Source organism: Myotis daubentonii, chromosome 10 (assembly GCF_963259705.1).
Source record: "Myotis daubentonii chromosome 10, mMyoDau2.1, whole genome shotgun sequence".
Classification (NCBI taxonomy): domain Eukaryota; kingdom Metazoa; phylum Chordata; class Mammalia; order Chiroptera; family Vespertilionidae; genus Myotis; species Myotis daubentonii.
In genome coordinates, this window is record NC_081849.1 from 12,117,968 (window position 1) to 12,190,056 (window position 72,089).

Sequence of the window (72,089 nt, forward strand, 5' to 3'; positions counted from 1 at the left end):
AACCCAGACAGAAATCACTGAATTTCAACTTCCATCCTTGCCAACGATACACATACAGAGTGATGCTGGAAGATGGCAAGAAGGAGAGGAAGTACAGAATGTAATAGTTAAAATCAGTTTTTAATGGTTACAGATTCCTTAGGGTCATCTCTGAAATCCCACCAACTAAACTAAAAGTTTCTATTACAACATTTGTTTGATGCCTTATTTAAACTGTTTTACTGGATATTTTCCATCTGTTAATCTTCCTGAAAGAAACTGAATTGCCTTGCCATAAACTCATGTCAATGGATTTTACACTGGGTAAACATTGTCGGGGACCAGAGTTTTAGGCTGCTTTGGGAAAACAGGATGGGAAAGATTTACTTCAATTGAGTAATAATCCATTTTGGTCATTCCACTTTTAGTTTATTAATAGGATAAGGAAAACATGCACATTATAAATCAATGTTCTGTTGAATAATGTTAACAAATAGCTAAGTAGGCAAGGGGTTGAAAGTGTAAGCTTAAAATAAATTTTGAATGTTTTCAGTTACCAAATTTTCGGAGGCAAGTGGGAAAGACATCTGGACCCAAACATCTACTTTATCTGGGATTTTTTTTCATTTTATTTATTTATTTATTTATTTATTTATTTATTTATTTATTTATTATTTCTTCACCTGAGGATATTTTCATTGGTTTTAGAGAGAGAGAGGAAGGGATAAAGAGAAAGAAAGAAGCATCAGTTGCCTCCCATATGTGCCCTGACCAGGCATCTAGCTCACAGCTCAGGTATGTGCCTTGATAGGGAATCGAACTGGTAACCTTTTTGGTGCAGGAGGAAGTTCAACCAACTGAGCCACCCAGCTGGGTGAGACTTCTTCATTTTATTTTTTAAACCTTTTTTGTTGAAAATATTACATAGATCCTCCCTTCCCCCAGTAGAGACTTTTTCATTAAAAAAAAAAAAAAATAGGTTCCAGATTAGAAAATCACCTGTTGTTCACCCGTTTTATATATATATATAATTTTGTCATAACATCAAACAAAACCTGGACTTTTCTCTTTTACTTAGTGAAAATGCTGTGTTTACATTCTCAAACATGCTGGATACATTGCTTAATCACTTATGAGCACTAACTCTGCCCCAGGAGACTCAGCAATTGGGCAGGTCTTTGCATCTCTGGTATCCGCAGCTTCCTGTCAAATTAGAAAGCCATACCCAGTAACCTCTAGGATCCCTTCCAGATCCTCCAACCTGCGGGTATTTATTTCAATTGTCCCTGAATGAGGCCATGAAACGGATCCGTGCTGGTGCTCCAGCGGGGCTTGTCAGGGCTGTGAAACTGCTTCCCCAAACAGGGGACACCTGCGCAGCCTCGCACCGCTCCCCACAGCAGGGCCAGGAAGCCTCCACTTCCCGAGGAACCACAGGACCTGCCTCACCATCCTCACACCATCCTCACTTTGGAACAATCAAATGCTCAGAAAACATACATGACGATCTTCATTGGTGCTGAGAATGTGAGATGAGGTTCCCCCCCATTTTTTAAAAATCATGCTCCCAGGGTTTCCACTTAGAACCCTAAGTCTCTCTGACCCCACCCTAGAATCAAATCCCAAGTCCTTATGTTTACTTATTGAATTTATTGGGGTGACATTGGTTAATAAAATTATGTAGGTTTCAGGTGTTCAATTCTACAATAGGTTCTTTGTCGGTGCTTGAGACTGTGGAGAAAACATTTGCGAAAGGGCTACCTTTACCATTCAGTAGTGAAATTGGGGTGCAATGCCCATCCTCTACAATGCCTTTGCTTTCTCCTTGCCCGGAAAATAAACCAAGAAGCTAGTAGGGGGATAAGCACCCCTCAGCATACAGGTGGAAAGCAGACACAGGTACAAGCTGCCAGAATGGAAAGGGCTCTTCCTCGTCTAAGCCTGGAGACACACCGAGCCCCATCCTTCACAAGCGGGTCTGCAGGGGACCGGGATCCGCAGGGGACCGGGGTCTGGTGAGGACCGGGGTCTGCAGGGGACCTGGATCCGCAGGGGACCGGGGTCTGCAGGGGATCGGGGTCTGCAGGGGACCGGGGTCTGCAGGGCACCGGGGTCTGCAGGGGGCCGGGGTCTGCAGAGGACCGGGGTCTGCAGGGGACCGGGGTCCGCACGGGACGGGGGTCTGGTGAGGACCGGGGTCCGCAGGGGACGGGGGTCTGGTGAGGACCGGGGTCTGCAGGGGACCGGGGTCTGCAGGGGACGGGGGTCTGGTGAGGACCGGGGTCTGCAGAGGACCGGGGTCCGCAGGGGACGGGGGTCTGGTGAGGACCGGGGTCTGCAAGGGATCGGGGTCTGGTGAGGACCGGGATCCGCAGGGGATTGGGGTCTGCAGGGGACCGGGGTCTGGTGAGGACCGGGGTCCATAGGGGACCGGGGTCTGGTGAGGACCGGGGTCTGCAGGGGACCCAGGCACCGCGAAGCCACCGGGTCCCAGCGAGGCGAGCGCCTGCCTAGGTCGCCGCTCCGGACGTGGCCCCGCCCCTCACCTTGACGGCGCCGCATTCCGGCCGCTTAAGGTGCCTGCGGCGCTCGCTGATTGGCGGCGGCCGGCGCCGCCCCGCTGCCATTGGCTGCCCGGGCCTCTTTGTTCCCGGTCGGCCGCAGGAGGGCTGCGCCTGGCGGGGCTGCGGAAGTTTGCCGGTGCCGGGCGAGTGGCTGCTGCCGAAGCGCCGGGCTCCCCGCCGTCACCCCCGACCTCCCTCACCCCCGTCGCCGCGGCGTGGCCGGCGGCCAGGCGGACCCGAGCGGGAGAGCCTGGGCGGGAGACTGAAGCTCGCGATTCGCCAGCATGAACCTGGAGGCCAGAGTGAAGAAGGTAGGCGCGGGCGGCCGCTCCACCTGGCCGCGGGCGGTGGGTGGGGCGCGAGGGCCCGCCACCCGAGGCTGCGGCACCGGTACCTGCCCCCGGGGTAGACGGGGTGCCCGACTCCCCCCTGAACCCCTGAAATCCCGGGGCCTCTCTGGACCAACCGCGTCGTGGGTGGAAGTATTTGAAACTTTCTTTAAGACGGTTCAGCTGCGCCTCGCCGCCCCCCAAAGAAACGGGAGGGGAGAGCCGAGGGGCGCGCCGGCGGGGCGGGACCCTGACACCGCTTCTTCCGGCCCCAGGAAGTTCAATTTCGTGTCGCCTCTGTGGCTTAGGTGCTGGGGTGACTTTGGCCGCCCGACCGCCCCTCCCAGCGAGGCGGCTGTGGGCTCTCCGCAGCGAGCGCTGATTGAAGGCACTGGCTTCACCCCCGAGGGCGTGATCCCGTGAAGAGTGATCATTGGGGTGTGTGTGTGTGTGTGTGTGTGTGTGTGTGTGTGTGTGTGTGTGGTCATTCATTTCTTTACTTCCGAAGCACTGCCTCCCTCCCGGGAAGGTCGCTCTGCAATGAAAACGTTCTCCCTCCTGGCAGCGGGCCCCAAAAGCGGTTGTCACCCGGGCTTTCAGCGCCCAGGGATGGTTCCCGCCGAGACCCCGGGCACCACCTGAGCTGCCCGCTCCTGTCCGGCAGCCTCGCGTCTCCGGGGAGGAAGGGATGGGGTCCCGCCGTGACGCATGAGGGATGCTGATGTCACATTCCGGTGTGATGCGCCGGGTGTGAGGTCTGGTTCCACGGAATTGCTCATATTGACTTCGCCCTGAAGTTCAGCCAGCTGCCCCTTATCAAACAGGGAAGGAAGTTCTGCAGAGAGCATAGAACCTAAGTTCTTCTCTTGCCCACGATGGTTGTCCACTGTGGCCATTATCTTGTCTGCTAAAGACAGAGCCCTGACTTGAGCATGAATTCTGCTCATGCCCCAAATTGGATTTTTTTGAACATGTATGAAAATTCAAATATTCAGGTTAGGAAGCTGTTGAAAAAAACTTGCAGTGGGAAAACAGGTCGTCCCTTACTGGAACCGGCATTCAAAGGCAATCTAAGGACAGGAGCAGAAAATGTAAATTTTACCAGTAGTGTGATTGCATTCCAGTCTTTTCCCACTTGGTTCCGTAGTTCTTCTATTTGCTTTTAAGTGACACTAATGTTTTTTGTTAATGTTGCTTGCCGCTAAGGGGGCATTTTGGTTGCTGCCTAGTTAGCCTTCTGTTGAGGAACATTGCTTTTTTAAGTGGGTAACAGTTACTTAATTGAGTAGTTGTCTAAAGTTTGGAGGGGTGTTTAATGCTTATAAATATTGATTCAAAACTACTTTTAAAAGTCAACATTCTTTGGTGAGGGAGGGAATGAGAGGGCTGAATAGGTGAAAGATTTTTTTTTATTAGGTCAGTGAAATTATTTTGTATGATACTGTAATGGTGGATACATGTCATTATATATTTGTCAAAACCCATAGAATAAAAAGCACCAAGAATGAACACTAATAAAAACTATGGATTTTGGGGGATAATGATGTGTCCAACACAGTGGTTGTAACAAATACACCACTGTGGTGTGGGATGTTGATACTGGGAGAGCTGTGTGTGAGACAGATATATGGGGACTCTGTGTTTCCTGCTCAATTTTGCTGTGAACCTAACACTACTCTAAAGAATAAAGTCTACTTAAAAAAAGGAAGTCGACATCTAAAATGATCTTGAAGATATTTGAATATGGTGATGAAAGAAGTTTTGACTTTGAGTGGTGGGCATACAATGCAATATACAGATGATGTAGTATAGAATTATACACTTGAAACCCATATAATCTTATTAACCAATGTCATCCCAATAAAATTAATTTTTTAAAAGAAAAAAAAAGGTACTTGAGACAAAAGAAGAAATATTTCCAAGGGAGAAAGTTCAAAGTTAAGAATTAACTTTGTGCTTGCAAGGGAAAAAGGCAGACATTATTTATAAACCATTTCCTTAGTGTTAAAATGGGGATTATGATGAATAATGCCCTTGATATATGGAGTAATTATTTTCCTTCATCTCCCCTTTACTTTAAAAGGTTATCTTTTCAACCAAGAATCTTACCCTTCTCTCTAATTTTCCTCCTTTCCTTCCCCAAGAAAAGGATACCATAAATGTAAAACTTACAGATAATCGCATGACAATAACAAGTCCTTGTTTCACTACCTCGTCCTCAGTCAGTCAATTGGAAACTATTAAAAGATCTAAAACATGTCCAATTTGACTGCTAACTATACCCTCTCTGTGACTTTGTAGGACTCTTGAAAGAATCAATGTCCTGTGGGTTCCACAAAAAGTTTCCCAGTCCAAAGGTTAGAGATTCCAGGAATACATTTTATAGTCTTAGTCATAATCTAAAAACAAACAAAAGAAGCAAGCAAACAAAAAGCTCTTTTATTCCCTTTAGAAATTGTTTTCTAACACATCAGAAGGACTCATTACAAGATTATCTCTGATCTACTGGCAAAGCCCTCTCACCCTATTTGGGCACCCAGATAGTGTTCAGGTCTCCTTTTTTACTTCGGATACAAGAACAGTAATAGTTTGCATGTAACTTTTAAAAAGCCAGGTCAGAAGTTGGAGCAAAGACACAACCAACTATTTAAATAAAACTAAATTTGATTTCTGTTTTAAGATATGTGGCATTTTCCCCTTCTAAAACCCTTACACTATTGCTTTCATAAGGAATTTCCCCTAGGTAGATGAAAGATGTTATTTTTTTCCATTAATATTTTGTATAAGGATTAAAGAGGGTTGTCTTTATTCCACAACAAATGAAGTGAATGATCCTATTTTAGGATTCTTGGTTTATAAAAGGAGAAGTTGGTTTCCATTTAACATTTGCACACATTTGGATTCATTACCAGGTAAAACCCACCATCACAAAGACAAGGGGTTTTCATAATTAGATTCTTTTTCATAATTAGATTTTACTACGTTTTGTTTTATTTGAAGTAATTGAGTTGTTGCTAGGATGTGGGAGCTAGTTTGGTTATGCAGAGTTTTTGTTTTAATAACATTTTAGAATAGAAGTTGACTTTTACATCTCTGCAGTATCTTCTGAATTATACATTTGTATCTCTTCCTTGTGTCTCAGTCTCTTCATTATAACTGACTTTGTGTAAGTAGAGCCTGTGTCTACTTGGCGAAAAACAATGGCTTTTGGAGAGCAGGAACAGAGTTTCATTTTGGGGTGAATGGTAAAGCATGGCCCACAGCCAGCTGTTTTCCTCTTTCGTTTCTGTGTTACTCTCCCATGAAAATCACTTTTTTTCTTTCCTATAAAAACATACCAGAGAGAAAGAGAACCATGCTAAAAGGAAACAGAACTCCAGTAATTCCCATATGCTGCCTGAAATTGCTGCAAGGATTTTAATTTAGTACTTTATTTATTCTGCCTTCTAACTTCTATCTTTTGATTCTTCCTAACATCTTGCATTTCTTTCTAGTACTCTTCTTTGTTTATTTTATTTTATTTTATTTTATTTTATTTTATTTTATCTTATTATTTTATTTTTAAAAGATTAGATGCACCCTGGCCAGATGGCTCAGTTGGTTGGAATGTCGTTCCGTACACCAAAAGGTTGTGGGTTTGATTCCTGATCAGGGCACATACTGAGGTGGCATGTTCTGTCCTGGTTGGGCATGTCGGGAGGCAACTGATCAATGTTTCTCTCTCACATCAATATTTTGCTCTTGTTCTCTCTCTCTCTCTCCCAAATTAATTTTAAAACGACAACATACTCTTGGGTGAGGATTAAAAAAAAAGATGAGATGCATTTTAAAGATAAGTCACTAAAAATCCCCTTTCTTAGCATCCAAACTTGTTTTAAAAGCTTTTGTCATTAAACAACAAAATCACAGTGAAACCAATTGGAAAGAGTACTGAACCACATATATTATTTCTGTTAGAAATTAGAATGAGCATTTTCTTTTAGGGGCTCCTGATTGAAATGGAAAATCCAAGTATGCAGTGACCGTGATGATCAAATCTGTAGTTGGATTTCTGCTTGAAGCCTGTCTTGCTGCGAGAATCATTGGCAAGGCCATGGAGAATGGAGGGCAGGGCAAGGTACTTCCCGGGCTTTGCCTTGAGGCAGTTACTCTGTCTTTGAGAACAAGTACAGAAGGAAGTAAAGTGGTCCTCAGCTTGGCTTTTCTCTCTTCTAACCAATGATGTGATGCATTACATTAATTGGATATGAAAAGTCACTTTCTCTAACTTGCCCTGAATATTGTTTTTGAATAGAACTATAGTAGGTTTCTGTTCCTCTTGTTTTATTATGCTATACTATGAAGTAGAATTGGGGATTTATATCTCATCTGGCTATTAGCTGTGTACCATCCATCACCTTACTGCTTGGCTTTACTTACCCATCTAAAATATTAAGTCTTACTCATCCTTCAAGACCGCCCCCCCCCCCCCCCCCGGCCATGTACCAACTTCCATGAAATATTTCTTCTTGTTCCAAAGCTAGATGCAAAATCTCTTTCTTCTGTAACTCTTAGGACACGCATCACTTTTTCCCTCTAGATCAGCGATTTTCAATCTTTATCATCTCATGGCACACATAAACTAATTACTAAATTTTTGCAGCACACCCAAAAATATATTTTTTGCCAATCTGACAAAAAACAACAACAACAAACACCCAATCAGAAGAGCAAAAAGAAAAAAAAAATCCAAATATGAAGAAAGTGTAAGGAGCCCCTGGGACAATTCAAGCAAACCAACATTTACATTATGGGGGTGCCAGAAGAAGAAAAGAGAGAGCAAGACATTGAGAGCCTACTTGAGGAAATAACAGAGAACTTGTAAGAAATAGACTTATAAGTCCATGAAGCACAGAGAGTCCCAAACAAGAGGAACCCCAAAAGGCCCACACCAAGACACATTCTATATAAGAAAAGCCTAATATGCTAAGTGTCCGGTCGTCTGGTTGGCCGTTCAACCAATCAAAGCGTAATATGCTAATGATGTGCTAAGGCTGCTCAACCTCTTGATATGACCTGCACTGACCACCAGGGGGCAGACACTCCAACTGGTAGATTAGTTTGCTGCTGGGTTCCAGCCGATCGGGACTGAGTGAGATGGGCTGGACATGCCCTGGAGCCCTCCTGTAGTCCCTCCCTGGCTGGCCAACCTCCTGAGTCCCTCCTCGGTCCCTGTCATGCACTGGTGGGGTCCCTTGGCCTGACCTGTGCCCTCTCACAATCTGGGACCCCTTGGGGGATGTTGGATAGCTGGTTTTGGCCAGGTCGAGGGACCCTACTGGAGCACAAATTCGTGCACCGGGCCTCTTGTCATATAAAAATGCCAAAGGTTAAAGACAAAGAATCTTAAAAGCATCAAGAGAAAAGCAGTTAGTAAGAAGATGAAGGAAAAAAAATATGAACAATAAAATGGCAATAAGTACATATCTATCAATAATTGTATATAAAAATCAAAATAAATAAGGAATCTAATGAACAAAATAAACTGATGAATAAAATGGAACCATAGTCATGGAAACATGGAACAGAGTGATGAATCTTAGAGGGAAGGGGTGGGGGGCTGAGAAGAGATTGACCAAAGAACTTACTAGTATATGCATATATGCATTACCTATGGACACAGACAATAGGGTGTTGAAGGCCTTGAGTGGGGCAGAAACTGATTGGAGGGGGGCAATGCGGGGAGAAATAGGGGGTACCTGTAATACTCTCAACAATAACGATTTAAAAAAAACTGTCTTAAGTGTTGTAAATAGAGAATTACATTTAGATATTTTGCTTTTCAGCCCTACAGGTCCAGTCAGATTTAGAGTAGTTTTACTGGTTTTTTTCAAAGCACTCAATATACCCAACTCGATCTACTATATAATGGGGAATTAAAGAGAGAAGGGTATATATAACTATAATTTTCTAATGCAAGTTCAGGCTGTGACCCTATAATGACTTTTCAATTTGCTTTCCTCTTTCTTAACCAACCTGTTTAATTATTTTATTATACACATTGTCAAAAATGTTAGGAAAGAGCAGAAGGTGGTAGAGGAAAAATCTACAAGAAACTCACTAGCTACCATTGGAAGCAGTGCTGTGGACATATTTTCATGTTTCTGTCACACTCAGTATATACCTATAAAAATTGGTTGAATCCAGGTATTCCTACCTTTATTTTAGATATGTTAAAAAAGAATAAGAGCATAGTTTAAGTTACTAATTTCTATGATCCTTAGGTAGTCTGCAAAGAATTGGGGGCTGCCCTAGCTGGTTTGGCTCAGTGGATAGAGTGGCAGCCTGTGGACTGAAGGGTCCCAGGTTCGATTCCAGTCAAGGGCACATGCCTAGGTTGCAGGCTTGATCCCCAGCAAGGGTTGTGCAGGAGGCAACCGATCAATGATTCGCTCTCATCATTGATGTTTCTATCTCTCTCCCTCCCCTTTCTTCTCTGAAATCGATAAAAATATACCAAAACAACAACAACAAAAAGAATTAGGGGCTGCTCAGGTTTGAGCAAAGCTTAAAGGAAGGAGCTGTATGAGAAGGCAGCAATGAGAATTGCTGGGATCTCATTTGCTGACAGTAAGACTACTATTATGTATATACTAGAGGCCCAGTGCATGAAATTCATGCACAGGTGTGTGTGTGTGTGTGTGTGTGTGTGTGTGTGTGTGTGTGTGTGTGTCCGTCCCTCAGCCCAGCCTGCACCCTCTCCAACCTGGGATCCCTCTCACAATCCTGGACTGCTGGTTCCCAACTGCTCGCCTGCCTGCTTGCCTGATTGCCCCTAACCGCCTCTGCCTGCCAACCTGATCACCCCTTAACCACTCCCCTGCCAGCCTGGTCACCCCCAACTGCCTTCCCCTGCCAGCCCAGTCACCCCTAACTGCCCTCCCTTGCCAGCCTGGTCACCCCCAACTGCCCTTCCCTGCAGGCCTGGTCACCCCCAACTGCCCTCCCCTGCAGGCCTGGTCACCCCTAACGGCCCTCCTCTGCAGGCCTGACTGCCTACAACTGCCCTCCCCTGCTGGCCTGATCGCCCACAGCTGCCCTCCCCTGCTGGACATCTTGTGTGTTGGAGTGATGTTTAATTTGCATATTACCTTTTTATTATATAGGATGATTAATCTCTGAAATGCTGAGTCATCCTCAAAACATGAATGATTCATCTTGTGTTTATTATAATGACATTCTGACCAACACGCAATATTTCAAAAAGGATTCTGTGTGTCCATTGCACAGCTTTTTATCTGACCAGCAAAGAAGATTGAAAGCCTCAGACAAATGCCTTGGTGATGAGTCTACTAATAAGTCTGTAGCCACAGTGAACTTGTCCTTGCTTTCTTTGAAGATAAAGTGATATCATGTTTCACTGAAAAATGATCATGCAGATATTATGTGGATGTTTTGTTTCTCTGAGCAGCACCATGGAAGCCATGATAGAATGAGTCCCAAAGTGAAGGTAAAGAAACTGCCCCCCTTTACTGGTACTGCCTCCAGTAAAAACAGTTGGGGCTAAACAGGAGAAAGTTACCTTTTGTGTTTCATAGAGATTATTAAGAGGGCAGTTTAAATGTAAGACTACAGGAAAATCTCAACTCAGTTTCTATCAATATTACCTTTTGAGCTCGTATCCCCAAAACACTGTGGTGTCAGCTTGGGCAGATTTTAAAAAAACGCAGGCTGGCAAGCTAGCTAGTGGGCAAGGTGGGTGTGTGAATTAACTACGATGCTGGGTAAAATAAAATAAAAGGGAAAAAATGAAATAAATTACTAAAAAACAACAAATGCAAGGCCAATTAAAAAAATTATTAAGTGCATCAAATTGCTTAATATTTGCTATTTGCTTACTCTCAGTTTGCTTATGTGTCTCATGGACTGCCACACTTTTTGTAGTGCTGCAATAATAGGAATATAGACCACTATTATGAAGTCTCAGAAGCAGAAGTAAATAACTGTAGTCATGTGGGTTAGGAGTATTTTATGGCAGAAACAACATTCATAGGAAAAATCCCGTTTCATTGGGCAAAAAAAAAAAAAGGCATTTCAGGAAGAATACATAACATGAACCGAAAGAACATGGCTGTGAAAAGTCGGTAAACTCGTGCTATTCATACTATTACCTTTTTAGTTTTGATTCTTCTACAGTAAAGCCAAGGTACATGGTCAGCAGTAATTACTCATTTTTCCAGGTCATGGGTTTGAATTATGGAAGTCACTGAGCTAGCATAGGAGCCAAACCTACAATTAAGGATCTATCCTACTTTTGATTCTTTTTTAATACATTGTGTCATCGCTTGAGGTAGAGGAGGAAATGTCACACTGAGGTTTAGCTGATGTAGGCTGTGCTTGGCTCCCCTTTTGGGTCCGGACCATGTTGACTCCACAAATCTTTCATCTTCCTTAGATCATTGGATACCTTAAGCAAAAGGTTGGAGCGCAGGAGGGCATTGCAGCAAGACTGATTATCAGCCTTAGAATCCTGTGTTCAGTTCTTAGCCCTGGAACTTACTGTGTGGATTTGGCAAAGTTACTTAACCATCTAAACTTCAGGATCCTTATCTGAAAATGGGTTACAGCCACCTATCTTACCGGGGTGTAAGGATAATGGAGATGAATATTTTAAAGCAGCGGTCGCCAACCGGTGATCCGTGAGGTTCGAAAGGTTGGCGACCGCTGTTTTAAAGCACAAAGTATAGTGTCTGCACATAGACAGTAAACAGATGTATCATAATCATTATTGAGATATCCAATGTACGGGGAGGAAAATCCTTCATAGATCTTCAAACCATTCAATAGGCACCTGAATATATTATCAAACATTTTATGACAACATTAGAAGCCTGGTGCACGAAATTCGTGCATGGGAGAGGTGAGTCCCCTCAGCTCAGCCTGCCTCTCTCCAATCCGGGACCCTCAGGATTGGGCCTAAATCATCAGTCGGACATCCCTCTTACAATCCTGGACCACTGGCTCCTAATCGCTCACCTGCCTGCCTGCCTGGTCATGGCTGCTGGCAGGCACCCGGGACCCGGGCTTCCCTCGCAGCCCCGGTTTCATCCCGAAGGTTGTCCAGAAGGACGCCCAGTCTAATTAGCATATTAAGCTTTTCTTATTACAGACTAGAAGCCCGTTGCATGAAGATACATGCACTAGGCCTTTCTTCCCCTGGCTGCTGGCACCGATTTTCCTCCGGCGTCCGGGACCCAGGCCTTTGGTCCAGCCACAGCGAGACTTGGCTTCTCCACTGCAGTCTTCAGTCTTCAGTCTGGCCGGAGCCTTCAGTCTTCGCTCGGTGCCTATGTATGCAAATTAACCACCATCTTTGTTGGGTTAATTTGCATACTCATCCGATTGTCTGGTGGGTGTAATGGAGTGACACCAATTTGCATGTTTCTCTTTTATTAGTGTAGATTCTGTGTAACCCAACACTTGAATATTGCCACCATTTGTGCCAGCCCTAAGGGCTGTAGTACAGTGGGGCCTTGACTTACGAGTTTAATTCGTTCCGAGACCGAGCTCATTAAGGAGCTTGTTAAGGAGCTCGTTAACTCAAATTACTCTATCAACTCAATGCAAAAAATCGGCCAAGAGACAGCTGGTATCTCAAAACACTTGTTAGTTGGGACACTCGTAAGTCAAGGCTCCACTGTATTATTTTTTAGGAATAACCTGTTGTAATAGATGGGTGAGGGCAAGGGGAGGGTGACTGTACAATCATGTGACTTATTGGCACTAATTCCCTAAATATCTAATCAGAGCACATGCAAGAAAAGAAAATAGTGCAGTAAACCCTCAATTTTGCGGACCTTGGATTAAATTTCCGGTCCATGTGTCATACGTGAAAATTAACACCCTGTTAATTTAAAAATGATTTTAACCAACATTTGTTTATAATGAAATTAACCGGCTATTTTTTGTTATTAATTCAGTTATTTTTAACAAATTTTAGCAAATAGGTCCCATGTTGGAAAAAACACTGTAGTAATTTTGCCAATATAAATATTACATATATACAACTATAGTCTACATATTTAAATTCAAGTGTCACTGCTTGTAAACAATGTTTGACAGAAGATTAGCACGTGATTACATCACATGATTATATCGAATCACCCACAGTAACTGGTTCTGTTGCCACTTGGTGACTTTCTGCAGCAGTTCTAACACCTGCCAGCCCTTGTTCCCATGTGCACTAAGCCACGCCCCAGCCGTGCTCATTTGTTCACTCATGGTGACTGGTGAATGCACGCATTTACTAGACCTATTCAGTATAAACTTAAAATTATAGTAATACATATAGAAACCTTTTCTGTAAAATTAAACTTTTCATACATACTTAACTTTAATTACACAAACATGTCTACATAGAGACAGGTAAACTAACTAATTTGTCAATTTTTTAACATAAGGTATTTGGAACACATACTTTATTATACAATGGACTTTCGACTTCGCTCTGAGATTCCACAGTCTGTTCCAAGTTTTAATTATGCAAACATGTCTACATAAGTAAAAATTGGTAAACTAATTTGTTAACTTTTTAACATATGCATTTGGAAAACCTACTTTATTATATTATGGACTTTTAACTTTAACAGACACACCCCCTCGCCAGAATTAGTCCTTTATATCGAGGTTTTACTGTACAGATGTTTCTCACAGAGCAGGGAATGAAGGGAAAGGCTTGGGGCACTGGCTGAGAGATCCATTCGAGGAGGCTACCCAGGGGAGTCGGAGGATCCAAGGGACCTGGGGAGTGAAACCCAATGAAGAGAAGGCACAGAAAACAAGGGTTGGGGGAGGGGGCATCCAACAAACAATCTCATTACCCACTTTTGCTCAGGAATGGCATCCAGGGGCATTTAGAACAAAAACAAAATTTTTAAGCACAAATAGGGGTCTTGAGTAAATGGAGAAAAGGAGGGGAGAGATGCAGGAACACTCCTGCCAGATGCCTTAAATTATTTACTTACTGCAAGGCCTTTTCACACCATCCCTTACCCTGCAAAAAATGAATTGTGTTTACATGTGGTATGTAAACATAAGACTCTTAACTAATTTTTGACCCATCTTTTGATTTTTCTTCTATTAGAGAAGTGGTTTGATTTCATACGCTTTTTGTCCTATATTCAGACTATATAGCCCAAGGACTTCTCAGCATGAAAGGCACATAGACGTCATTTTAGATTTGTCTAACGATTTAGAGGAAACAGACAACTTTCAAAACATTCCTATACCACTTTTTGACAACTAGGATCAAATTTTAGTTGCAAATTAATTATAATTTCCCTTCATCTTGATGGAATAACTGCAAATCAAAATTAGATTTGACTGTATTAGAGAGAGGGGCTGTTCTGAAATGAACAATGATATCAAGGAAGCTACAGTATCCTGACTCTTTATTCTTTCATATGTACAGAGGGCTATGAGGGTAAACCCTTTCCATAGCTCACTTGCATCCCAGTAGTTAGCAGGAGTGTAAGTTATGATTTGTTGCCTAAGAAAATCACCCTTAAACATAGTGGCTTGTTATAACTGTTTATTTTGTAGTTTCTGATCATGATATTCCACTCATGCTTCTGCATTTTAGCACCCTGTGCTGAGTTCAGCTGGCTCACTGCATCTGCAGGCACCTTGGGACAGACGGTCTAGAGGAGCCTCAGCTGCGATGTTTCATCTGTTCCATGGGGTCTGTCATCCTCCAGCAGGCTGAGCTGGGCTACTTCAAATGTCAGCAGCTGGGTTCCAAGAAAGTAGTTAGAAGCAAAAAGGTCTCCTGAGGTCTAAGCTTAGAGTACACATAACACTACTTCCATCAATCCATTGGCAGCCCAAATTCACAAGGTGGGAAAATAGACTTCATTTCTTAATAGGAAGTACTGTAAAAAAATTGTGGCCATATTTGCAATTTACCACAAAAACTCTGAAGAAGATTCTGCTTAGGAAAATATACCTGTTCCCTATACTAGACCAGAATACCTGGTCATGTTAAATCAAATGCCCCCTCTCTAGAGAACCCAGTTAATATAGCTTTGGTAGGTACTCAAACAAGTATGGGAAATGATTACTTATAAATGGTTACTTTTATAATAAAAATTGAAATCAAAGTAATTTGCAAATTATGAAAAGGAAAACATTAAATCTAATAATATACCTAAAATACTAAACTTTAAATCAACATTTCTTTGTACCCAACAAAGGACCAAGTATCAATAGTTTCCCGAAAAACATCCTATATAATAAAACGGTAATATGCAAATTGACTATCATGCCCTCACAAGATGGCTGCCTATGACCAGACTGGCAGGGGAGTTAGTGAGGAACGACCAAACGACTGAACAAGCAGGCTGCGTGGAGCAACCAGGCTGGCAGGGGGGGGGCAGTTAGGGGTGACCAGGCCAGCAGGGAGGCAGTAAGAGGCAACCAGGCCGATGGGGGCCAGTTAGGGGTGACCAGGCCCGAGGTGGGGGGTGCAGTTGGGGGTGACTAGGCGGTAGGGGAGGCAGTTGAGGGTGATTAGGCTAGCAGGGGGGGCAGTGAGGGGCAACTAGGTTGGCAGGGGGGCAGTTGGGGGTAACCAGGCCAGCAGGGGGGCAGTTAGGGGTGACCAGGCCAGCAGGGGGGGCAGTTGGGGGCGAACTGGCTGGCAGCAGGGGGCAGTTAGGGGCAGCTGGGGGAAGGAAGGCCTACTCTTGCATGAATTTCATGCATTGGGCCTCTAGTATACATATAAGATAGGTAGATAAAGAGACATGTACATATACATACATACAGACAAAGGAAGGGGGATTATATATGTATATTTCATACAATCTACTTTGGTCAGCTTCATTTCAAGATTATTAAAGAAGTCTTAGTAACACTACCCTTTTTTGTAATGACATGTTTCCTTGCTCCAGAAGAAAATTTGGTTATGAAAACAGCATGATCAGATGATCTCACCCTGAATACTGCATAATATCTTCCAGATCCAAATGGTCTTCAAATCACTCAAACTATGTTTGAAACATTATATCTTCCCCACCCTTCTTTTTTTTTTTCTTCCCCTCCATCTGATATGCAATACCTTTTTCTGTGTCAGAAGGGTCGCCTGAAATGTTGCCTGAAATTATGAATATGGAGAAATTTACATTCCCATTTCTTATTCTAAAATAAGCAGGGGATAAGAGGGTATTTGGAGGCACAGATCAGAGGGAAATAAGTTTGGTATCTGGAGCCTATAGTTGAGGCACATAGAAAAAGCACATAGAAAAAACATATTTTTCTATGACTTGTGTTTCAGAATAAATATTGTGGTTGTTTTTATATTTTCAAAGGAACTTGGTAGGTATTCTCAAAGTCTGACTATAGTTTTTTATAAATATAGTCAATCAAAAAGATCTGCTTTCTTTGGAACTGAAGAAGAAGTCTTAATCTGTTATATCCTTGTATTGATGCTGTCCAGAATGTGTTACTAAAATTAAATGAAATAGACAGCTTTGGGACTTGTCACCAAGTGTCGCTTCTGCAGGGAATACCATATCATATTTGCTGTTGAAATAATTACATGCAACAGAACTGAGTCTTATCCCTTGAAACTTAAAGTTTTTTGTTTTCTATGTGTACTTTATGAACTATTCTTCCAAACTAAGTTCAGACAATTCTGATTTATAAGAGCCAATAATATATTCGCTTTCTCAAATAATTATTTTCTATTTAGTGTTTAAAACATTGAGCAGATGACCATATTGAATAACAAACTAAGATAAAGTTAATATAAAACATAATTTGCAGTCATAATTATAGAATTAAGAGGTGTCTTCAAGTTCATCTAGTTGATTAGTCATAGATGAAGCCTGGGGTGGGGTGTTGGGGGTGGAAGGGAAGACACCTAAAATCACTAAAACTTGACATTGACACCTTGTGACCAGATCCACCAAATCCCAGTTTTTCTGACTCTCCTCCAGTGATCCTTCTACATTCCTATAGTTCTTTGTTTCTTTAGTTCTCTAGTATCTATAACCATGTAATTTTTTAAATTGAGACATAATTGATATATTGCCATGTAATTCTTGATCATTTCACTTTCTTAACAGTCAGGGTGCCTTAGCTGAGGAGCTTTCTGGGCTCTCCACCAACCCCTCCCACATACCTTTCCTGTTCTTACCCCTCACCAAAAATTCTCGAACCCAGACACCTGGGCAGGAACTAACCTACATAATCTAGATGTCCAAGAGGAACAGTTATGGCTCTTGAGGAAAGGAGAAGGACCCTGCCCAGAGGGTATGGTGTTTGTTGAGGGTAGAGAGAAGGGAGGAGGTATAGTGAGGGAATCCTGAACACAGCATGAAGGAGAGAGAGAAATTAGCTGAACTCTTGGGGCAGGGGAGGTTTCAGATCTTGAACTGAGACTAGGAAGAGTTAGGGAATCCCAGCTCCTGTGACCCTTGGCCCCGAAAGGTATTGGATTCAGCCTTGAGAAACTGTGCCTGGGGCAGCTGTGGTTCTGAAGCACTTTTTATTATAGAGTTAGTACTAGTACATTCCCTTTATCTGGTATGTGCTTGACTTGTGAAGGGGAGAATACAGATGCCTAAACTGGGGTGAGAAGAGAAGCAGAAGAAATTTGCCTCACTCTAGTAGATACATGTCTTCTCCGGTGCAGTGTTATATATATTGGGTTTAACTGGATTAGAGAACATAATAGCACTCTGGTTATAATTCAGTCTGGAACATGCAGTCTACTAAACAGAGAAAACACTAGCTGGTGAACCACTTATCTTTGTTGTTTGAGTGGTATTGTGGGTTTTTTATCCTCACAGGTTGATAAAGAGGGTAAGCATATGGAAGAAATTCCCACCCAGTAATGTGGCATTAGTTAGAGATCTTCAGTGCTGACTGTCAATTAGGTTTAAGTTTTATAGCTATACTAGAGGCCTGGTGCATGAAATTCATGCACAGTGGGGGGGGGGGGTTCCCCCTCAGCCCAGCCTGCACCCTCTCCAATCTGGGACCCCATGGGGCTAAACTGGCAGTTGGACATCCCTCTCACAATCTGGGACCTCTGGCTCCTAACTGCTCACCTGCCTGCCTGCCTGATTGCCCCTACTGGCCCTCTGCCAGCCTGATCACCCCTAACTGCCTCTGCTTGCCAGCCTGGTTGCCCAAACTGCCCCCCCTGACAACCTGGTCGCCCCCAGCTGCCTCCCCCTGCCAGCCTGGTCACCCCTTACTGCCCCTCTCCGCCAGCCTGGTCGCCCCTAACTGTCCCCCTCTGCCAGTCTGGTCACCCCTCATTGTCCCCCCTGCCAGCCTGGTCGCCCCACACAGCCTGTCGTTCGGTCGTTTGGTCACCCCTCACTGCCCGCCCTGCCACCCTGGTCGCCCCATGCAGCCTGGTGCTCAGTTGTTTGTTCGGCCCTCAATAACCACTGCCGGGCTGGTCGCCCCACGCAGCCTGCTGCTTAGTTGTTTGGCTGTCCCTCTCTAACCCCCCTGCCAGCCTTGTCACCCCTACCAGCCTGTTTGGTTGTCTGTTCAGTCGTCAGTTCAGTTGTGATGTCCCCTGGCTCTTTATATATATATAGATATTTATAGCTATAAAATAATTTCTCTAAATGAAACTCCCCCCAAAAATAAGTGCATTTTCAGTCTGAAACTCTCTAGTTGCTTTAGCTACTAACTGGTTTTGGAAATGAGGTGTCTTTTTTGTTTGGGTGTTTATTTTAAATTAGAACTGTTTCCGTTGGGTTATCGTAGGAGAGAGTGTATCATATTGCCACGACCTCATTCCATCCTCTTTCATGTACTTGTTCTCTCGGATATTTTCAGAGTCCCCTTACTCCTTGTGTTTGAGCATTTGAAAAAAATGAAATGTAGGGAGGTAATACTTGTTTTAGGAGGTCACAACTGTGCTGGAAGGAGCCTAAATGGAGATGAATTTGGCCTTCCAGTCAGGTGAGCAGGGATGGAAGAACACTGGAGCAATGCTTTCTGAGCTTTCCAGGGCAGGCAATAGAGCCATTTCCTCAAGTTACTGCCTTTCTCAGTCAGGTCTCCTACTGTCCCTGAGGGTGGCCCCTCTGAGGTGTGGGGAGCAGAGATGAGAGGGGCTCTTGTCCTCCCACACTCAGCCCAGTTGCCTGGGTTTGGGTAGCACTTCTCCCTTACAGTCTCATCCTGTCTGGGAATATCTTTTTCACTGTTAAACCTGGTAGCCCAAGACTTGGTACCAACTACTTGAGAACATTTATTTCTTCCTTGGGAAAAGGAAAAGGAAAGGGAGGAAACACCCCCTCTGCCTACTCAAGGCGAGCCCTGTCACCTCTCATGGTCGAAGATGTCTTTTGCTTCTACCAGGCCTTCTTCCTTCACAGGCCTTCCCATATGGTGTCCCCTCTGCCTTGAATGGACTTCTTCCTCCTCTTCACTGACTTAGATTCTTCCCATTTTTAAGAAAATCACAATTCAAGCCTCACTTGTTCAAAAGAGCTGTCCCTACTTCCTGACAGATCCAAATCTTCCTTTGAAAGCTCTCTGAAGTCTTCTTCCTTAGAGGCGTCGCAGGAGGCTTTGGAGGCTTGTAGTCCTTTTCCGTGAAACCAAAGTGAGCCAGGACATCTCTTCGGAAGACTGAAGGGCTCCTATTGGGCACTCTATAGAGGCCGCCCCTCAGCTCCGGAGCATGAGCCAGACATCCAGTTTTCGGTTAACCTGCTGTTGGCTAACTGATGACCACGAGCGGGTCACCTCCTCTGGATTTTAGCTTCCTGATCTCCTATATTAGGGAAAGCCTAGGCCTGTTCAGCAATAAAAATGTGTGGGGCACTTTAAAAGAGCAGATATTCATGGAATACTACCAGTTTTAATAATTCTAATAAAACTTTGACAACTATTTTAAGAAGATAAAAAGCAGTTAGGAAAGAAACAACTTGTTCTTTTCCAAGGCTGATTTTGTAGATCAGCAGTGAGTTACTTAGTATAAAATGTCTGCTATTTGAGGTTCTATTAGTGGTATTAGCTGACCTTATAAGTTTCATCCAGAAATAAAAAAATATAATGGTATTTTTCAGTATGTTTGTAGTATTTTATTAAGCCCAGTGTTGCTCAGACCAGGGGATTCAGATTTAAAAACAGGCAAAAATTTGTTTAGTGCCCATTTCACTTAAAGGCAGAAGCACACTTGGTCTCAGTTATTTGTTTCAGGATTTGCACATACTTATACACACATGAGTTTGTATGTGTGTATGTAAGTTCTGTGTCATGAGATAACATATATTTCTTACTGTGAATTATACATCAGAGAGTTTTAAAGTAGTTGATTTAAGCGAGTTATGTGATTAAGCCTTAATAATGTAATCTTAATTTTCATTTAGGATCAGAGTTTAGCAGATGATGCATGGAACACAGTAGGAAGCAATTCCATACACCAGGTGAATTCAGGATTGTTAACTTTCCTTAATGGAAAACTAGGAAGGGCTTAAAAAAGAATACACCTTTGTAGATTAGCTATTCATTTTACTATGAGTATTGTGATGGACAAAGCACTTTAATTATCCTATATAATAAAAGGCTAATATGCGAATCAACTGAACGGTAGAACAACCGGTCGCTATGACGTGCACTGACCACCTGGGAGCAGACGCTCAATGCAGGAGCTGCACCCTGGTGGTCAGTGTGCTCCCACAGGGGTAGCACTGCTTATCCAGAAGCCAGGCTCACTGCTGGCGAGCACAGCAGCGGTGGCGGGAGCCTCTCCTACCTCCTCAGCAGCACTAAGGATGCCCTCAGAGAGCAGGCCTAAGCCATCAATCGGACATCCCCCAAGGGCTCCTGGACTGCAACAGGGTGCAGGCTGGGCTGAGGGAACCCCTCTCCCCCCCCCCCCAGTGCATGAATTTCATGCACCGGGCCTCTAGTGCATTTATAAAAGACCAGAAAACTCGAATTAGTCATCTCTGGCTTTTGCTTAGCCCGTTTTATTTCTGTACTGCAAACAATAATCATCTGTGATAAGGAAACGATTTGATTTCTCAAAAGAAAAAAAAAGTGTATTCTAGTGTTCAAGTTAAATATACAATTTGGAGAATTATTATTCTTTTGAAAATTGATAATGTAGATGTGGCAAAGGTGATGAAGTTTAGTTAATGTTGGACAGCTTTTTTTCACCATTGGAAAGCATGTTTGAGATGGTCTTACTTAAAATAACATGGGTTCTCCCAAGCAGCTGGGTGGACCAGCTGGCTTTGAATATGCCCTTAGTTATGGTAAGAGGATGTGGTATTTTTCTTCAGAAAAAAAGGAAGTGCTCTCTTTATGTGAAAAAAAAATTATTAAACTTCAGGACATGGCTAGCCTGATCTTTCAAGGAACAAGTTATAATGTGATTTTGAATGCTTAGTGACAAACACAATTTGGTAACATTACAAAACGGTGCCATTGAAAAAAATCTGTTGCATGTCTGTCTTGAAATATTTCTCCAGGCACTAGCAGATAATGATTTTTTTCAGTAGTCACTAATGTGGTATTTAAAACACAAAATAAGCTATTTTTTTGGCCAATGTGCTGATACAAAGCTGGTTGATCTTTTGTACTATTCTATCAATAGTTGGGTAAAAGAGCTTCCATTGCCTTCTTGTGTCCTTCCCTCATCTCCTCCTCCCCCATTCAGCACTCAGGTCATGTGTCAAGAAGTTCCTGAGAATTATTGTTTAATATGGTAAAGAAAAATATTCTTTTGATATAATAAGGGCAATCGTAATTCCCCTACTCCCACCCTGGCATAAAAGCACATGCCTCAGAGTTAGCCAGACCTGGACTTATTAACACTTTGATCTTAAGCAAGTTCCATAACATCTCTGAATTTTAGTTGTTCATCTCTAAAATTGAGAATAATGTTGTCTACTTTATAAGCATTTTATGAGGGTATACATACTTATCTCAATTCCATGGCATCCAATATATGTTTGTTGTTGCTATTCTTATATTTATCATAATATAAGTAATATTTGTATTGTACTGCCTAAAATATTTTACACAAAATAGGTCATTTGGGGCCAAGCTTACTTTCTAAGCTCCCTGTACATATTGTATACAGGGCATGTAGTGGCCAAAGATACCAATTCATGACTTTTTGCAAATTGCAATATTCTATATAATTTTATTCTGATGCTTTTCTTTTTTGAAAAAAGCAATAAGAATACAAAGTATGTTATGTATGTACTTGGAGTCCCCATATACATACTTGGGTGTCATCATTGACTAAACAGTGTAATACTCATAAAAGATTTGTTTGAAAGTTTTTTAAACAGGAGCGGTAAGTGGAATTGAAAGTGTAATTTATTGAGTTTTTTAGATTTTTAAAATGTGTAATAATAAATCCACATTGTTTTCTTTTTAACAGATGGGCTTAGGTCATGAGCAAGGATTTGGAGCCCCCTGTTTAAAATGCAAAGAAAAATGTGAAGGATTTGAACTGCATTTCTGGAGGTAATATTTTGAAAACTACAACCACATTAGGAATTTCTACTCTTTGGCAATGCTTTCTCAGACAGTGCAAATCTCTTACAAATTCTGTTGCTTGGTTGCTAAGTTGCAGATCTGTTACATTCTTTTATAAGAAATAAATAAAAAAATAAAGCTAGTCTGTCTTCCTGTAAAATTTGAGCTAATTGGGCCATAATTTAGAATTGTTTAATTTGTTTGCTGTCCTTCAGATTTCTTAGGAATCTAGAATACTGAGTATATCTCTTTGTGTGTGGTTTGTGGTAATCTCCCAGGACTGTGTATTAATTTAATGATTAGTCTCTATATAATTATTGGTAACTTTGCAGATCTTTGTCTGTATATTTGCAATAAACAATAAGTATGGATGATGGATTGGGCATTCTGGTCCAGATTGTCAGGAAACTTGAATCTGGATTTCTTCAAAATTTTCCATTATAAATTTATTGCCAAGAAATTTTGAAGCACTGGAATTTATGAGAATAACAACAAAATGATAATTGATTGCCAGTGTCTTGATTTGAGTCAAGTGCCTATATATGGAGGACAAATATTAGTAGCTAAAAAATGTGAATTTTGTATAGATCTTACCTTCATGTTTTAAAAGTAATAGTGTATATCATATAAAGCTAAAATTGTATTTAAAACCCGTTCTTATGAAGAACATGAATGGGTGTTCATCAATGGTTGTCAAGACCATAATGGTAGTTTCTAAATCTGTTCAAAGCTAGAATCAGCACATGATTGTTAGAAGGAAAAAATTAATCAGAATACATCATTAGGATGTCAGCTGCCTGTTAGAATGAACCTCACTTGAGAACCACTTCTGAACTGCCTATTTCCATAGGAAACTCTCTGTAATAAAAGGCTGTGTACAGTGTAAGTTAAAAAAGAATGTAAAAAAAAAAATACAACAAAAAACGATGGGATATTAGGTTCTTTTAAAGGCCAGCTTATTTAGCCCTGGCCAGTGTGGCTCAGCTGGTTGGTGCATCATCCTGTTCACTGAAAGGTTGCTGGTTCTGTTCCTAGCCAGGACACAAACCTAGGTTGGGTACATACAGGAGGCAACTGATCGATATTTCTCCTCTCTCTGTAAAAGAAAAAGAAAAAAGCTAGCTTTTAAGTTTTAGGAAACAAAAAGGCAGTTGTTTTAAATAGTGAAGACAACACAAACCTCAGCCCTCCCAGAAATGATTATATCATTTTTTATTTGTAGGGAGCTAAATTTTTCCAGGGAGTTTTTTAATTACTACAAGACTTTAGTAGCTCATCTTTGTGCTACCTTTTCAAGGATAACTGTTAGGCAATATGTCTGACATGTTTTAGAAAAGTAAAGTCACTAGACAGACAGAAAATAGTTTTAATGGATTAGAATATTTCAGCCCCTTGTATGCTCACCATTCTCTGTTGTGCTCATAAGGGCTTTGTGGAGAGCTACACTGCCCTCTGCTGGGCATAAAGTTCTTACTCTGCAATCTTAAAATACTCTTTAGTTCTGCTATACGAGTACAGTTGCCAAAAATTGCTATGAGATTTTTAAAGCTCATTCCTAAATGATAACATATTTTCTGTAAACCAGAAGGTTAGTTTATAGTAATTGTTGTTTGCTCTATATTATTTTCCTATTTCAGGTCATAATCTGATATTTTGAGGTAAAAATATATCAGATAAGAGTAGATCCCTGTGGCATAAAAATTACTTTACAATTTTGTTTCCACACAGAATCATTTACTTGTCTAGGTGTAGTCTTAGACTACGTTAAGAGCCATGAAAGACTAGGGCTTTGGCATGACCCCCAATCTAGGTTGGGCCCATTCATATGGTACTAGTTCTGTCTTCTTCCTGGCAGGAGTCCAGATATATTTTTCTGAGAATTCTTGATAATTCTCTGACTTTTTCACCACAATTGGAAGGCTTTGAGGGTAGTGTCCTTGACCTACAGATGACCCACTTTTTCAGTAGTCTTTGAAGTAAAATATTATAGGCTGGTTGTCCTGAGTGTAACAAAGATTCCAGGTTGAGGCTAGGGCCACAGAACTGCTGTGATTAAAGTGGGGATGGGGTCCCAGGAACCTGCCCACTTAGCCTCCTTCTCCATTTTTATGGTGACCCTTGACTCCTAGCACCCATGGGCTTCATGAGGCACAATGTGAACGTCAGAGCTAAATTATTCTCCACTTATATCAGTCTGTCCTCCTACGCAGCCACAAGAGTGGTCCTTTGAAAATGGATACTATTCTATACTTCCCAATACTTAAGAACCTTTGGTACCATCCCACTGAACTTGATCCTTTAGGTTAAGTCTTTGGCCTTTGATGTGAAGCCTCAGTGTCTGGCCTCCGCTTGCTTTTCTAGCCTTCTCTCCCACTCCCCCTCCAAGTACCTTGTGCTCCAGCAGCTTGGATGGATGCTGCTACCTGAAATTTCTGTGCCTTGTTGCGTGTTTCCTTTGCCTGGAAAGACGATGTATCTCACCAGCAGGAAACACAAAATCCTCCCTATTCTTGATGCTTCAGCTCAAGCGCTACCTCTGACAAGTCCTCCTTGCCCCCAGAATCTGTCTGTCAGGCTTCAATAACAAATTACAACAGACTGTATGGCTTAACAGGAATTTACTTCCTTATAATTCTGGAGGGACTACTAGCCTGTGTGCACATGGAAAGAGATCGCCCTCCCTCCCTCCCTCTCCCTCTTGTTATAAGGCCACCAGTCCTTTTAGATTAAAGCCCCCACTCTTATGGCCTCATATAACTTTATCTCCTGAAAGTTTTATCTCCAAATGTAGTCACATCAGGGGTTAGGGCTTCAACATAAGATTTTTTGGTGGGAGGCACAGGAAAACAATACTTATTAATTAACACAACATCCGTTTATGCCTTAGGTCAGAAGTCTGGGCAGGCTTATCTGGATTCTCTGCTTAGGGCCTCAAAAGGGTGAAATCTTGGCTGGCTTGGGCTCTTATTTGGAGACTCTGGGGAAACAGTCTGCTTCCAGACTCATTGCTGATGTTGGTAGAATTCATTTCCTTGAAATCATAGGCCAGGTCCCTGTTTTCTTGCTGGCTGTCAGCCAGAGGCTGCTCTCAGCTTTTAGAAGCTGCTCATATTCACACAGAGCACTTCCATCTTCAAAGCCAACAACAGTGCTTAGAATCCTTTCTGCACCTCATATCTCTCTGCCTTCCTCTTCTGTTCTCAGCCAGAGAAAACTCATCGCTTGTTAAGGGTTCATGTGATTAAATTAGGCAAATTTGGATAATTTCCCTTCTGCCATGTAAAGTTACATAATCATGAAAGTAACACCTGGGAGTAAAGGTGATAGGAACCATCTTAAAATTCTACTTATCACAACATTTTATGTACCTGGTTATACCTTTGAGATAAGTGGTAGTTTTCCCATTTTATACATGAGAAATCAAAGACTTAGGAAAGTCAAATAACCTACCAAAGACATGGTTTAAAGATGGCAGAGCTGGAGTTTGGATCCAAAGCTTGCCAAAACCTTCCTTATCACCACCACCTTTCTACATCGCAGAGCAGAAACTAGAGCCCAGGAGTACACTGTCATGACCAGTGAACCTAAAACAGCACCAGGTGTCTTCTCTAAAGTGTGGTACTTTTGTGATATAGACATCTTAGTGGACAGTGGGGTCCTTTAACTATGAGCGCTCTCCTTCGTCAGTCTTCTTTAGTGCACCAGTGATTACAAGACTAGAGAATAGAAGATTCAGGATGCCTGACACTTACTGAATAAAAAGTACTACCTTCTGGGCACACTTTCAAGGAATATTTAGAGATAACAAATATTTATGAAATGTAAGACATAAACCCAAGATTTTAAGAAGTGTATAGCCAATTATTTTATATTGAAAGTGTAGCAATATTATTGGAGCCATAGATCAGTTGAGAGAATGTCTGATTGGTGTGGAGCTGGCTGAAACTAAAAATTCCCCACCATAAATGGACTCATGCCTGTGTTGAATTCTATAACAGACGCCCACACTTAAGTCCATATATGTGTATCCCTGTTATAAAAGGGCATCTTCCAACCCTTTTAAAATTATGGTTTGTAGCAGTGCCTTGGCCATGCCTCTAAATCACTGTGAATGCTGGCAACTTGTTAGAGCACTCCAGTTGCTACTACTTGCCTTGGGAAAATAATTTTTACAAATGGGGATATAAAAACATTTCTCTTTTCAGAGGATGAGGGATAGTTTGAATGCCTTTGGCTTGAAACTGTAAATCTATGTGTGTGTTTTTGAGGCAGTGTTTTTGGGAAATTTTGGTACTGTCTAGGATTTAATGAAAGAACTCTGAAGTTTTAATATAAAATTGTGAGTATGAAGTTTTGATTTGTCATGCATATTAATCTTTGTATGTGTGTTCATTAATGTACAAATTTTTAGTACAAATAATCCTCCTCTCCCAACACCTTAGAGTTTCCCAGTCTAACAGTCTTCCTTTGCATTTTTTAAAAGTCATAAAAATGGCTGTTTTAAACTAAATTCTGACACTCCTCGCCTCCTTTTCCGTCCTGTATAATTAACATCCAATGGAGAGTTTGGGGAGAATTACTCTACAGAACAGTTTAGAAGATGTAGAGATTTGGCAATTGCGCTTGAGTATGGGAATTGATTTATATGCTCCTGAAATAACTGCTAGCAATTAGTATAACTCAAATGAATATAGTAAGCACAAAGTATTCTAAGTGTACATATATCATCAAAACTTATTTAGGACTCATCTGAGGAAAGATACTATACTAACTTACAAACATAGCCCCTACCACATAGGTACTGTGCTTACCCATGTCCTGTTTTTGTTTTCATTTTTCATAAAACCATTTTTTAAAAGTCCTTCATTTTCTTAAGAAGGATGGAATCTGGGTTACAGACTGAAATTAAATGAGATAAATGCTCCACTTATTCTCATGCCCTTTCTTGGATGCCAAGATAACAGTATCATTTTCTTCCCCAATTCCTCAGTAAGGTTTTCCTTTTAATACTAGAGGCTCGGTGCAGGAAATTCATGCACTGGTGGTGGGGGGGGGCTACCTGCAGGAGAGGCTCCTGCCACTACCGCTGCCCTCGCCAGCCGTGAGCCCAGCTCAGGGTTTCTGGCTGAGCAGCGCTTCCCGTGTGGGAGTGCACTGACCACCAGGGGGCAGCTCCTGCATTGAGTGTCTGCTCCCTGGTGGTCACTGCGCCTCATAGCGACTGGTCATTCTGCTGTTCGGTCGATTTGCATATTAGCCTTTTATTATATAGGAAGTTTTTCAGATATTTTCCAAATGACTTTAAAAGTTCTTAAAACATATTTCTAAAAAATAAAATTTACTAATTTAAATATGGGAGGTTCAAATATAAAGTACTGCTGCAAAGTATTTAAAACTAGTTTAGCAAAGAGCACAGGTTTCCACAATGGATAGCTCTTAGGCCCTGGCCCACATTTTTAAGGTTTCTTTTTGCATAGTGTTTTGTAGCTGTCCCTTTTTATTGCATAATCAGTGTAAGTGATTGGAAGATATGTAGTCATTCCAACTGTTTCAGTGATGACAACTCCAGCTGAAAGAGCCATTCCACCTTCTTAAGTCACATTCCTGCCAAGTGCTCTGTTAGTGCCGGTCACCTCGCAACCGTGGAGCGAGGATGCAGATGAGCTTGTTATATATTTGTGACTTCAAAAACTCTAATTAATCAATTATAGGTTTTTTCCCCACTCAGAAAACTCATAATTGAGCACATTATGACTTTTTTAGCTACTTCTTTTCCCTCATCCCTGTTGCTATTGGTGTACTGTTTTAACCTGATTTTTTACTTGCTTAATAAAGGTATATTGGGTGGGTTAAGGGGTCAGTAGAGAAAACAGATTTCCTCAAAATGTGAATCTTCCAATAATAGCCAAGATAAAAAGTAAGAAAAAGAATACAGGTGGCTCTGATATCATTGGTCAATATGCATATATCACTTTCACAGTAAATATAATCTCTTTATCCATGCTACAGTTCATTACAGTTCATGCTTTAGAAATCAGCAGGCATTATTTCACTTACTCTTTTACTATTTATCTTGCAGTTTCTAAAAACCTAACTTCCCTTGGTTTGTGGTGCACATGTTTTACAGCTATAGAAGCCTAGTATTCACCACATGTCCTTGTGACATTATTACATCTTTAGTCAATCACTTGCTAACTATTAGGATGTATGCCATAATTCACAGCCACATATGGACCTCTTTATCTATATTCAGAACTAAATTCCCACCCCAACTCTTTCCCCTCAGAAAGGTATGATTTTATACTTGATCCAAAAGCAGTGTGACAGTTTTATGCTTAATTATATTGTTTTTGTTAACCAAAGAACAAGAATGAAGACAACATCCTGTAGTAGAATAGTATGCTCCTTCCCACTAGATGGGAGTATGAGATAACCAGATGTAAGAGTCTTTAGTCAGAATATGCAAACTCTTCAGCAGATTCTTGCCAAATAAACATTTCTGACTACTGTGTGTTCAGGGAAAGTAGTTTGCCTCCCCACCCTTTATACTTCTCAATTGCTGTTTCTGTCTTTCTCTGCTTCAGTTTCTCACTTTCTGGAACTGTACAGGTCAGATCTAATATCTTCCATTTGTAAAACTCACCTCAAGAAAACTCAGAATATAAAAATCTGTAATTGTTTAATAATTTATTTGGCAAAGAGATTCCTTTCAGAGTTTTTGTTTGTTTCGTCTAACTATCTCATGTAGAGAAGTCCAATTATCTATATTAACTTTAAATCCAGAAAACTTACTAAGTTCTTATTGATGCTAATGCATTGCATTTTATATGATTAGTCATAGCATCTATGAATAACAGTAGTTTAGTTTCTTTCTGTTTGATGACTCCTTATAACTTCTAGTTCTTCAATTTTTCTTGTTTCCTCTGATTAATACCCACAGGGCAATATGAATGAAGTAGTGATAGCAAGGTTGTTTTCTTGCTTCAGGTCCTAAAATGAATGTACTAAGTATGATGTATGCTGAGTTTTTTTGGGTTGTTGTTTTTCCCAGAAACCCTTTTTAAAATTATTTCAAGTTCTCTACAATAGCTAGAATTAATAAACAAAATGTAATCAGAAAAGATGTTGGAATATGTTATTGAAGGCTTTTTCTGCATTTAGAGAAGGAAACATTTACTTTCTTAGTTTCTGCTATTATCTTTATTTCCCTTCTATTTTAGGCTTACTTTTCATTTTTCTAACTTCTTGAATGGAACACTTAGCTTATTAATCTTTTCTTTTTTCTAATTTGAGCATTTAAGCTATTTATTTCCCTTTAAGTATCCCTTTAGGTATGTTCTACAAGTTTCAAGAAGTAAGTTTTGTTTTCTTTTTTTTTTTGAAAATATTTTTGTTTTAATTTCTATTGTGATTGTTTAACTACTGAGTTTTTTAGTATTTTTTGTTGTTGTTTTTTGTAAGAAGTATTTTCTAGTTGTTTTTTTGTTGATGATTTTTACCATAATTGCATTGTTTGGATACTGTGGTTGATGATCAGTCCTTGGCATTTCTTGAGACTTGCTCTATGTTCAGTTTTTCCCAGTATTTCAAGTGCCTGGAAAAGATTGTGTATTCTCCAGTCACTGTTCTATGGTATTTTTTATGTGTCTTTTAGATAAAGCTTATTAATTGTCTGATTCAAATCTTTATTTCTAATTTTGTTAGTTTCCCTATAATGATGGGTTTGTCCATTTGTTTCTTATAGAGTTCTTTATTTTCACATATATTTTGTAGGTAGGTTATTAGGTTATTATTAAGTTTAGAAGTTTACATCATAGAGGTGTTTTTAAACTTTTGTCACTGTGTAATGACTTAATACTCATTAAAGGAAAAAACAGCCCTGGCTTGTGTCCCTCAGTTGGTTGGGCATCGTCCCATGCACTGAAAGGTTGCCAGTTTGATTCCAGGTCAGGGCAGGTGCTTGGGTTGTGGGCTCCACACGCTCTAGGGGGCTCGCTGCAGGCAACCAATTGATATTTCTCTCTCAACTCTCACATCAATCTCTCTCTCCCTTCCTGTTGCTCTAAAAGTCAATTTTAAAAATCTTTAAAAGGGAAAAGCATTAAAGTCCAATTTGTATGATATTAATAGAGGTATCGAACTTAATTTTGCTGGTATTTGCCGGTACTATCTTTTTGGATCTTTATACTTTCATCCTTTCTCACTTTTTAAGTTTTAACTGTCTTTTACACTAGCATATAGTTGGATTTTGTCGTATTATCCAATGAAAGCCATTGGCTTTTAACTATAGAATTAAGTCCATTTATTGTGACTTTTGATATATTTGGATTATATCAGCCATCTTAATTATTGCTTTCTACAAGTCCTAATCTCCTGTTTCTTTTTTCTTATTGCTTTCTGCTTGACTAATTGCATTTATATTTTCACTAGGGGCCCAGTGCATGAACTCGTGCACCTTGAAAGGAACTGTGGGCCATGGTGGACACAGGGGTGGGTCTTGGCCCATCCTACAAGCCCCCACCCCACCCCTCCCGCCAAGGCCCCCCGGTCTTCTGTCTGCCAGCAGCTCTGCTCCCGCCGATGCTCCCATGCGCTGATGGCGACGGCCCCACTCGCACCCACTGATGGCGCAGAGCTATTGGGGCCAGCAGCAGGTGTGAGTGGTGGCTGCTGCCCCGATAACCCCTCAGGAGTAGGGGGAGGTGCAGAAGCCCTCGGGGTGATCAGGGCGGGCAGAAGCTGCTCACACCCACTGATGGCGCTGAGCGATCAGGACTGGCCCAAGGTGCCAGCAGCGGGTGTGAGCGGGGCTGGCGCCGGCAGCAGGTGCGAGCACTGGGCGGGCCGCAGCATGTGAGAGCAAAGATTTCTCAGTAATCAGCAGAGGCTTGCCCTGATGATAGTGACCGGCGCTCCGCCTTGGTCTGGCGCCCCTGCTCACCTGCTCCACCATCCTGCCTGCCATGTTCCGTGCTCTGCTGCCTACGCCTGCCATGTTGTGCATGCGCCCCCTGGTGGTCAGTGCATGTCATAGTGACTGGTTGTTCGGTTGTTCTGCTGTTTGGTCTATTTGCATATTAGGGTTTTATATAGAGAGATTCATTCCATTTTCTCTGTTAGTTTAGAGACTATATGCAATACTTCTTTCTTTAGTTATCTAGATATTTTAACATGCATACTTAACATCTAATGTTAATTTATATCTTCAATATTTTCCTGACAGTGTAAGGATTTTAGAATGTTTCTTAAAACTCTCAGATGCACCCTGATTAACATGCTATTGTTGTCTTAGATTTTGGTTTGTTTTTAACACCACAGTCTCTATTTCCAGTTTCCTCTGTCACATTTTCTAGATCTGCTCTTCAGCCAGATTCTTTCCTGAGTCCTCACCTTTTTCCTCCACTCCTGCCCCTGGCTCTTGAGTTTACATATTTTACCAGGCCACAGTTTTTAACACTAGATCTATATATCCTATAATGTACTTGAGATCTTTACTCAGCCTCTTTACCCAATATTTGAAATTAACAGTAATTCATTTGTGGAGTCCTTCCATCAACCTTTTCTCCTCTGTTTGTTTGCATTTATTTTCTTTCTTTCTTTTTTTTTTTTAAATATATTTTATTGATTTTTTTACAGAGAGGAAGGGAGAAGGATAGAAAGTTAGAAACATCGATGAGAGAGAAACATCGATCAGCTGCCTTCTGCACATCTCCTACTGGGGATATGCCCGCAACCCAGGTACATGCCCTTGACCGGAATCGAACCTGGGACCTTTCAGTCCGCAGGCCGACGCTCTATCCACTGAGCCAAACCGGTTTCGGCTGCATTTATTTTCTTAATAAATTATATTTGTTTTACAAACTTACTCATTCCAGAAACCTGTATTCATTTTGTGACCTCGTCCTTTTTTGACAAGCCGGGCCTTCCCTTCACCATCACTATATCCAAATCAACCACAATGTGTAGTCAGGTTTACATTCAAGGAGATCTTAAATTTGTCCTTTGATTTGTTCTTTGAAACCATTGACATGTTAATTGGCCTCCCTACTTTCAATTATGTGTATCCCTCATCTTCTCTCCACAGGGCAGATATTACAGTTTTTTAAATGATAGATCCAATCATGTAATTCTGTAACCTAAAAGCCTATAGTGCCTCCTGAATGCTCTTACAATGAAGGCCAGATTCCTAAAGGTGTCCTACAAGTCCCTGCGTAATCCCATGGCCACCTCCCATTCTTGACACTGCGCATTTCTTACTTCACTACCAGCCTTCTCCGGTCATGGAGCCTAAGGGAACAGTCTCTTCCTAATTTAGAACCACCACAAATATACTTTCTACCCAGAATGTTTGAAGGATTTTCTTCTCCTTTCTTTTCCCCTTCCCAAATATGCACACACATACTCAATTCCCACCTATATTTTCCTCATCCTTCAGATCTCAACCTAAATGTCACTTTCTTATTGAGCAGTGTTCTTAAACTTCTTTCTTCATCATTTCCAACTCAAAATTATGTCCTCTCAAGGTGCCCTGTACTTTCTTTCCTATCACAAATGCAATTATAGGTGTGTGTGTGTGTGTGTGTGTGTGTTTATGTCTGTCTCCCCATCAGGTGGGAGATTCTAGAACAGGGGTGGGCAAACTTTTTGACTCGAGGGCCACAATGGGTTCTTAAACTGGACCGGAGGGCCAGAACAAAAGCATGGATGGAGTGTTTGTGTGAACTAATATAAATTCAAAGTAAACATCATTACATAAAAGGGTACGGTCTTTTTTCTTTTTTTAGTTTTATTCATTTGCCCACGGCTGTTCTAGAATGTCAGAGACTGGACCTATTTTTGTCACCATTATGTCCTACTATCAAGAACATTGCTTGGTACATAGACACTCATATATGTTGCATGAATGAATGAGTAATTATGTACTAGACCAGCCGTGGGCAAACTACGGTCCGCGGGCCGGATCCGGCCCGTTTGAAATGAATAAAACAAAAAAACAACAAAAAAAAAACGTGCCCTTTTATGTAATGATGTTTACTTTGAATTTATATTAGTTCACACAAACACTCCATCTATGCTTTGGTTCCGGCCCTCCGGTCCAGTTTAAGAACCCATTGTGGCCCTCGAGTCAAAAAGTTTGCCCACCCCTGTACTAGACCATATTGGGGGAGCTGGCAGTGTAAGAAGAGCAGAAACTTTCATTTATCTCTTTATATACATAATGGAGCACATGGTAGGAGATCACTAAGTGTTTGAAGAAATAAAAGAAGAGGGCAGAGAAAGGAGGAAAGAAATGGAAAATAGGAAAGGAAATTGGTCAGAAAAGATAAACCTAAATCTAGAGTTATAGTCCTTGATGAGAAAAGTTATATCAATCTCTCTATCTCTCATTTTAAAGAAAAACTTGAGTAATGGCTATAAAATGTGATTATTTAAAGAAAGAAAAGAAACTTCTTGCTCTGATACTTTTCTGCTGGATTTATTTATTTATTTATTATTTATTTATGAGAATGAAGAATACCAAGTGATGTTACTCTCAGAATGGCCCCTTGAGCATGTATTTTAAAATAAAAAACTAGCTTTTTAAAAAAATATATTTTATTGATTTTTTTACAGAGAGGAAGGGAGAGAGATAGAGAGCTAGAAACATCGATGAGAGAGAAACATCGACCAGCTGCCTCCTGCATATCCCCCACTGGGGATGTGCTCGCAACCCACGTACATGCCCTTGACCGGAATCGAACCTGGGACCCTTGAGTCCGCAGGCCGACGCTCTATCCACTGAGCCAAACCGGTTTCGGCAAAAACTAACTTTTTTAAGATCTTGTAAAGTGAGGGTACATTTTTATGTTTCCTTACTTAAATTTATGGATAACTACTTAGTATTTCTCTGACCAAAAAAAAAGATTTTCCCTTGAGTACTATAAAATGGAATATATGTAAAAGTATTTTGTGAGTTATAAATGTATGCACATAATTATAATTGATTTTGTAGAATTAATCATTGCCTACTTTTCTCCAAAATCATAGAAAAATATGTCGTAACTGCAAGTGTGGTGAAGAAGAACATGATGTCCTACTGAGCCACGAAGAGGATCGAAAAGTGGGGAAACTTTTTGAAGACACCAAGTACACCACTCTGATTGCAAAGCTAAAGTCGGATGGAATTCCCATGTATAAACGCAATGTTATGATACTGACCAATCCAGTTGCTGCCAAGAAGAATGTCTCCATCAATACAGTTACCTACGAGTGGGCTCCTCCTGTTCAGAATCAGGCATTGGTAAATAAGCGGTGTGCGGGCACGAGGACTCTTTACTAAGCCCGCCAACTGCTTATTTAGGGCAGTTCCTTCAGTGACCTAGTCAGCTCAGGTCTGTTACTTTCCTAGGGTCCCATTGCTTTGACTTTCAACTCTTATAGTCTTTTGAAAGTAGGAACAGGTACCTCATAGCATTTTTCTATCAAATACATTAACCTCTGAGGGAATGGTTTGATATTATGAAGAGTTTAGATGAAAAAAAACCAGATATTTTTCAAATCTAGTGACTCTTCTAGCTTACTCTTGAGAATATTCCTCTTATGATGGTAAATAATATCTTAGGAATAAAATTTCTGTCATTATTTAGAACTCCAAACATGTTCAACACTATATTTTACTATGTCAGGCAAAAAAAAAAAAAAGTATTTTGTATAATGCTCCTGTTTTAACCAGATGAGGCACTTGGAAGTCTTTTAAGAACATGAGTTAAGTCATTAGACTGAATCTTAATGGTGATATTTTTTATAATGAAAATGCTGCTGATCCATAGGCCATTCTATACATGCTGCCTAAAAATCTGTGTTCTCTTACAATTGTACATTTGTATATTTTGCACAAGTAAACATTAGTAACCCAAATCTTTTTATAAATTGAAAAAATAATAATTTTTTTTAAAAAGATATATGTTTTTTATTGATTTCAGAGAGGAAGGGAGAGGGAGAGAGAGATAGAAAATCAGTGTTGAGAATCATTGATCAGCTGCCTCCTGCACTGCCCCCCACTGGGGATTGAGCCTGCCACCCGGGCATGTGCCCTTGACTAGAATCAAACCCAGGACCCTTCAGTCCACAGACCGACACGATCCACTGAGCCAAACCAGCTAGGGAAAAAATCTTAATTTTTTTGAAGAAAGATGTGTTAATTTTTATTGAATTAAATGTATTAGGTATATCACTTTTCAATATGCTAATATCTCAAGATACTTATATGATGAAGATAATTTGTTGTCAATACTATAGTAGATAAAACCAACTTCTATGTTAAGTAACTTGCTTCTGACGTGTCTATAAAATAATATTGCCATCCTAATTGCCAAGTCATCTCCTAGTTAACACTGGTCTCCTTGTGGCTCAGGCCAGGCAGTACATGCAGATGCTGCCCAAGGAGAAGCAGCCAGTGGCGGGCTCGGAGGGGGCGCAGTACCGGAAGAAGCAGCTGGCAAAGCAGCTCCCTGCACACGACCAGGACCCTTCAAAGTGCCATGAGTTGTCTCCCAAAGAGGTAAAGGAGATGGAGCAGTTTGTGAAGAAATACAAGAGCGAGGCTCTGGGAGTAGGAGATGTCAAACTTCCCCGTGAGATGAATGCTCAAGACTCGGACAGAATGTGCATCCCTGGCGGAGACAGAAGCACCGTGGCATCAGTGGGGACCATGAAGGACACATCGGCAGAGCACAGAAGAACTCAGTATGTGAGTACAGTGGTCACACATTGGTCCAGTTGGTGTAATTTAGAGGTTCTTACCCTTTCTTTGAACCTTTTTGGAGACCACTCTTCTGTTTCCAAAAGGGTGTAGGTGAGGGAAATAAATTGAATTAAAATTCAGTTTATGCTGATTTTAAAGAATCGTCATGTTTGAAACCTGTATATAGAGCAGTGGTTCCCACCTTTTTAGGCCATGCCCCACCTAAGCATCTCCAAAATCCTGATGCTCCTCTCCCCGCCACTGTGACATATAATTCTTTTTATTCAAAAAGTGAACTGCTATTCACGTGGAGGAAGCCTAAAAGACCATTAACTTGGTCTAAACAAGCTTCCCAAGAATATGGCATCTATGAAGGAGAAAAATAAAAGAATGAAAGGACAGTTGTACTGAGAAAGATATCACTAAGAAATTGTTAAAAAAATAATAATATGACGTGATATGAAAAAATAGCAAATAGTTTCAAAACACATAATAGAGAACTGAAATGCATAAATATGTCACAGTATATATTTATGTACATTATATAAGGTCTCTAGAACCATAAGAAAGAAAGAAAATTCACTGTTAATAACTCATTCACGAATTGCCCTCCTTAAAAATCAAATTGAACCCCTGTTGGGCGTGTGCCCCACTTTGGGAACCACTGGTCTGGAGCCACGTTTTCTGACTACTTGTTGCCAAGGATAATTGTGAGTTTTAGATAAACACAGTAGTTAGCTTTGGTATCAAGCTGGAACAGCATAGGAATCTAGAATCTATTTCTAAACATAATTTTGGTGTTAATTATCTATTCCCATAAATAAGAGTAATATGTGATTAGATTAATTCAGTTTTGCTTGGTACATTGCACCTAAAATTCAGACTTAAATTTATGTGGATATATATTCAATCACAGTTTTTAAAATCTCTCCTAAAGAGGGAAATTGAAGTCTTTTTTATGGCTTGGAGAAAATTGTGATACAGATGTACAAAAAACTTTTTTTAAAATTTAAATTCTTTATTGTTGAAAGTATTATATTTGTCTCTTTTTTCCCCCCATTGACCTCTCCCTGGCTGCTCCCACCCCCCAGCACATGCTCTCACCCCCCTACTGTCTTGTGTTCATTGGTTATGCATGCATACAAGTCCTTTGGTTGATCTCCCTGGCTGCTCGCACCCCTCTTCCCCCCTCCCTTGCCCTCCCTCTGAGGTTTGATGGCCTGTTTGATGTTTCTATGTCTCTGGATCTATTTTTGTTCATCAGTTTACCTTGTTCATTATATTCCACAAATGAGTGAGATCATGTGATACTTATCCTTCTCTGGCTGGCTTATTTTGCTTAGCGTAATGCTCTCCAGGTTCATCCGAGAACTAAATATATTTCTCATAGATTCTGTTAGCACCTCAACAAATAAGACTTAGTTTTATAAAAAGAAATTCTTTTTAAAAAGTACTAATAAGCTCTAAGGTAATAGTTTTTTAGAGACCCACTCAAAATTTAGGTGAAAATGTTCTTTTTTGCTCATTTCTCCCACCTCCAACAGCCCCCTGCAGGGTGGAGGTGAAAGAGGGCATAGAGGGATAAATGGTGATGGAAAAATGAAAATAAAGTTAGGTGAAAATTACTCTTAGCCTTTTTCCATAAGTGCTTTAATTCAGGAAACAATGCTCTGTTACACATAGAGTGCAAGAATTAGGTTTGAACAGCCTTGAGAAAGTCAAGGACTGTTTCACCTTATTGTCTACATGAACAAACTCTAATTTCAGTAGAAATTATTTCTCTTAAAAGTGGTTTCTCTGAATTTTTACTAAAGCTGATGATGCGATATGCCAATCGTATGGTGACTAGATTGTTTTGGATGGATTCCCTTTCAGTCTTGCTACTGCTGCAAACTGAGCATGAAGGAAGGTGACCCAGCCATCTATGCTGAAAGGGCCGGTTACGATAAACTGTGGCACCCAGCTTGTTTTGTGTGCAGTACCTGCCGTGAACTCCTGGTCGACATGATTTATTTCTGGAAGAACGGGAAGCTGTACTGTGGCAGACATTACTGCGACAGTGAGAAGCCCCGATGTGCTGGCTGTGATGAGGTAAGTTCTCCGGGCCATTTGCATGCGGGCTCGTTTCTGTTCCCCATATGATTCCCTGTCCATCCTGAGGCTCCCCTTGGTGAGAAGGCAGCATAACTTAGCCACGCATCAGTTGCTTTATTTACATCCAAAGAAGTTGAGTGAAAAAGTTTAATTTCAATCATTCTGAATGCTGTGTTCATTGTGTGGACTAAGGAAAGATTGTCCAGAAATGCAAAAAATTGATTTGGACTAAACTAACTAATGACCTAAGTTCAAGTTTTAGGTTATTTTCAGACAAGAAAGTAAGTTGATGTACTTGTTGTCTAAAGAGCCTAGCTTTGTTATTGTAGCAAAAATCCACGCTTCATCTTATTTTTATTCTCTTCCCAGCTGATCTTTAGCAATGAGTATACCCAAGCAGAAAACCAGAACTGGCATCTGAAACACTTCTGCTGCTTTGACTGTGACAACATCCTCGCTGGGGAAATCTACGTGATGGTCAGCGACAAGCCCGTGTGCAAGCCTTGCTACGTGAAGAACCACGCTGTGGTGAGGAGCATTCTGGGGATACTGCTGTATCACTTGACTTTATGCCTTTATTTAAGCCTCTTAGAAGTGAGAAACAGAAAGTACTACTTTCAAATACTCAACATAATTCCTGCCTCGGGTGTTAAAATCCAGATAAAGCAAAAGCAATACATGTGTTCACTGTTGGCCACCTCAAGATTTCTAGCTGTGCATCCTAAATGCTACTTGATAATCAAATCCCCATTTTAAAAAAAGTTTCTTAATGAGAATGAGATTAATTGATTCTGATCATGCAGATCGGATTCTATTTAAATTAAGATTTCTAGGGGCTGTTCGTATTCTTTAAATCTCTTTTAGTACTTATGGTTTCTGTTCATGCTATTAGACCATCCACCAGAGCTTTGTTTTTACTGTTTGGAGCCTGTACAGTGCCTATTTATTTATTTAAAATATGTTTTTATGGGTGTGTTTTTTTTAGAGATAGAGGGAGAGGGATAGAGAGATAGAAACATCGATGAGAGGGAGACATCAGTTAGCTGCCTCCTGCACATCCCCTACTGGGGATTGAGCCCGAACCCAGGCATGTACCCATACCGGGAATCGAACTAGAGACCTCTTGGTTCATGGGTTGATGCTCAACCACTGAACCACACCAGCCGGTCAGTGCCTCTTTTTTAAATGCTCATGGAATTAATTTAGTATAACAAAATTTGACCTGTAATTCTTGGTTTGAATTTGGTAAATCTAAATGATTTAATATGTACTATTGGGTTGCACTAAATAAATCTAAATGATTTATTTGCTCGGACCAAACACTCAGGTATTTAATGTGAGAGTTTTTTGTTTTGTTTTTTTTCTTGGATCTACCCTACTTACACAGAGCTGCTATTGCATGATGATCAAGAGATAATTTAGTAAATAAAAGGTTGACCACATATGGTAAATAAGCCAGGGGATATGAAAAGAACAGACATTTTTTTATATGCAGAAAAATACATCCTAGTTAAAGATCCCCCTGAGCTATCAAGTAGAGGAGTCTTCTCACTAAGAAATAAAATGACATATTTATATAGTTCTAGGAGTGTGATACCATGAAAATAAGGTAACAAATTTTGGTGTCAATGCCAATTTCCAACCCTTATCCACTGTCCTCAGATATAATTATTATTTTTTTATCAACTTTGCCTCATCAACGTATCTCAGAACCTCACATCTACAGCTACTCTACTTCAGACCTTTATTTTTTGTTATTTAGATTATTGCAGTGACCTCAAATTTGGTTTCCCCACATTCACTCTTGATCTTATTCAAAGCCACCTTCCATAATGATGGAAGGTAATCTTTCAAAATGCAGATCTGTTCCTTAAGCATTTGCTTAATAGATGCGCCAGTCTCTTCTTGCCTATGTAGCTGCTTCCACTAGTTATCCCACCCAAATCATACATTTCCACAAGTTACCAGCATTTTCTAGTTCATACACTGTTCTTTGTCTTCTGCTCACACTTATTCTTTGTCTGATATATCCTCCTATTCCTGTTTTACCGGACTATGCCAGCACTTTCCTCCAGACGCAGTTTAGGTTTAACATTTTTCAGAACACCTTTCCTAATTCCCTACACCAAGTCCCACCCCTTTCTCTCTGACTAGGCTGGCTACCCCTCCGTTCCTCTGGGTCCCTGTGTGTGCTTACGCACATGCGTGTGATTGTTAATGTAACTCATCTGTCTCCTCCACTAGACTATAAGTAGCTGGAACATAGAGCTTGCCTTTTCATTTTCATATCCTCATTTTCTGAACCTAGGAAACTTCTGAGTAATTGACTTGCGCTCTGAGATTTATCATTTGTTTTGAGGTTAACATGGACCCTCCTTATACCTGGGGAAAAGATGTTGAACCACATGTGGCCTGATACATAATCTAGCCAAAAAGTCCTGTTTTTCTGAATAGAGTTGCAAGTTTCTCTACAGAAGAGGAATATCATAATGTGTATTTTATTGTAGGGTGAGTGACCTTGGTCTCCAGGACTATAATGCAAACTCCACAAGGGCAGGGATTTTCGTCTGCCCTGTTTTCTGTTCTATTTCCAACACTAGAACAATACAGAAGATAATAAATACTTATTGAATGATGCTTTAAATAGTTGAAGCTGCTTTAACTGTTACAAGCTTCTCTCCATTGCATTTTATCAATTCAGTGGAGGATTATAATCACAGATATGATTTTTTAAAAAGAGATACTCTCTAAATTATTTCGCTTTATAATATGATATGATTTTAAAAGTTTTCTTTTATGTAAGATATACTATGGTCCTTTCCCTAATATCAAAATGAACATATCACCACCTAAACAAATTCCAGCTGGTGGCAAAGAAAGTATGCAACAGGCTAAATGATGTAAAATTTTGAAGAAGGTTCTTTAGTTTAGGGGATTGATCTACTTAGATCCTTTAATTTTCTTTTTATATAAAAGGAGAGAGATACAACTTATGTTTAATCTAAAGACAAGAACTCAGCTCAAAACAAGGCATTTCTGAGGAAAAACCTAACCTAGAAGGAGGATAATGGGAAATGCACTGAGCTTGTCTGTCTCTGGAATTCCAGTATCAAAGGGCCTTCCCCAGAACTCACATCTGCAACATCTCACAGGGCCCTGCTGCCAGAGTGCTCCTTACAGCAATTTCCATTCGCTAGTTCACGTTGTGTACACGAATAAAATAAAAGAATAGGAGGGCTTGAAGGAAATAAGAGCTCTGAAATATTTGAGGTTTTTGAACACAGGAAGCACATCATCTCCCTGCAGGGTTGTGTAGTCCCCAAACCCTCAGTGAGGGCTGGGCTGCTTCCAGGTTTATGAAGAACCAGGGGTCAGTATGTTTCACCTAGGATTATGTGTCAGACCTTGGGATGAATGGCAATCAAATTATTAATAAAACTAAATTTTATGAAACCATAAACCTTAAATTTAGTGTGTTCATTAGTTATGTTTTAACCTAAATAATTAATTTTATGTATAGTTTAACAGTAGTTATCTCTCATAAATTACAGATAATAGGGTGTGTTTTAAAAGATTAATAAAAGATCCACAAATATTGGCTTAGATAAAGAAGATAGTTCATGGTCTCAAAGCAAGGGAATAAAAAATTAAGTGTGAAGTCCTTCTGTTTTACATAAATAAGTTTAAAAATATTGAAAAGTTAATAAACTATAGAAAACTACAAAGGAGAACATTCAAAATGAATTATAAATCTATAAATGAATATATAAAAAGCAATTGCTTGCATGGTGCCACCAAAAATAGGAGGGCATTTGTAATGAAAACACTCATTTTTATTATACTCAGGAATTCTGTATTGATTATGCAAAGAGATTCTCCCCCCTGCTTCTTAGGGAAGACTGGGTAGACAGTGTGTGAATTAAACAGCTACAGTTTCTGTAATTAAAGGTCATGGAGCTCTAAAAAATATGGAAAGTAGGCTGCCGGCCTGAAATGGGTATTTGTAACAGGGTCTCACTTCACACCCTAACCAGTTTGCCTGCTGAGGAGCAGCCACATTTTGAGGTCTAATCAAGTAAGGAGGCTCAGGCTGGATGCCTCAAATCCACCCACCCATCATGTTCCACGCTGCCCCCTCGTGGTCAGCGCACGTCATAGCAAGCAGTCGAACTCCCAGTCTCCCTGTCAAACTCCCGAGGGGACACTTTGGTTATTAGCCATATATATATATATATATATATATATATATATATATATATATATATATATATATATATATTATGACATATGACAGAACAGAAGTTACGTTTTTATTGCAAACTAATTATTCTCAAACACTGTGTTTTGTTTTTTTTTTCCCCATTGAAAGCATTTAATTCAAGGCATCTAGTATATTCACAGAGTTGGGCATCCATGGCCACAATCAATTTTACATTTTCATTACCACGTTTCCAGTGCCACAAAAAGAAACCTTGCACCCAAAACACTGTGTTTTTAATTAAGTCCTTAATTACTTTGAACATGATTTTCACTTACTACTATCTAGAAATTAGTGGTGCTAATAATCTTGTGTAAGACTGATAAAATTAATGCTTCAAATTCTAAAGGAGTGAAGAAAAGTCTTTTATTAAGACTTTTTTGGGGAGCAGTTTTAGATTTACAACAAAATTGAATGGACGGTAAAAGACTTGCCATATACCCCTTATCCCTACATATGAATAGCCTTGTCCATTATCAATATCATTCACCAGAATAGTACAAGGATGAATCTACATTGACACATCATAATCACCAAAAGCTCATATTTTACCTTAGGGTTCACTCTTGGTGTATTTTCTTTGGTTTTGGACAATGTATAGAATGGACAGATTATCCTATATAATAAAAGCCTAATATGCAAATCAACCAAACAGCAGAACGACTGGTTACTATGACACGCACTGACCACCAGGGAGCAGACGCTCCATGCAGGAGCTGCCCACAGGCCCCAGGCCAGCCAGCAGGGGCCCCCTGGTAACCCCGCAGAGGGAGGTGACCAGTAGCGGCAGCAGGGCCAGAGAGCAGGAGGCACCAGGCAAGCCAAGGGGGGTGCCAGCGGGGACCGCCCCCTGATCGCCCCGCCAGTCACCTCACATATTGACCCTGATCACCAGCCAGGCCTAGGGAATCCTACCCATGCACAAATTTTATGCACCGAGCCTCTAGTTTATGTATAAATAGCTATATATATAAAACTCTAATATGCAAATAGACCAAACAGCAGAACAACCAGTTGCTATGACGTGTGCTGACCACCAGGAGGTGCACACAGAACATGGCGGGCATTGGCCACAGCGGATAGTGAAGCAGGTAAGTGGGGGCACCAGACCAAGGCAGGTCGCTGGTCACTGTCATCGGGGCGAGCCTCTGGTGGTTACTGAAAATTCTTTGCTCCCGTGCTCGGGGCCTTACACCCGCTGCCGGCACTGGCCCCGCTCGCACCCGCTGCTAGCGCTGGAGCCGCCGCTTGCACCTGCTGCTGGCACCTGGCACCGGCCCCTGGCGCTGGCCCCGATTGCTCAGCACCATCAGTGGGTGCGAGCGGCGGCTACTGGCCCCAATCACCCCTCAGGGCTTCTCCACCTCCCCCTGCTCCTGAGGAATGATCAGGGCCAACAGCCGCCTCTTGCACCCACTGACGGTGCCACCCCACTTGCACCCACTGACAGCACCGGCCCCACTCGCATCCGCTGCTGGTGCTGGCCCTAATCACTCCTCAGAGTGCGAGCGGGGTCGGCACAGTCAGCGGGTGGGAGCAGCAGCAGTGGAAGTGAAGCTACTGGCAGACAGGGGACTGGGGGCTGCGGCAGGAGGGGCCCATACAGGGGCACAGAGGATGGGCTGAGACCCGCTCCTCTGCCCACCGCAGCCTCACAGCCCACAGTTCCTTTCAAGGTGCACGAATTCGTGCACTGGGCCCCAAGTACATATCTAATTTTATATTTATACTAGAGGCCCAGTGCACAAATTTGTGCACAGATGGGGTCTGGCTGGCCTGCCCCGATGGGAGCCCATCGGGCCAGACCAGCCCAGGGGGAGGGTCCACAGGCAGTTGGCTGGCCAGCCCCTTCCCCCAAACGGGATGTTGGGCGTCGATTGGGGCCCGGATCAGGCTGGTTGGCTGCTTCAGTGCACATCGTAACCACTGGTCATTCTGGTCGTTCTGCCTTTCTGGTTGCTGGGCTTTTATATATATAGAAAATCTACACTAATAAAAGAGAAAAATGGTAATTGGCGTACGACGATACCCTTTTAATTGGCTAATCAGGGCTATATGCAAATTAACTGCCAACTATGATTGGCAGTTAACTGCCAATCTTTTTGTTGGCAGTTAACTGCCAACTAAGATTGGCAGTTAACTGCCAACAAGATGGCGGTTAATTTGCATATGTAGGCACAATGCAGGGAGGCGAAAGGGAAAGCAGGAAGAAGCCCCCTGCCACTGACAGTGATCGTAAACCCAGGGGGGAGCTAAGAGCTGGGGGGCAGGGCAAAGGCGGCCCTGGGGCCACCTTTGCCCTGCCCCCCAGCCATGATCGGAGAATCAGGCGCCTTTGCCGCCCTGGCCAGTGATAGCAGGAAGTAGGGGTGGAGCCAGCGATGGGAGCTGGACACGGTCGAAGCTGGCAGTCCCAGGAGCTAGGGGTCCCTTGCCTGGGCCTAAAGCGGAGCCCATGATCGCAGGGCTGCTGCAGCTGCAGGTCCCCGCTGTCCGAGCCGGACGCCTCAGCCAGAGGCGTTAGGCCTGGGCAGGGGCGGAGCCTGCAACCGCGGGGAGCTGGGGGTCCCTGCCCAGGCCTGACACCTCTGCCGGAGGCCTCAGGCCTGGTCAAGGGGCCGATCCAATGATTGGTGATCGGAGGGTGATGAGGGTCAACTCCTCTGGCCGAGGCATCAGGCCTGGGCGGGGGCTGAGCCGGGGATTGGGGGGATATGATGGTCCCCTTGCCCAGGCCTGAAGCCTGGGTCAGAGGCGTCAGGCTTGGGCGGGGGGTGGAGCAAGCGATCAGAGGGAGATGGGGGTCCCCTGCCCAGGCATGATTCCTGGGCCAGAGGCCTCAGGCCTGGGCAGGGGCCAGAGCCAGTGATCGGGGGGAGATGGGGGTCCCCTGTCCAAGCCTGACACCTCTGGCGGAGGCGTCAGGCCTGGGCAAGGGGCTGATCCTGTGATTGGAGGGTGATGGGGGTCAATGCCTGAGGGCTCCCAGTATGTGAGAGGGGGCAGGCTGGGCTGAGGGACACTCCCCCCCCCCCCCCACACACACACACCCAGTGCACGAATTTCGTGCACCGGGCCCCTAGTGTTTACATATTTATATAAAATTATTCATATTTATATATGTACTAGTAGCCTGGACACGAAATTTGTGCACATTAAAAGGGAATTAATTGCCCTAACCGGTTTGGCTCAGTGGATATAGCATTGGCCTGTGGACTCAAGGGTCCCAGGTTCAATTCAGGTCAAGGGCATGTATCTTAGTTGTGGTGTTTCATAAAGAGCATTTTCTGTGTCCCAGTGGGGGATGTGCAGGAGGCAGCTGATCGATGTTTCTCTCTCATCGATGTTTCTAACTCTCTATCCCTCTCCCTTCCTCTCTGTAAAAAATCAGTAAGATATATTTTTTAAAAAAAGGGAATTAATTAGCAGAGATATTTTAATATTGCTGTTTGCCCTTTCTCTATAATAGAAATGTGAGAGATGAAAGGAAATTAGTAAAATGTATATGAAAATAATATATAAATTTATTAATAAACAGTAACAAAAGGATATAACAGAGGCATGATATAAAAAAGACAAAAACATGGTATGAAAACAACAAAAAAATGATATGAAAACAAAAAAACATGATATAAAAGCAACAGTGATGCAAACAATGACTGATAAAGTGATTAAACTTATTCTAATATCTCCCTGTACACCACATTAAGAGTGAAAACACTTTCAGAGTGCTTGACTAATTTCCCTTGTGATGAAGTATTTAGAGCTTTAACTGTAACATTATATGCTCTTCAAACTCGAGAGAAAGCAACATATAACTGACCATGTGCGAAAACGGGTTCAGGTAGGAATATGTTTACTTTGTCTAGAGTTTGTCCTTGTGATTTATTAATAGTCATCACAAATGCTGGCATCACGGGAAACCGTCGTCCAGTCAATTTAAATGGGAGGCCAGTGTCAGATGGGGACAAATTAATTCTTGGAATCAGAACAGCCTCTCCCTCTGCAGATCCCATTAATACTTCAGCTTCGATAATGTTAGTTCATAATCTTTTGATAATAAATCTGGTACCATTACAAAGACCCCATTTACTATTGAGATTTCTCAATGGCATGATGATTGCACCCACTTTCAATTTTAATTTATGACACGGCATTCCCGAAGGAGTAATACTATTAAGAAATTCGATGGGAAAATTTTCCTTTTCAGCATCATCTGTGGAATCAAGGAATCATCACTCAAATATGTGTGAAAATCTCCATCGAGTATATCCAAATTTTCTTCATTTAATTTTTGAACATGCTCATTTTTTGGACAAAGAATTGTACGTTTAGATATATTTTTAATATTATCTATAACAGTGGTTCTCAACCTTGGCTGCACATTAGAATCACCTTGGAATCTTTAAAATCCTGATTCCTAGGCCTCATCCTCGGAAATTGTTTCTGCCTCAAACCCCGCCCTTACAGGAAACAGCTCCTGGAAACAGCTCCAGGGAGGGCGTAGCCGTTGCCAAGACAACCCCTTCAGGACTGACTTCCTTCCGCTTGGTCTCGGTTCTGGTCGTGATGAACACCACCCAGGGTTTTTATATCAGTAGATATACACACACACACATCATTATTATTTCATAAAGAGTATTTTCTGTGCCCTGCCTATTTATTTCTTTATCTCTCCCACCTCCCTGCCACACACTCCACTCCTGGCAACCATTCATCTTTTTATTGTATCCATAATTTTGCCTTTGTTAGAATGTCATACAGTGGGGCCTTGACTTACGAGTGTCCCGACTAACGAGTTTTTTGAGATACCAGCTGTCTCTCGGCCGATTTTTTGCATTGAGTTGACAGAGTAATTTGAGTTAAAGAGCTCCTTAATGAGTTCCTTAACGAGCTCGGTCTCGGACCGAATTAAACTCATAAGTCAAGGCCCCACTGTAGTTGGAATTCATACACTATGTAGCCTTTTTATATGAGCTTCTTTCCCTTTATAATTTGCATTTAATTTTCCTCCATGTCTCTTTATGACTTGATAGCTCGTTTCTTTTTACCACTGAGTAATATTTCATTGTCTGGATATACCACCATTTATCCATTCACCTAATAAAGGAAATCTTGATTGCTTCTAAGTTTTGGCAATTATGAGTAAAGCAACATCCCGGCGAGGGATTTTGAGTAGACATAAGTTATTAACTTCTTTGTGTAAATACCCAAATCCAATAATCATTTATTGGATTGTGTGATAAAAGTATGTTTAGTTAAACTGCCAAATGGCCTTATTTTGCACTTCCACCAGCAATGAGAGAGTTCCTGTTGCTCCACAGCCTTCCTAGAATTTGGTGTTGTAGGAAAAACCATAAACTTTTTTGTAATTACTAATGTGCAATTATAATAGAATACCCTTGAACCTGATGCACTGCTTTGGAACTTGCCATCAAGACTTTCTGCCTTGAATACCGTGGGGATATTTTGCAAGCATCGGATTACCTGTTTGGCCTTCACCTGTTATTTCTCACTGTGCTCGGCATATAAACCCCATTAACAGTTGTTGGCTAGAAAGATTACTTGAAAGGTCGATCTCATCTCTTCTTTTTTTGTGTCATTAACAGGTATGTCAGGGATGCCACAATGCCATCGACCCCGAAGTGCAGCGGGTGACCTATAACAATTTCAGCTGGCATGCCTCCACGGAGTGCTTTCTGTGCTCCTGCTGCAGCAAGTGTCTCATTGGGCAGAAGTTCATGCCGGTGGAAGGGATGGTTTTCTGCTCAGTGGAGTGCAAGAAGATGATGTCTTAAGAGGAGAGCACCACGCAATATTGAGCCACAGCTATCCAGAGTGGTCTGCGTTCCTACTGTAAATGCAATTTAGAAAAATAAATGGAAAAAAAAGCAACTATAAAGGAAACCAGAAGATTTTAAGTATCTCTCTTTGCTGTTTTTCTCTCACCTTTTTTATCATCTCAACATTTAAAACCTACTTTGAGCATTTAATTTTACAATGGTAAAGAATGTTATCTTTTTAGCTTTCTAGATGTAAAATCTTTGAGTTGGAAGGTTGGGTTTATATCTTTATATCTCTATTCCCCTTGTGCCAAACAGTTATATCTGAAACAATTAAAAGGTAGTGTGCTGAATGGAGAGATGATCATTTCTTGTTCTATATTCTTGTTTCCCTCTAGTGTAAAATGAAAAATATTAAACTTTCCCTAATGCCAAAACTCTACATTTATTACCTCATCATATTCACTGAACTTTGTAGTGATGCACAGTGAATTCTTTTGACAGAGGAAATAGAAATGCAACATAGTATGGGGAGCTGTTATCATTTTAATGTTGATGCATTCACTATTTTCTAATTTAGACAGAGGTAACTTCATTGCATTTCTTATAAAAAAATTTTCCCTACCTCTTAGTAGTCTCTTTGTAAGCTGGTGACCTCCATATGTGGCCTTTAATATTTTATTGTCACATGTGGCATCCCACTTTTTACTTTAGATGATATTTGGCTTGGACTTAAAATCCATGCCACATATTTATATATTATTTTTTCAATCCAAAGAACATATATACTTTTTATACCCAAGAAACTATAATTTGTACTGACTGCACTTACTCACCATGATTTGGATATATTTTTGCATGGTTTTTATTTTTTTCTAATGGATACTGTCCTGTGATGCTACTAAGCCTATATATCAAAAGCCTTCTTCACCCATATACTTCATTCCATAGGTATCCCTAATGTTTACTTTTCCTTGTATACTTACATATACTATGCACTATGAAAAATAAATAAAATTAATGATATGTATGTTATTCAAAATAAAATTTCTTTTACTTTAATAATTGTACCTTTATTCATATCCTTTTTAAAATTTTTATTGTTAAAAGTATTATAAATGTCCCCATTTATTCCCATGTTGACCCCCTCCACCCTCTTCTGCCGCCTCCCCAGACCTCCCCCTCACTATTGTTTGACCATTGGGTATACATATAAGCATATAAGCATTTTGGTTCATCTCTTCCCAGCCCCTGTCCCTTCCCTCTGAAATACATCAGTCTGTTGCATGCTTCAGTGCCTCTGGATCTATTTTGTTCATTAGTTTATTTTGTTCATTAGATTCCACATATAAGTGAGATCATGTGATACTTCTCTTTCTCTGATAGGCTTATTTCACTTACCATAATATTCTCCGAATCCTTTCATGCTGTCTCAAAGAGTAAGAGATCCTTCTTTTTTACTGCTGCATAGTATTCCACGGTGTAAATGTACCACAGCTTTTTATCCACTCATCTACTGATGGGCACTTGGGCTGTTTCCAGATCTTAGCTATTTTAAATAACACTGTGAACACAGGGATGTATATATTCTTTTTGATTGATATTTCTGGATTCTTAGGATACATTCCTAGAGGTGGGATCACTGAGTCAAATGGGAGTACCATTTTTAATTTTTTGAGGAAACTCCACACTTTTCCATAGTGGTTGTACCAGTGTGCATTCCCATCAGCAGTGCACTAGGGTTCCTTTTTCTCTACATCCTCACCACACTTGTTGTTAACATTGATGGTGGCTATTCTGGCAGGTGTGAGATGGTACCTCATTGTGTTTTAACATGCATCTCTCTGATAATTAGTGACATGGAGAATTTTTTCATGTTTCTTGGCCATTTGTATGTCCTCTTTGAAGAAGTGTCTATTTTGGTCCTCTGTCCGTTTTTTAATTGGGTTGTTTGGCTTCCTTTTGTTGAGTTGTATGAGTACACTTAATTTTTTTTTTCTTCCTTACCTTCTAATTCCTCTGCTTCATAGTGCCTGGTTTTAATTCCTTCCAATGTATTCTTGATGTCAGATATAGTATTCTTCATTTCTATTTGGTTCTTATTCATAATATCTGTATCTTTTTTCATACTGACGTAGCCTTCACTAAATTCCTTATAGTTCCCACTAACACCTTGGAAGTTCCCACTAAGTTTATTATAGTTCTCACTGAATTCCTTGAGCATCTTTCTAACCATTACTCTGAACTCTATGTCTGAAAACTTGCCTACCTCCATCTCATCTAGTTCCTTTTTGGGCAATTCCTCCTTTCCTTAAATTTTGGGGATGTTTTTCTCCCCATTTTAGTTGTCTCTTTGTGTTTGTATCTATGTGTTATATATGTATTTGTTATGACTCCCAGTCCTGTGGGTTGGGCTTTTGTAGTAAGTGTTCTGTAGGACCCAGTGGTGTGTTTTCCTTGAACTACTGAGCTGTATGTGTGTCCCTTTGTGTGTTATTTGGGTTCTCATGTTGTGATTGGATCTAGATTGTTGTCCTATTTGTCAGAGAGCTGTCCTCTCAGGCTGGCTAACTGGGGGGCTCAGCCACAACCACACTGTGTGAACTATTGTACAGGTGATGACAGGGCAAAACAAAACAAAACCGACAGGAAATGAACTGGAACATACAAAATATCCCTATAACCATGATAAAAACAACTGAAGAGAAAAGAGAATTAGGAAAGAGAAAAGAGAACACAAATACTAAGGCAATAAAAAGAAACTGAAAAGGATATTGCTAATAGTAAAAAAAAAATAAAAAATGAGTAAATAAAAAGGTTACTGGGCAGAAAAAAAGATTTCTGAAAGGAAAGAAGGGAGAGCAAAATAAGAGTAGAGAGTAGGAAAATGAAAACAGTAAAGACAAGAAGAGAAAGAAAAATGTTATGCAAAGGTAAGAAGAGATGTAAAGCAAAAGAAGGTGGGGGAAAAAAAGGAAGGAAGCCAATAAGAAATATGAAATAAGAGAGAAAAGCAAAAACTTAATAATTATAATAATATCAAGGCAATAAAGCAGAAAATATTTAAAATAGAACAACAAAAATACAAGCAAAACAAAACAATTATCTTTTTTTTAAAGTAAGCCAAGTGAAGTTTGTCTCGGCTACGCTCACTGTTTTGTATGCTGATTTCAGGCCTCCTGAGCGGTGCCTTTCTGTCAGCCAGTTGTCAGGGGCTGTCCAAGTTTGGCTCTTGGTGTCTATTTGTAGCTGGTCAGTTTGAGGCTCTCTGAGGGCCGCCTCCCTCTGTAGTTTCCTGGTCTTTCTCCAGTGTCTTTCGAAGAGTGTCTTTAGGGTGGAGGCAGGCTAACCTAACTAGGGCTAGGGGGCCCATTACTTAGAGATTTCGCCATCAGGCACTCACTGAGGCGAGATTAATCTCTGCTTTGAAGCCAACCCTTCAGTCTGTACCATGTCCTCCGACCCTAGTTCCCCCTAAAATGGCCTGATGTAGGTTCTGTTTGGATATAGCCTACTGCCCTTTCACTTTCAGCTGTCCTGGGTTCAGTAGGATTGATCTCCGGAGAGCACATTGCTTTCCCAGCCCCCAGGAGGGGTGTTAAGCTTTTCCTCCTGGTTCCAAACAATAGTCCATGAGAGTCTTATTCTTGGATTATCCTCCTCTGAGCTGTTCTCCCTTTCCCCACCGAACGTTGCCCAGTGGGAGTATCTGGGGCTTCAGAGAGCCAATCCAGCCCTTTCCTATTGGGGAGGTGCTCCTAGCCTACAGGAGAGGTAGAGGTACTCCACCCACCTTTCCCCGTAACCGCTGGCTGAACTCAGGGCGTTTGGGTCAGCCTCGCCAAATGCAGACAGAAAGCCTGGCGCTTGCTGGTCTTTCTCCCCAATATATCTTCCCAGTGGATATCATGGGGCGCCATCAAAAACGAAAACAAAAAAAACCATAAAGAAAGAAGCAGAAAACTGCTTTGCTAGGACTCATTGTCCTTGCACTCCCATCAAGGAAAAGGGATTACAAAGTCAGCCCCATGCAGGTTCTCCACACAGCTGATCTCGTAAAGTTGAGGCCGAAATTCCCAGCTCCGTTCGTGATTCCAGCTATCTTCAGTGTGGGTCAACAAATCCCTGCTCTCTGCCCCACCAGCATAGCTCAGTGGTTGAGTGTCAACCCATGAATCAGGACACCATGGTTCGATTTGGTGGGGGCACATGCCCAGTGTGGGCATGCAGGAGGCAGCCGATCAATGATGCTCTCTCATCATTGATGTTTCTCTCTCTCCCTCTCTCTCCATCCCTGAAATCAGTAAAAATACATATATTTTTTAAACCCCTGCTTTGCCCTGCTGGCAGCTGAAGTTGCAGCTCAGACTCTCTCTGGAGGTGGGGGGATCCTCTTTCTCCTCTCCCTGCCACACAATTGAGATGCTTTCTGGGGCTCTGTCCCGTGCCTTTCAGGAAAGCAGAGGGTCCCTTTAGGTCACTGCTGGTTGCAACCCACAGGCTGCTTTCTATTCTGGAGCCACACACCCTGGTGAATCTCTCCGGCTCGCCTGCTGACATTAGGCGTGTTCTTTCCCTGGGAAGGCACACACCTTGCTTCCCAGGCAGACTGCTCCCTGGGTTCCTCTGCCCAATGCTTCACGGGCTCTCCTTCCATCTCCATCGCTCAGGGTTTGATATCCTTGCATTCGGATGCCAGTCCACACTCCCAAGGAAAGGGAGCTTTGCAGCCACTGTCAGGCCTCTCAGTTGAGCACCGTCTCGGGGGTGGGGGTTCCCCTTTATGCAACTCCCCCTCGTTTACCAGTCTTTTTTAAAAAATATATTTTATTGATTTTTTTACAGAGAGGAAGGGAGAGGGATAGTTAGAAACATCAATGAGAGAGAAACATCGATCAGCTGCCTCCTGCACGCCCCCTACTGGGGATATGCCCGCAACTAAGGTACATGCCCTTGACCAGAATCAAACCTGGGACCCTGCAGTCCGCAGGCCATCGCTCTATCCACTGAGCCAAACCGGTTAGGGCTACCAGTCTTATCTTGTTTCTTCAGTGCTCCTTAGACAAAATATAGTCCAATCAGCTTTACTTGCCTTGTTTTTTCAAGCAGGCTGTGCAGAATTTTAGCTGTAAATCCAGTCTATGGAACAAGGGCACTCAGCCTCCTGTTAGAGTTCAGCCATTTTTGCTCCTTTTCATTGGAAAGCAAAAAATAAAAAAATAAAAAAAAAATCCTTCTGCAATTAAGCACTTATTACAGCAGGGGGCGCTGTCTCCAAGGATTAAAAACAACCCAAACAAAGACTGCTTCTGACAAAACAGAAACTAGAGTTTTCATTATAATAAAGGGATAAGTTTTATGAAACGTTAAAATAAATCAAGGCATTTAAGTTGTTAGTTTTCAAGTCCTGTGGGAGTTATTTTTCTTTTAGAAAAAAGGAAAAACTATCTTCTCTTGAGATAAATCTAACAAGGATTACTCTGATACTCAAATTGCAACTCGATTTGGTTTTCTAAGAATTTTTTCATGGCAACCTTTTGTGAAAAGGAAACAAATGTGGAATAGTAGTAGAATTATTCTTCTTCAGATTAGCAAATCATGAATGTATTTTCCCTCAGTGTGAAGTATTTCTGTATAGTGGGAATAGCAGCATACTCTGGCAAAAACCCAGAATAATTTGATTTTTTTCAGTTTCTGTTTGTTTGACTGATCGTGCTTCTCCTTAAATTCACTCCCTCTCTTCCCCAAAACATGGCTAAATAGGAATAAATTGAAACAATTTTCTTACATACTAACATGGCCACTCTTCATATGTCTGCCTGTCTAGCCTCCATTCTTTTGGGTCTGAGGTACAAACAGGCTGGTTAGGAGTTGTAAAGGCCCAAGAAATTTGACCAAAACCACATTTCACTACCAAAGATGCTAACTGCATGCATATTAGGAATTTCCTAGAACAATAAACTACTTTGCTAGGGAGATATGGAATCACTACATTTGATTCTTTGTCCTGATTTATGTTTAGTTTGGCCTTATAAGAGAATGAACTCTCTATATGAAAGGTTTCAAAGTTTCCTGCCACTTTAAAGTGTTAATCAGGTGAAAAGGAATTGTTTCAGATACATTGTCCTTTGAACACTTCACAAGAGAACAAGATAGTTAATAGATTAGTTAAATCCTCTTGCAGTGAGGAAAAGATAGGGAAGTAATAAAAGTTCTTATCTAGATTCATGCAATTTTTTCAAAATAGATAATGAATAATCTTTTGTTCTACTTATTTTCAATTGGTCAATAAATGGAAGTTTCTATCATCCAAATCCCATTTAAGTTCGTAGATATAGCTTATCCTTTTTGCACTCAACATTGCAGGCATTTAACAACCACATCTGTGCAGTTAGCAGTAGAGAGACCCTTACCCTGAAAGGGATTAGATTAAAAGGGAGAAAATAGCAAAATATGAACCATGATAAAGGTACCATAGAGAGTAAGAAAAGAGATGTGCTTTTCCCTTCTGCAGAAGCCACTATCTTGCTTTTAGAGAAGGTATAATGATGAATTCTGATTCTCTTTTCCCCTAATCAGCAGTGGGTACTTGAGAACAGAGCGGTTACATGAGGAAAAAGAGGAGAGAAATGTCTTTCCTTAGACCCAGGAAGTTCAAAAAAAGATTTTGACACATTATCAGTTGATGAAGTATATTAAGGTAATACATTTACTATCTTATTGGAACAGACCATCTTAGAATAATAAATCATGCATTCATTCACAGAATGTACACATATCGTATTCATCTCTAAGCAGAAGAAATTTTTCTTGTAATGCTTGGATTGCAGTTATAGTTTTGAGAAATCAGTGGATTGGGTGATTTAATTCCGTTAAGAAATACCAGTTGCTCAAGAGACTCACTGGCCTTCATGTTTGTTGTATCGTTGTTGTTTTTTTATTTTTCTGGAAATGGGGAGCTAAGACTTGTTTTTCTTTAATCAAGGATAGGCGAAACTTCTATGACTCTGAAGTCTTCAAGCATAGATTTCAAAATCTGACTTTGAAGTATTTCTATCCCAATTTCATCAAAGGCAAAAGATGTATTATTGACTCACTCTTAAGGAATTTCCAACATGCAGTGTTTAAAGCTCACACAACTTCACCATGGTTACGAAGTAGACACCACCACCCAAGATCTGTATTAAGCCTTTGTCTCAAGATCTGCCCTAGCAGATCTGAACTTGTCTTCTATGTGTTCACTTACTTTCTCAGAAAACTTATGACTCCTGTGCTGTCTCCATTTAATAGCACTTTACCACAAATTCTTACTAGCTTCTCTCTGCCCTTCTTTGACCTCTCCTGGTTTAAGTGTTCCATGTCAACTGTCATGATTGCACTGAATACTCTTGTATGTGAAAAGGAATCATTGTGTTGGGTACATGGGTGCATTTTTCATATATTTACCATGAGCTAAATTATATTTAGCTTAGCTAATTATTTTTTTCTCTTCATGGGAAACAATGCCATTGTAGCTTCTATTTAATCTGATAATGTATTTTGAAATACTCAAAACAAGATATCATTAACTTTCATGCCTGTTTTGAATTGCATTTCATGCTCACATTTGTGAAGGCTACTATTGATTTTTATTCAATAATTTTCCCCAGGATATCTTTAAAAAATATATATCTGTTTATTGATTTTACAAGGGAAGGGAGAGGGAGAGAGAGATAGAAACATCAATGATGAGAGAGAATTATTGATCGGCTGCCTCCTGCATGCCCCACACTGGGGATCGAACCCACAACCTGAGCATGTGCCCTGATCGGGAATCAAAACACCATGACCTCCTAGTTCATAGGTCAACACTGAGCCATGCTGGCTGGGCTTCTCCAGGATATCTTGACCTTCAGACAATAACACACATCCACACACATTAAAAAAAACAAACAAAAAATAAAATCTTTATATCCAGTTATCGTCATTAGAGTCAACTATTATCAAATGCAGAGAGAGACATTTGAGTTGATATCACCAGAAATAGTGATTGTGAAGGCATTATGGTATAGTTCAAAAAGGAGGGCTATGTTTAGGAGTCCAGAGACCTGGTCAGGTCCCATTGATTCTTCCTCTCCTCAGAGTTACAGCCAAGTAGGAGAGAGGACAAGATTGTTAGATTTGAGGAACTTGTGAAATAACAGGCCCAAATGTGGATGGATATCTGTGAATATGTTGAAGTCATCAAGAGTAACAAGCAAGGAAAATAGTGGGGAGAAGAGTGATCTAGAGGCTAAAGTTATCAAAAACACAGTGTCCTGGAATTTGATAGATGCCAACTAAAGGTAGAAATGAGTGGTTAAGTCTGAGGTCATTTACTATACTTCAAAGAACTTTGATTGTTAGAAAGGAAAAAAAAAAGGAATTCATGGAAATAACAATGGAGAATAAGTAAGACACCTACCTCATAAGCACTGGGAAATGCCCATATGGAGAAAAAGTACTGGTCTCTACTTGAAGTACTACAGAAGAAACAGAGACCTTGCTGGGTAACAGATCATCAGCTGGAGCAAAGAGATGAAGAGGTTGAGAGTGCAAGTGAGTTTGCAGTTCACAGAAAGTAGACTCCCTAAGAGGTAATATTAGGGAGTATAGGAAGGATAGGGCCAGATTAGGGGGTTTACAACGCAGAATAGATATCAGGTTTCCAAATGAGGCCAAAAAATATAGATGCCTACCATAAACAGGGCTGAGAGGCATACCAAGGTTAGTTCCGACAGTTTGCCAGAGAGGGATGAGTCATCAGTTAGGAATGCTTTTGGCAACAAGTAACTAAAAACTAAGAGTGCTTTAAAGACAAGTCATAGCCTAGCACAAATTTGGCTTCTAAGAAGCTCTCTTTTAACCTCTCTGCTATGCCATCCTCTATGTGTTGCCTTCCATTCTCAGGTTTGTCTTTTTATTCAAGCACCACTCCCTCACATAACAGCACCCAAAGTATAAAGCAGAGAGAGGTAAAAGGGGAATTTTACTCTCTTAGCAAGAAGGAAAATCCTTCTCTGGAGCCCCTAACAGACTTACCTAGTGATCCATTTCATGGGCTAGAACTAGGTCACATGCTCAGAGGAAAAGGAAAATAGTTGACTTATCCAATCATAATTCATGCTCTAAGGGCTGGGTACGTAGCTACCCAGAACAATAATCTTCTGATCTAAGAAGAAAGGAAATGACTATTGAATTGGCAGATGACAGGGAGCACTATGATGCATAGTTATTTAGAATTCAATCTTGAGCTGGAAGATAATGGGATTGCCAGGCAGCTGTTTAGTTCTGAAGCTTGGGTTTCTGTTGACTGGAGAGATGAAATGGGCATCATCTTTCTTAGGCAGGGTGCCTCTTACACAGCCAGGGATGGTGGGGAGTCAGCAAGAGACATGAGGAAGTGCCTGAGGGGACTGGTTCTGGAGTATGCTTGGCTTGCTCCCCTCCACATCTCATTCTTATCTGACCCATTTTCAAGTCACAGGTAATTGTTCTCTCTTGAGAAAAAAAATGATGATTTTGCTTTGAAATTTGTTGAACTTGAGTCAAGTGGAGGGTTATGGTTTAGAACCTGAAATCTGGATCTAAAAAAACAATAATCATGCACACACAAAAAATAAAAAAGCAAACCTCTGGTTGGAGATTAAGATGAAGTAGTCAGTGGATAAAAGTTATGTTAAAATCTTATATTAACTTACAAAAAGGGTCTTATAAGGGTCTTATTCTTCTTACCAAATGTGACTATATGTCAATGATAGTTTTGAAATGTTTTTCATGTTACTCTATTTTTCTCCAGGTAAAATTAAGCCAAGTTTCCTATATTTCCTTTTTTCTGAAGACATAAACATGTCCCTAGCAGTTTTAGTACTTTCACAGTAGACATTGAATGTTCTGAACAACCACGGAACTTCTCTGTCTTAATTTCTCATCTATAAAATGGGGATATAAATTCCTAAGTGGCAGATTGCATTTTCAAAATAGTCCTAGTAATATTTCTGGTCCCACATGCTGTTCCAGAGCCTTGTCACTCATTACCTGGAGTCTGTCTTCCCTCTCCTGGAACCTGAGAGGGCCTTTGTGACTCCCTGGGTGAGCAGAATGTGGCATGCCTGGTCATAACCAGTGGTAGGATTCCCCAGGCTGTCTGTCTCAGGGATGAAACCTGTTGTCACCCTGTGAGGAAGCCCAGAGCAGCTCACTGGGAGCACCCATGTGGAGAGGTCCATGTGAAGAGGAGCTGAGGCTCCAAGCTCAATACCAGCATCAACGTCGACAGGCAACTACATGATTCTTCAAATGAACCCATTCCCCTGCCTCACTTCTTTCAATTGAAGGCCCTGACATCAGCAGAGACAAATTGAACCACTCAGTCCTGTCCAAATTCCTGAACCATAAATTCCATAAACTCACATGAAGGGTTGCTTTATTTCACAAAGGTTTGGGGTAATTTGCTTTGCAGCCATGGTATCTGCAACCTCTGTTGAACAGAATTATTCGATACATATAGGAGAATCCCTGAAAAACGTGAATTTATTCTGCATGCTACTACGTGTTATTCTGTAGTAGAGTTTATAAACATCGGGAACACATAATAACCTAGACTCAGAAAACCTGGTGAGCACTATTTTCAGCACAGTACATTCCAGGGCATAGGACCATGATCTGGGAGCAAGCAGGAGGCTTGTATTCCCATGGAGAGTCTTCAATTTTTGAATTTTTTGCTCGACAAATGGAATCCTCAGCACTCCAGTTACCAAGGTAAGAAACACCTTTAATGCTGCTAAAGATTCATGGGGAAAGTACTTAGAATACAGGGCCATGTTTATTCTCCAAAGTCTATGAAATATAAGGAAAATTGAGGGAGGATGTATCCATCACCCACAAGCTCCTAAGCACTGTGGCTATAAAACTATATACATTATAGGCCTTGCCCTCAAGAACTTCACAATCTCATATTTCATAAAGGAGACAGGTATTTAAACTAGTAATCCTTTGAAGAAGATCAAATAGAAGAGATAGAATCTTGAGATTAGTCCAGAAGTTTGTCAAGACATATAATTTACAAAAAAAAGAATGGCTTGTGATCCTGTTCCTAATCGGTGATTTACCCTATTTCTTGAAAAAAAAAAATTTTTTTAAATTTAAAAATGAATGACTTCCTTTGAATTGTAATTTATATAACTTAGGGATCATACCCTTCAAAGTACTTAAGAGTGCATGTAAAAGTGAATAGCAAGGGAGCACATGAGAGTTTGCATATAGTACATTACTTTCATCCACACACATTTTCTTTCCCCTGTTCCAAATAAAATTCTGCTAAAGGGCTCAAAATGGGGGCTGGAGAAGCGGGGAAGAGAGACGCTGGAGGACAGCAGAGGACCACAGTGGCATACGGTACTTTCATTCTGAATTGATTGTCCACCAAATAGCACTGCACCCAGTATTTTCCAATATCAAGAAGTGCCCTGTAGAGTTTTGCAAAATCTACGAGCTATCTGTAAGGCACTACTGTGACACCATCCTCACCAGGGAATATTTGCTAAGGGTTTCTCTCTGCCCACTCCTATGGCAGCATGAGGCTGAGTGAGCAGGCAGGCGGGGCCCCTGAGGCCAGGGGTGCCTCCCCGCGGGAGGGTTCAACATTCCCATCAAAGGCTGAGAATAATTCTTGCTTTTTTTACTTATAAAATGAACATGGGAATTTCCATTACTTATCTTCAGCCAAAAGACCTTTGGGGGATAATCATAGAGCATTTATCAGAATACTTAATATGGCTTTTACCAAAGGAAGAGTTAATAGCTTTACAATGACCTTTCTTGTATGTGTATGTGTTAGGGCAAGCATTATCAAGTGAGAGAAAATTTTGGCTGAAACATTTTTTTTAAACAAAATTCATTCTTAGTCACTCTTTTCTGTTAAAAATTGTCTTAATATTCTTTTGAAGAGCTGAGCTAGTCAGTGTTCTAAATGCTGTATACATATACCATCAATCCTTGTAGCAAAACTGAAGGTAAATACTTTTTTAAAAAAATATATTTTTATTGATTTCAGAGAGGAAGGGAGAGGGAGAGACAGAAACATCAATGAGAGAGAATCATCGATCAGCTGCCTCCTGCATGCCCACCACTGGGGATCGAGCCCACAACCCAGGCACGTGTCCCTGACCGGAATCGAACCTGGAACCCTTCAGTCCTCAGGCCAACGCTCCATCCACTGAGCCAAACAGGCCAGGGCCGAAGGTAAATACTTTTATTATATCATTTTGTAGATAAGGAAACTGAGGACAGTGGGATTATGTAATTTGATCAAAGCCACTATGAGGAAGCATAAGAACAGTAATTTGAACTCTGGTAATAGACCCGAAGGTCTGAATTCGTATTTATTTCACCGTGCTGCCACACTGTGTACGTGTCCCTTCCCTTTCACATAAACCATGTCAGATCCACATAAAAGTACTTTTCCTTTGCTGGGCTGGTCTTCCACGGGGATTCTTCCGTGCACCTGTGCACCCCCAGCAGCATCAGGTCATCATTAAGGAAAGGCCCTCCCTGATTCTGGGCCATGCAACCAGCAGCAGCCCCGTACAGCCTGTTAAAGACAAAACCCTTTCTGTTCCTCAACCAAATCTTTCATATTTGGCTGAAAATAAGCACTGCCCTGCTGAGATGCCAAAGGAAACATACTTACATTATGAAGTGTTTCTAACAAATGTTTTGGAGATTTTAAAGGGGCAGCTTTCTAAACATACGAGGCATTTGCAAACAACCCAGACACACAGGCCAGCTTCGCAGGCCAAGCATTGTTTCTGGGTTGTATAATCTTGAAAACCAGCAAAGCTGTCTCAATGCCCATTTGTCAATTGCCCAGTGATACCAACAAAATGGTATTCCAGGGCTTTGATTTGAAATGGGCATTGTTAATATAATTTTGGCATTCTTTAGCAGGTTTCAAAGTGGAATCAGAGGTTTATGTTTATAACGTTTACAATCATTCCGCAAAGTTCAAGATGTTTGGCAATGCTTGGGAAACTTGAAAAGAGTAATAAAAGGTTAACATGAGGAATTCAAAGCTGCCTTGTATGGTAATGCTGTTGCAAACTAACACATTCGTCAGCATTACACGTTTAGCGATCTTAGGGATAGATAGGTGTGGAGCTGCAGAAAGAGCAAAGTATAACACTGAGGCTGGCCTGTTACATGAAGAATAAGGGACTTTGGAAAATTTACATTTAATGTCTCAGCTTTGAAAATACAGTAACGAGAAAGAAAGAGGAAGAAAGAGAAACAGACAGAGAGAATTATGACCTTATTTACTTTCCCCCTCATTTACTAAGAATTTGCACTCATTTGCTAAGTATTTACAGTCTCCTTGACTCTTTTTCAGCATCAACAGCTCCACCTTGCCTTGCAGTGGTAAAAGGTACACTCTTGTCAGCCCGGAATGCACACCACGTTCCAGCCCAGCCCAGGCCCTCTCTGAACACATGCTCTCAAACCCTGCTCTCCCAAGCTCTTGACTTGCTGGCAGCCGATAAAAGGGGTTTCCTTATGAGTCACAGTGTGTAGGGAGGCTGAGTGGTATAACCTACACTTGTGCCGTAATCCGTATGGAATGTATTTGAAACAGAAGACAGAAATCTAGAGTTTAGTTCAACATCTGACTTCATGCACATTCTCGAGAAACTGGAGTGCAATGAGGAAAATCACAGTGTCTCTCCTGCTATGGAAAAATCACTCCCACAACATTGTCTCCAAAGCCACAGGAGCCAAGGTGCGCATGGCCAGGCTCCTAGGTCTCTGATTAGGAAAGAGTCTGTTTCATGACCCTTTTAGATGACCCAGCTTTCCTGTTTGGGAAATAAAAGCAGTCCCTCCTTTGGTGAGCTGAAGTGGAAATATGTGCGGTTGAGAATACACAGTTGCCATAGACAAAGACTTTTTATCAATTCTGTAAAGTCTGATAGATCACATCCTTAAAGGCAACAAGAAGGCTAAAGATTATTGTAAGATAGGTGCGTTTATAAAAGTCAGAGCAGTCCTGGCTGAGTGGATCAGTAGGTTGGAGCGTCCTCACATGCAGCAAAAGGTGGTGGGTTTGATTCTGGTCAGGGAATAACCTAGGTTGTGTGTTTGATCCCTGGTCAGGGCGCATATAGTAGGCAATGGATTCTTTTTCTCTCTCTCTTCATTCCTCTCTCTCTCTAAAATTCAATAAAAAATCATATCCTTGGTGAGGATTAAAAAAAATTCAGAACAGATGTGAAAAAACTGTTTCCCACCATGTTTCTTCATTTATTTACAACTAGTGTGACCTGGTGCACAGATTCATGCACATTGAAAGGAAATTAATGAGAAGGTGGCCAGTGGGGCTGGACTGGGCGAGATGGGCTGGACACACCCTGGGGACAACCTTCCGAGGTCCCTCCCCAGCTGGCTGCACCTGGGGCGGTGCAGAGTGAGCGGGGTCCCTCCAGCAGGTGGGGTCCATTGGCCTGGTGGAATCGCACAGCTCTATGAGGAATCGGGCTCCCTCCTCTCTGGTTCTGGGGTGCGTCACCTGAGAACTGCCACTGCCAAGTCACTGCAGCTTGGCAGCTCCTGCGTTGAGCATCTGCCCCCGGCGGTCAGTGCGCTCTTATCTATCAGCTGGTTGGATGGTCACTTAGCCTTTTACAGATATAGATAAGTGGAAGAAAATGAGCTTTCTTATCAATAATAGGCACTTATCTGGCAAAACAAATTAAGACACTTGCTAATTTTGATTAATATTTAAAGAAACAAATCAAGTTATTTATTTCGCATACCCTGTAAAATATAGTTCCAAATACAGGTCAGTGATGTGAGAAAAGGGAATGGAAAATAAATAATCTATTTTGAATACTTACCATTAAGACTTGATACAAAAGTCCCTTCAGTATCTGTAATCTGACATGGTTAACTAGGCACAGCCGAGGTCAGCAAATTTACCAGATAGTAAATAGTCCATTCAACATATAGAAAAGGTCATGTGTTCTTTCACTTTTTCAATAATCAATCACTTAGAGTTTCCCAAAACTGTGATGTTTATGGGGTGTACCAGGAGCTCAGGGGCTCAAGAAGCTCACTCTGTGGGGAGAGAGGAAGACAGGCAAACAGTAATTATCCTGCACATGGTAAGCCTTCAGCGGAGTAGAGATAAGGAGAGCAGAGCCGACTTTAGGGAGAAAGGCAACATTTGAATTGGGTCCCTAATAGGAGTGTAAGTGACACTCTACACTGAGTGTTTGTGGCACAGAGCTTCTAAAACCTTGGAATTTCCCAAGCGATGAGAGAGATAAAGGTGTCTTTAGTTATTCAGCATCAGGCCCTTTCAACCATAAAAGAGTTTTCCAGAGGAACCCATCATGTGATTAGAGGGTTGGAACTTTCAGCACCACCCCCTGACCAGCAGGGAGGGAGATCAATGGCCAATTATTCTTTGTTAAATTGGATTGAAGAAAATATGCATATAGAAGAGTATAGTATCATTAGTGTACGTTTCAGTGCATTTTCACATCATGGCGGGGTCATCAGCCCTCAATCAAGATATAAAACATCACCAGTAACTCAGAAACCCCTTCTAGCCTATAGCCTCCTAAGGGCTACCACTCTCCTGACGTCCAACCCCATAAATGAATCTGTAAATAAATGGCATTGTACAGTATATAATCTTTGGGCCATGCTTTTTACCCCCTTAACTTTATCTAGAATTTTATGTTATTATGTTATGCTATTAGGTTGTTTCCTCTTATATGTATTGCCATTTTATTCCATTGTGCAGATATAACCATGCTATTAGATATTTAAAGTAGGCATTAACAATGTTTACTAGTTTGGGTTATTTTCTGACCACCAGTTCCTAATGTCTAGATATCTGGGAAATATTTTCATGTGTCATTGATGTCCTGACACCTTGATTTCAGTCTTTTGGCCTCCAGAACTGCAAGAGAATACATTCCCATGGTTTTTAAGCCACCAAATCTGTGGTGATTTGTAGAGCAGGGGCCTTGCCCACAATAGGGGAGCTGGTTGCTGAAGTGAACAGGAATCACTGGCTGCTGCATCCTGTCTGTGCAGAGTGGCAGGAGTGGGCGCCCTGCTGTGTGGACCGCAGCGGCCTCTGGCTGGTCTCTGAGGAGCCCCAGATGAGTTCTGCCACCGGGGTCGAGCGCATTGCCCCAGGATGAAGCAGATTCGATATCGTAGCACATCCCCTGAGCCTCTCTGGGCACACTGTCCCTGGGCAGCCACACAGGGCTGCCGTTAGCATTTAACTCACCTCTAATTGGGATGCAGTTTCTTCTCACTAGGGTTACTGACAATTTGTGGTGGAAAGACAAATATTTTCTATAAAAAAATATCCATAGTTTTGGTAGGAAAAGTATAGGTTCATGGTGAATCTGTACCAGGAAAACCACCCATCAGAAAATATTTCCAACTTTTATTTTGATTTTCATTCAAGCATTCCTTCGGTACAATACAAAAGCCCCCGAAGAGGTGGCAGATGATGGTAGCAATGCTTCACTGCCTCCTCTATTTGAGTTTAGAATCACCCTAAGTCCATGTGTTAGTCTATTTGAGCTTCATTTCTTTTTAAAAAAAATATATATTTTATTGATTTTTTACAGAGAGGAAGGGAGAAGGATAGAGAGTTAGAAACATCAATGAGAAAGAAACATCGATCAGCTGCCTCCTGCACACTCCCTACTGGGGATGTGCCCCCAACCAAGGCACATGCCCTTGATGGGAATTGAGCCCTTCAGTCCGCAGGCCGATGCTCTATCCACTGAGCCAAACTAGTTAAGGCTGAACTTCATTTCTATGAATTCTCTGACACATTCCTTTTTGAGAGGTAACAAAGTTCTGAGTATTTTCTTCAACCCACAGGCCATAGTTTTGCTTTTTGTAGTTCTTTAGCACCGACCTTCTGCCGGCCCCACTATGTGATACTCCCTGCCTCTTCTAACTGCCTTTCCTGAACATTGTATTGGTATAAAGATATTTTTCTGCCCTGGCCTGGTGGGTCAGCTGGTGGGTTGTCCCATACACCAAAAAGGTTGCAGACATACCTAGGTTGTGGGTTCAATCCTGGGCCAAGGAGCCTACGGGAGGCAATCAATTGATGTTTCTGTCTCTCTCCCTTCCTCTCTCTCTAAAATCAATAAAAGATATTTTCCAAAGATGGCTTATGGATACCATTTATTGGAGAATTTTACAAAGAAAATACCAAAACAGATTGGCTGATAATTTGGAACTAGTGAGTGGTTAGCTGAACTGCACTGATGGACTTAGAGATTTCACAGCTCTTGGGACAGAGGGATACAGAGAAAAGGCGGACTCCTTTCTTTTAGCCAGGACATGGTAATGTTAAGCAAACACAGGCAGAGCATAAACAGTGGCCACCGTCACTTCTAGAAGCTTCCAAGGGTGCACTGAGGGCATTCGTTTCTGGAATTGCGAGCATATGAACAGGGCTGGTGGCGTCCTCTGGTCCCAAGAAATACTGTTGGGCTCACCTTTTGGATAATATCTTGGTGATACTAGGGATGAGCCCCCAGAGGAAGCTGAGCCCTCTATTCATCTAGACAGCTGGGATTCATTTTACTTACTGATATGGCATGGAAGCGGGATTTTTGGACCAGAACATGCCATGTTCCCCTGGGCAGAATGGTTCCTGGGCCCTTTGTCCATGGGAGCAGAAGAATGAATCCAGGATGGAAGGTGGTATAGCAAAGGTGGAAAGTTATTGAAGAACAAGCACAGATTCCCACGTGGGGAGGGGAAAAGAGTCCCCCAGAGTTCCTATTTCTACACTTTATAAAGGCTGTAGATCTTTGTGCCTCGATATCCCCTCTGATTGGTCACCATTCCCTTAGCCTGGTTACTATAGTAATTCCTGAGCTCAAAAGTCTGAACCTCACCATGGACATGTGGGTATTTCCTCCCCTCCTTCCTTATTGTTTTCCTATTCCCTTTGGGCTCTCTCCTCCTCCTTCCGGATGAAGGGCTTCCTTCCCTTTATTTTGTAAATATTGACCTTTTGCTGTTCCCAGCTCCCTCATTCTATGAAAATGTACCTGTTGCAGCTCCTCAGCTTCCCTATTCTAAGGAAATATACCTTCTGCTGCTCTGCAGCCCTGTGCTTCTCCCATGGTCCCCTTAATTTCTAAAGTTTCTAAAATTTCCTACACCGTCTTTTTCACCCCTAAAAATTCCTGTTTCAGCATCAATATTACACATAGGCACAGCATAGTGGTTAGACAGTCATGTACTTTACAGAGTGGTTCCCCCCAATATGTCAATAACTATGTGTCCCCATACACAGTTATTACAATATTATTGACTCTATTCCCTATGCTATTCTGTACTTCTTAATCCATTCACCTTTTTCATCCAGTCCCCCAAGCCCTCTCCTCACTGGTAACCATCAGTCTGTTCTCTCAGTATCTATGAGTCTATTCCTATTTGTTTATTTTTTTTCTTTAGATTCCTTATTTAAGTGAAATCATATGATATTTGTTTTCTCCGACTGATTTATTTCATTTAGTGTAGTACCTTCTAGATCCATCCATGCTGTAGCAAAAGGTAAGATCTTTTAAAATCATCACCAGAAGATATGTTTATTGATTTCAGAGAGAGAGGAAGGGAGAGAAGGAGAGAAAGAGAGAGAGAGATAAAGAGAGAAACATTGATCGTCGCCTCCCATACATGCACGGACCAAGATTGAACCTGAAACCTAGGTATGAGCCCTGGCCGTGAATCAAATCTGAGACCTTTCGGAGTACAAGATGATACTCCAACCAATGAAGCCACACCAGCAAGGGCAAGATTTTTATTATTTTTAAGGCCTAGTAATATTCCATATTATATACCATATTTTCTTTATCTACTTGTCTATTGATGAGAACTTGGGTTGCTTCCATATTTTAGCTATTGTAAATAATGTTGCAGTAACTGTGGGGTGTATATATTCTTTAAAATTATTGTTTTAGGGTTCTTCAAATATAGTCTCAGAAGTGGGATTGCTGGGTCATAAGGCAATTTAATTTTTAATTTTTTTTGAAACCTCACAGTTTTCCATAGTGTTACACCAATCTTTATTCCTACCAACAGTGCACAAGGGTTCCCTTTTCTCCACATCTTAACACTTTTTTGGTTTTTGATTTATTGGTGATAGCCCTTCTGACAGATGTGAGATAGTATCTCATTGTAGCTTTGATTTGCATTTCCCTGAGGTTTATTGATGCTGAATAACTTTTGATATGTGTACTGGCCATCCATTTTTCTTCTTTAGAGAAGTGTCTATTCAGGTCTTCTGCCCACTTTTGTATTTTCATTTTTATTGAATGTATTGAGGTAACATTGGTTAATGCAATTAACTAGAATTCTATAATTCATCATCTGTACATTGTATTGTGTGCTCACCACTTTTTTAAAAAAATTATCTTTGTTGTTTAAAGTATTACAGATGTCCCCTTTGTTTGTTTGTGAGGTTTTTTTCCCATTGACCCCCTCCACCCGTACCTCCCACCCCCCCACCCCCCCACCCCCCCACCCCCCCACCCCCACCCCCACCCTCCCATCCCCCCCACCCCCATCCCCCCCCACCCCCGGCCGAAGCCTTGACCAATCTATTGTCTGTGTCCATGGGCTATGCATATATGCATATAAGTTCCCTGGTTAATCACTCTCCGCTCCACCCCTTCACCGCCACCTTCGCTCTGATATTCATCAGTCTGGTCCATGCTTCTGTCTCTGGTTCTATTTGATTCATCAGTTTGTTTTGTTCATTAGATTCCACATATGAGTGAGATCATGGGATACTTATCTTTCTCTGACTGGCATATTTCACTTAGCATAATACTCTCCAGGTCCATCCATGCTGTTACAAATGGTAAAAGTTCTTTCTTTTTTACAGCAGCGTCATATTCCATTGTGTAAATGTACCACAGCTGATGGGCACTTGGGCTATTTCCAAATCTTAGGTATTGTAAATTGCACTACTATGAACATGGGGATACATATATTCTTTCTGATTGGTGTTTCTGATTTTTTATGTTGACCACTTTTTAATTTGGTTGTTTGCTTTCTGGTGTTGAGTTGTGTAAATGTTGGATATTAAACCCTTATAGGATGTATCATTGACAAATATCTTCTTCCATTCAAGGTTATATTTTTGTCTTGTTGATGGTTTTCTCTGCTATGCAAAAACTTTTTAGTTTGATGTAGTCCTATTTGATTTTTTTTTGTTTCCCTTGCCTAAGGATATATATCAGAAAAAAATATTGCTATAAGAAATGTGGAGATATTATTGCTTTTTCTTTCTTCTAGTAGTTTTATGGCTTCAGTTCTTACATTTAAGTCTTTAATCTACAGTATTTTGAGGTTATTCTATGGTCTAAAAAGGTGGCCTAATTTTATTTTTTTGCAGGTATCAGTCCAAATTTCCCAACAGCATTTATTGAATAGATTGTCTTTACCCCCATTGTATGTTATTGCTTCCTTTGTAATAGATTAATTGATCATAAATTCCTGTGCTTTCTATTCTATCTCATTGATCTGTGTGTCTGTTTTTATGCCAGTACCGTGCTGTTTTGATTACTATAACCTTGTAGTATTTTTTTATATCAGGTGGTGTAATACCTCTCACTTTGTTCTACTTTTTCAAGATTTCTTTTGGGGTGATTTGTGTTTCCATACAAATTTTAGGATTGCTTTTTCTAGTTCTATGAAATATGTGGTTGATATTTTGATAGGACATACATTAAATCTGTATATTGCTTAGACATTTTAATGATGTTAATTCTCCCTATCCATGAGCACAGTATATGCATCTACTCATTAGTATCTTCAATTCCTTTCTTCAATGTCTTGTGGATTGTTAACTGATAACAATCCAGTATCAGTATGATTTAGTGATTAAAACTGTACTTCATGTGAATTGTTAAACAAACAACAAAAAAATCTAGTAGTGGGGAGAGGGAAGGAGGGGAGGAAAAAAGGAAAAGGAGCGACCTGGTTTAAGAAAAGGCAAGATTGTTAGAAATGTAAAAGCACAGGTGGTTAGAGGAAAACGATATTTTTGAAGAAAGTCATGAAAGTCCATTATGGAAGCATTGGGTTTGTGATTTAATACTTGTTCTTCAGTTATATGATTTGTCAATTTATTCAACTTATTTAGCTGACTCACAAAGCTGCATCGCTCTCTTCGGGCACATGGATAAAGAACAGGCAGAAAGATAACTAGAAAACAGTTATTTGCTTATTACAGCAATGCCCCTTGTGACAGATTTTTTTAAATAGAAGTATGTAGGCCAGTGGTTTCTTCAGAGGAAAGCAGTCTTCACATTCCAGCAACTCACGGAGAGGGCTTTGGAGAGAACAAGCGGTGCACACAGAGACATGCCCAGAAGACACAGTCATTTCCTGGATTGAAACATTAGATTTGCTCTGAAATAGCTGAGGTGATGCTGATCTTCTGTAAAAAAGTAGAACTAAAACCCAACGAAGCCATTCATCTTGGGACTTTGGGTAAGAGTAGGTTTGGCCAATCAGTTCATGGCCATCATTTTATTCAATGCACTTGGCTCCTCAAGGGGTGGGAGTTAGGACTCCAGGTCTAAGGAATCAGCAGTTGAAGAAACTAGTTTAAGAAGGAAAAGAAAAACAAAACCTTGAGTACTAGTGGCAAATGGAAGACCTGGTTGTGTGCAAACAGAATGCCAATGGTTGGCATGGCATGTGGGGGTGAAAGTCAACCAACCAGGAGATCAGAATCCAGACTCCAGTTTGCACCCAGCATAAGTCACTTTTTATGTCTAGTTCTTTTTCTTTCTTTCTGTAAAATGAGCAGATTTTTATGAGATGAGCTATGAAACTTACTATCATCTAATAGTCTATTATGTAACAGAACTGAGAACGGGGTAGAAGTAAACTTAAGGAAATCATGATTTATTCACATCAAAGTAAAACTAGAAAGGTTAGAACAAACAACAGAACAATCATTATACAATTATATGATTTTTAAAAATTGTTTTCTGGCATCTTTTGCTACTTTCTTCAAATTCTACTAAAACAGTTGACCTTTTCTAGTATCCCTATATAACGAATTTCTAGGTTTACTGTCTTTTCAAAGATTAACCTTTACAACAATGTCTAAAAGTTGCATGGCTTGAAAGGTGGGATATAGATTTTCTGTCTATAGGGTACAGAGATTGATTTAGTTTTTTAAACTGACATAATCCTCACATACAGATCTTATATATTATTATGTAATACCATTTAAAGTCTATCTCAATCAAAGTCCTAAAGGCTAAGAACAATAGATTAGGTGCTGAGTCTTCACATCCCAAGTCAAGAGACTGGATGAACTAGATCAGCGATTTTCAACCACTGTGCCACAAAATTTTTAAAATGTGCAATACCTGATTATATAGTCGAGGCCACTGACCTATTTTCCCTTATATTATCAAATAAAAAAAAATGACAACATCCAATGCAACAATAGCCATCCAGTGTGAATGAATCAAAATTACACCTATATTTTTTGTGCGATAGGCAAAAATATATTTTTTTGGTGTGCTGCAAAATTTTAGTAATTAGTTTATGTGTGCCATAAGATGAAAAGGGGTTGAAGATTGCTGACCTAGATGATACATGCCAAGACATTATAAAACCAGGATTTTCAATATCAGCAGTTCTCAGTGGATTAACAGCAAATTAACTTGCAAAGGCTCCACCCAGACAATGAATAATGCCCATGAAAAGGAGATTTGGTTGCTGCACCAGAAACTTGGGAGCACCCTGAACCTTAAAGCTCATATATAAAAGAAACTTCCTAGTGGTTTCCCAAAATTTTATAAGAATTTCAAAAATTTACATGGCAGATACAATAAAGAGGGCAAAGGTAGAAGAAACTTTTAAACTAATAGTAAAAAACAAATTTTAACTAACCATGCAAGAGCAAAAATTGAAATACCTTCTTAATATATCTATTAAAAATGGTATTTCTAAATCATTGGCATATGAAGAAGATATCAAAGAATATGCAACCAAAACATATGAGAAAAAGTATTTTAGAGGTGTGTCGATCAGTTAATTTTTAAAAATATTGTGTTTTTTTAATTTTGTGAGATTTAGGGTACTTGTAAGCTTTTAAAAATTTTTAATTAGTTCTGATTTCTCTTCATCCTCTTAGAAATATTCACATTCATTCCTAATTTCTCATTTTTTCTTTTGTGTTCTGTTTGTTAACACCCCCCACAAAACTGTATCAACTTCAGGTCCCACAAAAGACAGATGGTTCCCTGGTGATCACACACCTTCAGTGACTAAAGAATGAAGGTGAAGAGTTTAAAGAGAAGATTCATTTGTGTCCCCTTATATCAAGCCAAATAACCCCCACTTTGAGGGATAAAGATGCTAGAGAAGTTGTTAGATCACTGTGTGTCCCCACAATCCCCCACCCCTTCCATCTCAGTCAGGTGAGAACAGCTGTGAGAGAATAATCTTGAGACATTAGTGAGTATACCCTTTGGATGAAATGGTGTCTGAGGCTTCCTTAGAGATTTCTATGGTTGGAGTTGTTCATTTTTTTCAGAAACAAGAAATTGGAACATTGGGCACAAGCTACACTTTCCAAGGAGTAGGGCAAGGATGCCTGACAAGAGTCAAGTAGTTCCCTGGGAGGGAGTAGCGTAGGAAGTGTTAAATGGGCCCCTACTCAGGAGAATTGCCTGGAGATGCAGAGACTCTAACAGAGAGAGGCTGTGTGGGGTTAATTGCCCCCTCTCTGAGGAAAGGAAGAAAGCT

The 72,089-nt window shown here is 40.9% G+C and overlaps 1 protein-coding gene across 2 annotated transcripts; it reads left to right on the forward strand.

Moving 5' to 3' along the window:
- The first annotated feature begins 2,619 nt into the window (after window positions 1-2,619).
- On the forward strand, window positions 2,620-49,304 carry TES (testin LIM domain protein). Of its 2 annotated transcripts, none has more exons than XM_059711605.1 (7): window positions 2,620-2,854; window positions 22,284-22,369; window positions 34,409-34,661; window positions 35,775-36,110; window positions 37,980-38,195; window positions 38,568-38,726; window positions 48,066-49,304. In XM_059711605.1, the coding sequence occupies exons 1-7, from the start codon at window positions 2,828-2,830 to the stop codon at window positions 48,252-48,254; spliced, it is 1,266 nt and encodes a 421-aa protein (XP_059567588.1). In that variant the 5' UTR covers window positions 2,620-2,827; the 3' UTR covers window positions 48,255-49,304. The 2 variants fall into 2 exon arrangements, with proteins under 2 accessions (XP_059567588.1, XP_059567589.1); XM_059711606.1 differs by lacking the exon at window positions 2,620-2,854 and adding an exon at window positions 14,516-14,746.
- Window positions 49,305-72,089: the final 22,785 nt, after the last annotated feature.

Excerpts from the sequence above, each read along its gene's own strand:
- TES (XM_059711605.1), top strand. The coding sequence starts at position 2,828 with ATGAACCTGGAGGCCAGAGTGAAGAAG. Across the intron at positions 34,662-35,774 it reads CTGTTCAGAATCAGGCATTG|GCCAGGCAGTACATGCAGAT; the intron begins GTAAATAAGCGG and ends CTTGTGGCTCAG. Across the intron at positions 36,111-37,979 it reads AGCACAGAAGAACTCAGTAT|TCTTGCTACTGCTGCAAACT; the intron begins GTGAGTACAGTG and ends ATTCCCTTTCAG.